The sequence below is a fragment of the Papio anubis genome, chromosome 8 (assembly GCF_008728515.1).
Source record: "Papio anubis isolate 15944 chromosome 8, Panubis1.0, whole genome shotgun sequence".
In the NCBI taxonomy this organism is placed as follows: Eukaryota; Metazoa; Chordata; class Mammalia; order Primates; family Cercopithecidae; genus Papio; species Papio anubis.
Genome location: NC_044983.1, coordinates 128835529 through 128898505, shown reverse-complemented (window position 1 = coordinate 128898505; position 62977 = coordinate 128835529). Strand labels below are relative to the sequence as shown.

The 62977-nt window shown below is 46.6% G+C and overlaps 2 long non-coding RNA genes across 2 annotated transcripts; one reads left to right on the top strand and one right to left on the bottom strand.

Annotated features, from left to right (window-relative positions):
• Positions 1–20808: 20808 nt before the first annotated feature.
• On the bottom strand, positions 20809–24241 carry LOC110744016. Its single transcript, XR_002524027.2, has 2 exons — positions 24129–24241; positions 20809–21291 (listed from the first exon to the last, which is right to left on the bottom strand). It is a non-coding gene; the product is annotated as an uncharacterized LOC110744016 (long non-coding RNA).
• On the top strand, positions 24129–62667 carry LOC116276416. Its single transcript, XR_004185946.1, has 3 exons — positions 24129–24984; positions 49691–49843; positions 62650–62667. It is a non-coding gene; the product is annotated as an uncharacterized LOC116276416 (long non-coding RNA).
• The last annotated feature ends 310 nt before the right edge of the window (positions 62668–62977 follow it).

Genomic DNA, 62977 nt, shown 5'->3' with positions numbered 1-62977 from the left:
CCTCCCGGGTTCAAGCAATTCTCCTGCCTCAGCCTCCCGAGTAGCTGGGATTACAGGCATGCGCCACCATGTCCAGCCAATTTTGTATTTTTAGTAGAGACAGAGTTTCTCCATGTTGGCCATGGCTGGTCTCAAACTCCTGACCTCAGGTAATCTGCCTGCCTCGGCCTCCCAAAGTGTTGGAATTACAGGCGTGAGCCACTGCACCCAGCCCCAAATCCCTTTTATCTTAGAGACTGCCTGGTTGTTTTTTCTGCTGAGCTGTTAGTCTGGTCAAAGGACATGGACAAATGTGTATTCATTTAAAATGCTCCTCAAGTGGCTAATCTGTGCAGGGGTTTGGAAGAATTGGTACAATAAGTGCAGAAATTAGAGCAGGACTGCGTGTCATTCATCAGCCCCTGCCTGTGCCCACTTCAGCCTCATTGTGGTTGGTAATACCATGTTTGTTGAACCGAGCAAGGAAAAGCTAAAAAACAATCCATCTCAACTGTGTTCTCCTAGAGATCAATCCAGGCATGCTCACATCTAATCGAGTCAAATCCCAGCCACCAAGTAATTACTGAGCTGCTATTATGGACTAGAACATATTGTCTTCAGTTGTTTCCTACTTCATTCAACAGGCATTAGCTATTAAGCTCCTGTATCTCTTGGAAACTATGTTGGCTATGGGGCAGTCAGTCACGAAGGGGTAAAACAGGAAGCTTCACCTCAAATAACCCTAGTAAAGGACAGACACACAACCTGATAAATATAAGAGTGTGCTCACTTTCCTGGCATGTGCAAAGTGCAGAGAAGCATTTTGGCTGGGGGCATTTGGAAGGCAGACAGATACGTTACAACAAAGTAATCTCACTGCAAGTTCAGAAGTTCAGGAGAGGAAAGGGAAGAAAACGGGTATTGGCTAAACTCCTCTGTGTTCTTGGAACTGAGTTAGGGGTTATCCACACAATGCCTGTTGCTCTTCGAAAGACCCTTGTAAAGAAAGGGATTTTGCTCCTTCTGCAGATAAGGAGACGGAGGCTCAGATAGGTGAAAATGACTGTTCAGAGTCATAGAATTAGAATGTAGCAGATCCAGGAGTTGGATTACAATTTTTCTGACACAGGCAGAGGGGGCAGAAGGCGGACAGGGGTGGTGGGGCTGGGGAGGCTGGCTGGGTAGTACATTCTACAAAGAGTTTGCACTTTGTCCTTCAGGCAGGATTGCAACTTGACAGCACGGGGGCCAAATTTGGATCCTCATGAGTCTTAAAAAGCAAGGAGGAGAAGTATAGAAGTCAAATTCTAGAGCAAGTGCCTGGTCTGTAACCACAGTTCCACCTCCCACCAGTTGTGTGGTGTGGGGCAAGTTACTGAACTTCTCTGGTCCTCATTTATCTCCTCTGCAAAATGGAGATATTCACGAAAATCCGTCTCCCAGGACTGTCTCGAGGGTTGCATGGGTCACACATGCCGCCCCACATTGAGAAATGCCTGGAATATAGGAAGTGCATAAAAAATTCTAACCATTCTGATACAGCACCTAGCACAGTCTCTGGGAACTAAGAAGTGCTTAATAAATGACCATTATTCTTATAATACATTTTATCAAAACTTACCTAATATCTTGAATAATTAGTTAACCTCTTTCACAATAAGGCAAAGCAGGGTGTATTTATTATCCATTGATCCCATCTTCAAGCAGGGACATTGGGTTATAAACTGAGTACATGGCCAGGTGAGGTGGCTCATGCTTGTGATCCCAGCATTTAGGGAGACCAAGGCAGGAGGATAGCTTGAGACCAGGAGTTTAAGGTCAGCCTGGACAATATAGGGAGACCCCATCTCTATAAAAAAATTAAAAAATAGCAGTGTGGTGGCGCACACCTGTGGTCCCAGTTATTGAGGAAGCTAAAGCAGGAGGATTGTTTCAGGGAGATTGTGTCAATGGATATTGAAGAGGTATGGTGAGTATTACAGGAGAGGAGACCAGTTCAATGCACAGAATTTGGAGACAACTGCCTGGGTGTGTATCCCTCTTAATAATTACAAACCTGTAATTGGGCAAGTTACTTAACATTCAGCTTCCTCATCGACAAAGTGTGAATAATAACCCTAAATGGCATAGGGTTTCTGTGCATTTTAAAAGTGCTAATATTTGTAAAACACCTAGAACACTGTCTGATACATTGTAAGTATTATCTATGTCTTCATTAAATGTACAAATCAACAAATAACTCGCTTGAATTAATAGGCAGTACTCTGAGGAAGTCAGTGAGTTTCTCTGGGCCACAGTTTCTTCAGCAATAAAATGACAGGTCTGAATTAGTAGTGTTCAAGTATCTGTCAGTTCTGACCCTTGATATTCTAAGGATAACCCAGGCACAAACATAAATTCAGCCCCTTTGTGGCACAGGAATAGTCTGAAGAGCTTATATACAAATGGTCTCTAGGTTAGAAATATTATGCTATAATTAATCCTCGCGAGAGCTCTGTGACATTGTGGTGCGTTCTCCTGTAATTTACAGATGAGAAAAAGAAGGATCAGAGAGGTAAAGTGGCTTGTCCATGGTGCAGAGTGAACTGAAGGGTTAGGATATAAACTTGTATCTGGTTGAGTCAAAAGCCCTTTTTGCAGCACAGAGCGCAATGATTAAGTAAGACTGGGGATACCTAAGCTTTGGTGTTGAAGATGTAAATAGCGAGGCTAGTTGCATTCTTGGTAATTTTTAGATCGTGAAAAGGGTACCCTTCTGCATATTTGATAAATCACAATAAAAAGGGTGACCATTACCGAATGGTCTGGGGCAGATGTGTGAAATGAGATGGATTAATATTTGTGCTATGTTGTAAGGGTCTGAATAAAGAATAACACACAGGCTGGGTGCAGTGGCTCATGGCTGTAAGATCAGCACTTTGGGAGGCTGAGACAGGAGGATCCCTTGAGGCCAGAAGTTTGAGACCAGCCAACATGGACAACATAGGGAGACCCCATCTCTGCATCAGATACAAAAATGAGTTTGGCATGGTGGCAATGCCTGTGGTCCCAGCTACTCAGGAGGCCGAGGCAGGAAGATTACCTGAGCCCAGGAGTTGGAGGCTGTAGTCATGACCGAACCACTGCGTATCTTCCCACATGACAGGCAAGACTGTATCAAAACCAAACCAAACAAAACAAAACAAAAAAACCCACAAATGCCAGAGGGAAAATACCATTTGGATTAGAATCCACTTGTTTGTTTCCCTGCCTGCCAGGCTGTGTGTTAAATGTGACACATGGTGGGTACCCAGGCCAGGACTCCATGTGACTGTTGCAGCTTCCCTAATGATTTTGGATACATAAGTGAATTTTTTAATTAGTTTTGTTTTTTGCAAGATGCTGTCTGTTATCATAAAAACTTCATATTTTATTAAAGAAACAATTGCATAAAATAAACAATCTATGGTTGATTTTGTTACCTTCACGGAAGAACTGCCATGGGAGAATTTCAGAGCCTTTGACTTCCTCTGTCGGTTTGGAAGGGGAAGATCCTGAGAGGTCACGGGTGCGGGGACTGAGCAAGAGAGCCGCACACCCATAATGTCATCTCTCTGCCTCGGGCCCCGTTTCTGTGCGCATCCTATCATGTTCCTTCAGTCCAAGCTAATGGCATTTGCTGTGAGTTTGTTTTGACACTGTCACACTGTCCCCAGGGTGGCATTGACAAGCTTTCTTTTCACCTTGGTATCACAGTACCAGATACATTGCTCACGGGTATCAGAATCATTTCACCTTGACACCAAACCCTGGCATCTACAGATTTCAAGTAACAGGCTTCTACTTCCAGGGATAGCTCAGACAGCCCCTCATGCTGGGGTGAGCAGAACATGACAGCCCATCTATTTGGCTGAGATTGCCTTTTTATTGAAGGCCACAGTGGGCCTGCATTTACAGAGATATGCAAACATGTGAGTGGATAAATTTGCTATTCTATTTAAATCAGGTTCATTTGAGCATCTTCTTAAGTCACTCACATTAGGCACTGGGGAACCAGCTACTAAAAAAAAGTAAGACAGTCTGTGTCCTCATGGAGCATCCCTTTAAGAGGAGATGCAGAAATCAAACCAATACTTACACCAACAAGCAAGTCAGCTAGAATAATGCTCTACCACCCAGGCCCAGGAAAGAAAAGCACATCAGAGAGGAACAGTGTGGTCTGGGGAAGATTACATTCAGGAAATATTCAAGACCACTGGGTCTGTGTCAGGGACTAGGTTGGCAGTCTGTTCTCAAGGACGTCACATCTACTGCTTGTAAAAATGGAGTTATGTACCAGGTGCAATGGGCAGTAGAGGAAGCAGTTCAATGGCAGGCCTGGAGAAGTCAGGGATAGTTTCCAGGAAAAATAGCATGGAAGCTGAGGCTTGAGGACAAGTGTGCAATGTCAATTGGCCAAGAGAGCAAGAAGGGAAGGAAATGCATAAGATGTGGAGGCATGAGAGAACATGGAATCGATAGGATGTAGTAGGAGGCTGGTGTTGCTGGAACATGAAATCTGAGGGGAGGAGGAGAGAAGAGGAGCAAGATTTGAGGTGGAGAGGTGGCAAGGGCAGTCCATGGAGGTCTGTGAGCATCCTGCTGAGGAGTTGTCAGCTTCAGTCCACAGACGAGAGGGGTCATACAAGAACATGTTAAACTGCAACACTAGCTGTGGTCCCAGCTATTGGGGAGGCTAAGGTGGGAGGATCGTTTCAGCCTCTAAGGTTGAGGCTGCAATAAGCTGCGATTGCGTCACAGCTCCTAGGTAGTCCGGAGGAGGAGGTGATGGTGCTGGTGCTGTTCTCCTTGTCTCCCCCTTCCTTCTTTTTAAATTGGCCCTTGTTGAATATATTATAAAATTATGAGTTTAGTTCCTTGTTTTAATAAGCAATTCTGGTGAACATCATAGGTCCTCCTTGGCTATTTGTCCAGTGTGTGAAGTCACTCTTCTGCACATGACCCTGTGGCCCAGGCCCACAGAGGTAACTGGAGAAGGAAGTCAGAGCCTGTAAACCAAGAAGGACCTCTTAGCATAATTGAAGCCAGTGGGTCTTGAACTGTGTTAGTTGGTGGCCCCTAATCCGTGATCTCAAACTGCAGCAGGTAAAGGGAGGTCAATGAGGTGAGGCCAGGGCTTTTCCTTCCTGCACCGAGGACACCTTCTTTTATACTAGGCTTGCTACACCCAGAAGACTTTGCTTACAAGGAAAAGAAATCAACCCTAGTTAAAAAAAAAAAAGATGCAAAAAGAATTCAATGGAAAGATGTTGTTTCATTTACAGAATTGAAAGAAAACCTCAGCAACTAGGTCTTAATAATAAAAAAGTAATGATAAATAATAATAACAATAATAATAAGCATATATTGAGCATCTCCTGTGTACCAGTTGTTACTCTAAGAGTTTTACATGTATTAACTTACTCTTACAAAAATACTAGACAGAGGATACTATTATGATCCCGATTTTATAGATGAGAAAACTGAGACTCAGAGAAGTTAAGTAACAAACCCAAGGTCACACAGTGAAGAAGCAGCAGAGCTGTGATTTGAACTCACAAAATCTGGTTTCTGAATCAGTACTTCTTACTACTATGCTAAAAACTGGAATCGAGAAGGTAAAGACTAGTGATCTAGGTAGAAAGAAATAAAGCACAAGCTCTTCAAGAAAGTGGCATGGGGGATGTACCTGGCTGGGGACACCTGCCACCCTGCAACTGAGGAAGGTGAGTCTCTTGCCTGACAAGTTTCCCAAATTTACTTGGAATTGGTGAGGGTCACTTCTCAAAACAAAAGCTAAACACAATATTTCACATTAGATGTACTTTATTTATTTTTGAGATGGAGTCTTGCTCTGTTACCCAGAATGGAGTGCAGTGGTGCAATCTTGGCTCACTGCAACCTCCACCACCTAGGTTAAAGCGATTATCCTGCCTCAGCCTCCCGAGTAGCTGAGACTACAAGCAGTCGCCACTACTCCCTGATAATTTTCGTATTTTCAGTAGAGAGGGGGTTTCACCGTGTTGGCCAGGCTGGTCTCGAACTTCTGACCTCAGATGATCCACCTGCCTCGGCCTCTCAAAGTGCTGGGATTACAGGTGTGAGCTACCATGTCCAGCCTAGATTCATTTTGGAACAACAAACAAATAAACAAGTAAGAGTTCCCCTAATAGAGACTAAAGAAATTATCTCCAGAGCCCTTTTAGTTTGTTTATAAACAAATAAAGATAAAAGTGAAGTTGTCAGTGTGAATTTAAATATATTATTATCTATGAGGGCAGCTTTTACATACAGAAAAAATAGTTAAGGTTGGTTTCTAAAAATGTATTAACATGAAAATAATAAAAAATCCACTTTTCCTCAGGTTTTAACTTCAATTTGCAAATTCATTTAAACATAGACGATGCTTTAACCATTACTTGCAAGAGGTATCTTGGTCAATGTTGAAATAAACTTAGCTAACTTTATGCAATGAGTTCAGGTAACAACTAAATTCATTAAATTGCCCCCAACGTTTAAAATGATATAACAAGCAAAGGTAGTCAAAACATCTGGTTCAACAGATAGGCACAGTGGCTCATGCCTGTAATTCCAACACTTTAGGAGGTCACGATGGGAGAATTGCTTGAGCCCATGAGTTCAAGACCAGTCTGGGCAACATGGTAAGACCCACATCTACAAAAAATTCTACAAAATTAGCCGGGCACGATGGCACTCACCTGTGATCCCAGCTACTCAGGAGGCTGAGATGGGAGGATCACTTGAGCCCAGGAGTTCAAGGCTTCGGCGAGCCTTGTTTGCACCACTGCACTCCAGCCTGGGAGACAGAGTGAGACCCTGTATCTGTTTTTTGTTTTGTTTTTTGGTTTCTTTTGTTTTTGTTTTGTTTTTTTTTTTGAGACAAAGTCTCACTCTCTCACCCAGGCTGGAGTGCAGTGGCACAATCTCAGCTCACTGCAACCTCTGCCTCCCGGGTCCAAGCAATTCTCGTGCCTCAGCCTCCTGAGTAGCTACAGGTGCACGCCACCATGCCTTGCTAATTTTTGTATATTTAGTAGAGACAGGGTTTCACCGTGTTGGCCAGGCTGATCTCGAACTCCTGACCTCAGATGATCCTCCCGCATCAGCCTCCCAAAGTGCTGGGATTACAGGCATGCACTACCACACCCAGCCAAAATCTGGTAAAGTAATAACTAGGCTTACAGGTAGAAAGACTCTTGAGTTCTTTTAAACAATCAAACATAGTAATTTTTCTAATATTTTCCTTAAATTTTTTCAATGAAAAAACATGTCTAAATCAAATTACTACTCAGTTACAAATATGTCAAAAACGTTTCTAAAAAATTACACAGAACTCAAATACCAAACATAAGCTGATTTCCTGTACAGTGTTATTTCTGTGATTTACTTTCTAATCTCTCTATATAATTAATTCTAAACTTTCCCAGCATGAAAAGATAAACAAGTTGTGTTTAACATCACAAGAAAGTTTCATTCTGAACTCATGATCTATCAGGCTGAGATTTTCTGCTAGGACACAAGGTCCAAGGTGTAAGAATAACTTTTTCTTCATCACAGTTGGGCATACTCAGTCTTCTCTCTAGTTACTTCTAGTTACTATGGCAACAAGAAACTCCAAATCCACACATTATAGATGAAACTAGTTTTTGCATCCGTGGCCTGATCTAAGTTTAGTAAGCCAACTACTTTTACCCTGAAGCACAGACTGCTAATTGTCCCCTAAATGCCAGTTCCCCTCGGCACATGTGTTCCCGGGATAAAGGCTAGATGTACCAGCATTGCTTGCAACTAGGCAACTAGAAGAAGACTGAGGGATGAATTGTAAGAAGTAGTGTTGTGAGTAATATGTAAAATTGCCATGAAAGGTAAAGATCATGTTCTTCTCTCTCTTTCTGAATGCCTGGAATAAAGATTTGATTGCTGGAGCTGCAGCAGCCAACTTTGGACTATGAGGTAAACTTGGGGATGAATAGTATTTATTATTTACTATTGCAAAACAACAAGGTGGATGAACCCTAGGTCCCTGGAACTGTAGAATGCCATACCAGCCTTGTCCACGAAGACTTATAAAAGGACTATATTAACTTCTATCTAATTAAGCCACTCTTACTTTGAATTTTCTGCAGCAAAACTTAATCCTAATGACTGCAGACACTAGCACATGATTTGTAGAGATGACATTCTGAGACTTTGCTCCCACTCCCCACAGGATTGTTCACTAGTGAGCTGTTTGGCTGCTTGATACAATTCAGCCTTCTCCCCATGTCTGGCCATAGAACACAGTCCTAAGGCACCTTAATGACTTAAATGGTTTTACCTTATTGATATCCAAAATCAGTGGCAGGATATCACATCTCCTAGAACTGGGGACATAGCTTCCAATGTAACTTCAAGATAGATTTAGTTGCCTCCAGAATCATTAAATGTAGATCATTCAAGGCAAGAAGCTAACATTATTATATATCATATATAGTTTGCAGTTCAAAATTTGTAAGTCAACACCAGAATATTTGGTAAATCATATACTTAAAAATAGCAATAGCTATTTTCAGTAAGTTGACTAACTTACTGAGCACTTACTTTGTCCCTGGCTCATTTAATACATCACCTTATTGAATTTTGCAACAGTCTTAGAAGATTCATTCTAGCATCATCTCCATTTTAAAGACAAGAAAGCTAAGACAGGCCAGGCACAGTGGCTCACACCTGTAATCCCAGCACTTTGGGAGGCTGAAGCGGGCGGATAACCTGAGATCAGGAATTTGAGAACAGCCTGGCCAACATAGTGAAACCCAGTAAAACCCCGTCTCTGCTAAAAATACAAAATTAGCTGGGCGTGGCGGTGGGCACCTGTAATTCCAGCTATTTGGGAGGCTGAGACAGGAGAATCGCTTGAACCTGGGAGGCAGAGGCTGCAGTGAGCCAAGATGGCACCATTGCACTCCAGCCTGGGCAAAAAGAGCAAAACTCCATCTCAAAAAAAAAAAAAGAAAAAAAGAAAGCTAAGGCTAAACATCTTGCCCAAGTTCCTACAGGCAGCTTCATTCCACAAACCACTAAGCGATAGAAGTTCTCCTTGGCTTGGCTTGGCTTGGACTTTCTCTGTATGGTTTTAACTATCAAAAAAAAAAAAAAAAAAAAAAAGGAAAAGGAAAAGATTTGAAGGTTTAGTCTCAAAGAAAGTTAACCTATTAAACTATAAGACTTCCATATAATTCTTTTTCCAGGCTTCTTTTCTATTTCTTTTTTGGAGACAGAGTCTCACTCTGTCACCCAGATTTGAGTGCAGTGGCACGACCTTGGCTCACTGCAACCTCCGCCTCCCGGGTTCAAGCAATTCTACTGCCTCAGCAGCTGAGCCTACAGGCTCGCACCACCACGCCTGGCTCATTTTTATATTTTTAGTAGAGACGGGGTTTTACCATGTTGGCCAGGCTAGTCATAAACTCCTGACCTCGGGTGATCTGCTTGCCTCAGCCTCCCAAAGTGCTGGGATTACAGGTGTGAGTCACCGTGCCCAGCCCTCTTTTATTTTTCAACAACATATGTGAATGTCAACTTCATTCTTTTTGAGCATGGAAATCTTATATCCGAAATTTGGATATTCATGCTTGGTTTCAACTGGGAAAAATAACCTGCTCTCCCTTGCAAAAAATAAAGGGACGGGACAAGCTCAAAATTTTAAGGCTATCACCATGGGCACATATTGTTTTTGTTTTGTTTTTTGTTTTTTTGAGACGGAGTCTTGCTCTGTCACCAGGCTGGAGTACAGTGGCACGATCTCAGATCACTGCAACCTCTGACTCCCAGGTTCAATGATTCTCCTGCCTCAGCCTCCCGAGTAGCTAGGACTACCGGCGTGTGCCACCACGCCCAGGTAATTTTGTACTTTTAGTAGAGACAGGCTTTCACCATGTTAGCCAGGATGGTCTCGATCTTCTGACCTCGTGATCTGCCCACCTTGGCCTCCCAAAGTGCTGGGATTACAGGCGTGGGCCACCACACCCAGCCGGGCACATACGTTAAAAAGAATCACAGGACTTTCTTCCCCAGAGATTTGCAGTTGGCCTGGCAGATTTCTGATACTTGGCAACTCTCAAATGATGTAATTTTCCATTCTCCTTTATAAAACATTTGCAGATATGTTGACAAGCATAATGCATATAAGAAAGATACTAAAATTAGTAATAACCATCCTTTATTGAGCGCTTACTGTCTGGCACTGAGCTAGTAACTTTTTCTATATAATCTTCCTTAAAATGACTGAGGCCGGTACCACGATGCCCATTCTGCAGTTGTAAATCCGAAGACTCAGAAATGTAAATCACCACCAGACGCGGTGACTCACACCTGTAATACCAGCATTTTAGGAGGCTTAGGTGGGTGGATCACTTGAGGTCAGGAGCTCCAGACCAGCCTGGCCAACATGGTGAAACCCATCTCCACTAAAAATACAAAAATTAGCCAGGCGTGGTGGCACATGCCTGTGATCCTAGCTACTCACGAGGCTGGGGCCAGAGAATCAACTGGGCCCAGGAGGCGGAGGTTGCAGTGAGCCAAGATTAGACCACTGCACTCTAGCCTGAGTGACAGAGTGAAACTCCATCTCAAAAAATATATATATATAAATCACTCGGGGGGGGGCATGGTGGTTTATGCCTGTAAAAGCATAAACCACTTTGGGAAACCGAGGCAGATGGATCATTTGTGGTCAGGAATTTGAGACCAGCCTGACCAACATGGTGAAACCCTCTCTCTACTAAAAACACAAAAATTAGCTGGGCATGGTGGTGCATGCCTGTAATTCTAGCTATTCAAGAGGCTGAGGCAGGAGAATTGCTTGAACCTGGGAGGGAGAGGTTTCAGTGAGCTGAGATCGCGCCACTGCCCTCCAGCCTGGGTAACAGAGGGAGACTCCATCTCAAAAAAAAAAAAAAAAAATGTAAATCACTTGACTAGCACATCTGGTGAGCTGCTCAACCACACATGTCTGAGCCCAGAGTCCTCATCCCCATCCTCTGTGCTCTGCAGCTTCCTGCACCAGGCAGGGCTGCATTTCAGTTTTCCTTGTCTGATCTCTCACTCAATCTCCCAGGTTAAAGTGCTAATTTTCAAATGCCATCAAAGTATGATATAGAACATTTTTGATCCCTAAAGAGCCCCATAATTTATTTTCAAGAATGAAAGTGGTAACCTTGGGGTCTTAGACAGATTTAAAATCCAGTAATTACATTCTGACTAAATGACTTTACTTAGAGGTAAAATCATAGAAGGACTATGATGTTGAGTTGCAAGATTTCCAGTTGTAAGAGCCCTTAGAGAGGACCTAAGCCAGTGTTTTCCATCCTGAGAACAGTTTGTCCAAATGGCAACCCAAGCAGAATCACACACACACACCCAGACACACAATTTCAGCTATCTTTATCTGTTACTTTGCTTTGAATGTGTGTGTCTTAGTAAATTTCACACATCGGAACTTGAAACCCAAGGTGATGGTACTATGAGGTGGGGCCTCTGGAACGTGAATAGGCCATAAAGGTGGTGCCTCCTGGATGGGATCAGTGCCCTTACAAAAGGACTTTAGAGAGTGAGTGTGCCCCTATGTCCCTTACACCATATGAGGACCCAGAGTCTGTCTCTTTCATCTCTTCCACTGTGTAAGGACACCTAGATGACACATTCTGTGATCCAGAAAGTAGCCCCTTGCCAGTTTGTCATCACCTGGATCTTGTACTTCGCAGCCTCCAGAACTGTGAAAAATAAACTTACGTTGTTTATAAACGACCCAGTCTAGGATACTTTCATTATAGCAGCAGAAATGAATGAAGACATTCATTGTCTCTCACCTTTCTTACCTTTTCTCATAGCTCCTAGTGCTTCTCCTTTGAAGCATCTTTCATAATGATGATGATGATTATTATTTTGAGACAGAGTCTCATTCTGTCACCCAGGCTGGAGTGCAGTGGCACAATCTTAGCTCACTGCAGCCTCCGCCTCCCAGGTTCAAGTAATTCTCCTGCCACAGTCTCCTGAGTAGCTGGGATTATGATGCCTGCCACTATGCCTGGCTAATATTTGTATTTTGTAATGACGGGGTTTCACCATGTTGGCCAGGCTGGTCTTGAACTCCTGACCTCAGGCGATCCACCAGCCTCAGCCTCCCAAAGTACTAGGATTACAGGCATGTGCCACTGCACCCAGCCCCATAATGATAATTATTCATTGATTTTGTAATTCCTGGACTTCTCTCCTACAATGTCAGCCCTCTGAAGCACACGCAGTGCCCATCTGGTATGCCACTTCATGCCCACCATCTAGTCCAGGGACGGACATCCAGCAAACATTCAGTGAATATGTGCTAAATTGATTGATGCAGATGGGTGTCCAATGTGGAACCCCTCAGGTTCCATAGAGGATAGTTGGAGAATACTGATCTAACTTAACCTTCTCATTGTACTGATGAGAACATTGATGTCAGAGAGGGAAACCGTCAGAATCAGGTGGCTGCAAAGCAGCAGAGAGAGGACTTGAAGCCAGAACATCTTAGCAAAAAGACTGCCTTGTCCCTTTGGGATTTATGCATGGGTGGCTGAGGACTGGATTGTCTGTGAGTGTGGTTGGCCCAGCCTCTACAGTCATGACAGAAGGCACTTGTTTTAAACAGACAGATTCCTGGACTGCACTGCAGGTCTCCTGTTTTAGTCTGTTTGCGCTGCTCTAAAAAAAATACCTTAGACTGGGTAATTTCTAAACAACAGAAATGTTCTGCCATCAGTTCTGGAGGCTGGGAAGTCCAAGGTCAAGATGCCAACTTATTTGGTGTCTGGTGAATACCTGTTCTCTGCTTCATAGATGGCACCTTCCAGCTGTGTCCTCACACTGGGAATGGGTAAAAGAGCTTCCGTGGGCCTCGTGTATGAGGTAATATGAATTAATGAGGTAATATGAAGTAATTCCATTCTGCCCTCACGATTTCCTCAACTCCTAAAAGCTCCACGTTAATATTATTGCACCGGTAATCAGGTGTAAACATATGAATTGCAGTGTGACAAAAACATTCAGATCTCAACATCCACTGAATGAGAATTTCTTGGAAAAGGGGTTCAGGGGTTTATATTTAGAATAAGCCACCTGAAGTGGCTCTGGTGCACGTTAAGGTTTGAGAAGCAGAATTCTAAGGGTTTCCTGTCTGACTCCCAAAGGTAACTAGAGGCTCAGCCAACTGAGATCCTCTTACTTGGGTCTGACTAAAGAATCACTGACCTGGGGAATTCGCTATATAAAGTCATGTTCTTGAATGAATTATTCATTCCATTAGCCTTTCCTGTGAATCACCATGTCGGCAGGGCCCCAGCCTTGGCCCTCTTTTCATTTTCTGCAATATTCCCAGGCAATCTCCTCCACATCTGGCTCCACCTCCGTCTGTTGGCTGTGAATACAGTCTGGCCCCCAACTCCTGAAAATGCAGCTGCCTGTAACTGTATATGACTTTCTAAAACGTGGCCACAGACTCTTGCCATTCTCCCCATCAAAAGGAATACAGTTCAATGAAGTGAAGCTACCTTACTTTTGGAGCTAGGCCACAAGAGGTACGTGGCTTCCCCCTGGTTCCCCAGGGAATCTCACTCTCACAGTCTAGCCCCCTTGCTGCAAAGAGCCCAAGGCATGTGGAGAGGCCACATGGACATGCTCCAGTGGGCAGTCCCTGCTGCGTCCAGCCCTCAAGTCAGCTCATTCCTGATCCTACATACATGAGTGAAGAAGCCTCTAGGTGACTCCTGTGAGTTACCCTCAGCTTCAAGTCTTCCCAGATATGGTGGGGCAGAGACATGTTATCCCTGCTGAATATTATCCAAATTTATGACCTACAGATTCCATGATTATAATGAAATATTAGTTACATGTCTCTGAATTTTGGGATGGTTTGTCAGGCAGGATTAGTATCTAGAACCAGTTGCAACTAAATGGTGCACAGAAAGTACTGTGACAAATAAAAATGATACTGCCTCCTCTCCTCCATCCTGGCAGATGCCCCATTCTGGAGATTGTCACCATCCACTGAGTGTCGGTGAGGGTTGTACTTGGGTTGCAAGTAACAAGAAACTTCCATATGATATCTTGCCGACTGACCAGGCTGCATTGCTGTTTCGGTTTGCTCTTCCTCTTCCTTCCTTCCTTCCTTCCTTCCTTCCTTCCTCCTTCCTTCCTTCCTTCCTTCCTTCCTTCCTCTTCCTTCCTCCTCTCTTCTCTGTCTCCTCTCTCTTTCTTTCTTCTTTTTGTTTTGTCCGCTTCATCACCCGCTGGCGGATCCTCAGCCCACAATCGACCTCCCTGTCTGCTTAATCTCCTGCCCTTGCCTCCCTGCTGTTACAGGCATCCGCCACCATGCCCATTAATTTTATTTTAGATGGTTTCATCATGTTATTAGGCTAGTCTCGAACTCCTGACCTTAAGTGATCCACCCGCGTTCGGCCCCCCAAAGTGCTGGGATTACAGGCATGAGCCACCCAGCCCAGACATTGTTGCATGTTTTCTTTCACAAAACAGAAAAAAGATCACCAGATAGGATACTGCTGGCATCAATTCCAAAGCTCAAGAATGCCTTCAAGGATCAAAGAGCTTTCTATCTTTTAACCCCATATTTCTCATGCTAGTTTTGCCATACTAGATGGATGCTACCTCTCCAGATACCACAAGCATGTTTAAAACAAAACAAAAACAAAACAAAAATAATTCTGTTGCCAGAAAGAAGTAAGAGATGGATGCTAGGGGGCAGTGTAATTAGCAATGGCACTGCTTGCTCTCATGGAAAACAGAAATACAAGCTTTTTCCTTCTCCTCTTGCCCCTGATCGAAATGGTTGTGATCTATCTATTTCACCTTCTTTGAAACTCGTCTACCTCTTTTTAGGCCTCTGCCACGTCCTTAGGTCAGAGCCCTGGCAGCTCTTAGATGATTGAAATTATGGTCTCATTGCTTCTCGTCTGGACATATGGCCACAAGGCTGCCTGAGGTGTCTGCCTAGCATGCAAATCTGCCAACGCTCACCATGTAAAATTCTCTGAGAGCTTCTGACTGCCCTCAAAACAGAGCCAGACTCTGGCTCTCAGGGTTCTGCTGGCTTAGGGAGGCACCACACACACTAGGCTTGCACACTCAGTTCTCAGCGAAAGCCCAGGGAACCTGACCCCAGAGGTCTTACCACACCCACTTGTTACCGTGTCACAGCACTGCCCAAATGTGGAGAACTAACTGGAAGTTTGTCAGTCCCCCATCAAACTGTGGATTCCCTGAAACAAGGAACTATGTCATGTCCATCTGCAGGGCTTCAGCACTTAGCACAGTATGTGGCACAGAGTAGATGCTCAAAAAATTTCTGCTGAATGAATGAATGAAAGAAGGCAGGATTGCACCTCTCCTTCAGGATCTGTCCATCAAACAGGAAACAGAGCCTAATAAGCACGTAACTGCAAAGGTGCAAAGTGGTGACAGATTTTAAGGGAGACCCAGTAGGGATAAGCAGAAGGGATGAGGGCTGCACAGGGCCAATAGCAAAGGCCTCATGTGGGGGCAGCCCTTCCACTACCCACCCTCACTGCCCCCGCTGCCTCAGGAAGAGCTGTGCACATTAGACAGGAGGGGATTCAGGTGGTGGACAGCCTTCCAGGGAACTCGTGGTCCATATGCAAAGCCAGGTGGTGGCTCTTCTAGAAGGAACGATGGGTGTTCCATTAACTGGTATGTGTGGAATGCAGGTGCAATAGGTATGGCAGGACACTTCAAATATTCATTTGTGGTTTTTGTCCACTATAGATTCCCATTTCCCCCATTTCAAGCCTGCAGTCAGGCCCTTAATGTTTCCTTGCCTCAAGGACTGCTACCTTAGGGAAAATTAGAAGTTACTGAAGGTCTAGCTTTTTGGAAATCAAACTTAAATCCATTTACATGAAAAAAGGGGACAGGAGTCTGCTTCTGAGAACACCAGAAAGAAAAGGATGAAAAGGGTTTCCAGGGCTGGCCGTCAGCTGGAGCTACAGAGAATGGAAGCTATCTGCTCCAGAGGTGGGCATGGAGATGTCGGTGTCCCTGGTTTAGTGGGTTGAATAATGTCCCTGAAATATTCATGCTCACCAGGATCTTCAGATTTTGACCTTATTTGGAAATAGGGTCTTTGCAGATGTAATTGGTTAAACAAGTTGAGATGAGGTCATATAGAAAAGCATGGAACAGTTTCTCTCTGAGTCTCCAGTAGGAACCAACTTTTGCAACACCTTCATTGCAGCCTCCTGAACTGTGAGAAAATATATTTCTGCTATTTCTGGCCACACAGTTTGTAGTAGTTGGTTATGGCTATCCTAGGAAATACATATATCTGGGCTAGCTGGACCCTATCATGAGGAAGCTTAGGAACCGTGATTCTTATGGATCTCGCAGCCTAGGACAGTGGGAGGCACTGCAGAAGCAGTGAGGATTGCCAGGAGTCAGAGTTCCCTCACACCAGGCCCTGCATTAGCCCTCTGGACTTCTGTATATCTTGGGGGCTTCACCAGTCCAGCAAGATAGAGATCTATGTTGATTTTAAGAACTTAACATACAAGTTAACCAGAGCTTCTGGGCCGAGTCATGCCTGCTAGTAGAGTGTTTGTAAAGAGGAGTATTGGAAAGAAACAAGTGAGAAACATACATTGGGACCACATCAAGGAGGGTCTCAATTGCTAGACTCAGAAATTCAGACTTACATCCCTAGGCAATGGGAAGTCACAAACGTTTTAAGGGTTTTGAGCTTGGAAATGACTTGAGGGAAGGAGAGGGGCATCAGGAAAATTAATCTGACTGTCGTTATCAAGTGTTTTGTTGCAAGTAACAGAACTATGACTTAAAGTGGAGTAAGAAAATAATTTTATTGACTCATGAAACAGAAACTCCAGAACAGACTTCATGTATTGTGTGATTAGGACTCTGAACCTAATATTTTATTTGGCTTTCTTCATGGGCACAAAGATGCCTCCCAGAGCAACTGTGTTAAAAATGATCTTTTGTCCATGTCCAGTTAGAAATAAGCTATATTCAGGGCTTACTCTTAGAAACTTTTTTCCTAGGAGACTCAATACATTTATCTCTTTATCTTGGTGGTCCAAGTAGGGATTAAAGCTACTCATTCATGAGTTGATTTTTGACAAAGAGATTAGGGTGGGTAGGATGGACTGAAACTAATCAGATGGCTTAGCATAGATTTCCGGTCTAAGACCGTCAGGAGTGGCTTAATGACAGAGATACATTCCAAGAAAAGCGTCATTAGGCAATTTCATGGTTATGCAAACCTCACAGAGTTCACTGTAATACAGCCTCAGGCAGGACCTTCAGGATGTGTTCCAGGGAAAGGCACTGTTACCTTGGGGGATGGCAACTCCATGCATGTTACTGCCCTTAAAGACCTTCCTGTGGTTCAAGATATGCAGTGAAAGAGAGTGATATTGAAGACTGACGCTGTGTGGGCCTAAGCTGAAGTGGGTATTTGTGTCTTAATTTTTAACAAAAAAGTTTAAAACGTAAATAAATAAATAATCTGTAAATAGAAAAAAGCTTGTGAAATAAGGATATAAAGAAAATATTTTTAGGCCGGGTGCAGTGGCTCATGCTTGTAATCCTAGCACTTTGAGAGGCTGAGGCGGGTGGATCACCTGAAATCAGGAGTTCAAGACCAGCCTGGCCAACATGGCAAAACCTTGACTCTACTAAAAATACAAAAATTAGCCAGTTGTGGTGGTGTACACCTATAATCCCAGCTACTTGGGAGGCTGAGGCAGGATAATCACTTGAACCTGGGGGACGGTTCAAGTGATTGAAGATGGCTCATCTTGCAGTGAGCCAAGATGATGCCACTGCACTCCAGCCTGGGCGAAGGAGCGAAACTCCATCACAGAAAAAAAAAAAAGAGAAAGAAAATGAAAATATTTTTAGTGCAGCTGTTCAAAATGTTTTATTTTAAGCTAAGTATTATTATAAAAAAGTCAAAAAAGTTAAAGTGTATACAGTACAAAAAGTAACAATAAGCTACAGTTAATTTACTATTGAAGAAAAACACATTTTTATAAATTCAGTGTAGCCCAAGTGTACAGTGTTCATAAAGTCTACAATAGTATATGGCAATGTCCTAGGCTTTCACATTCACTCACCACTCACTCACTGACTCAACCTAGAACGACTTCCAGTAACACATGCTCCACTTATGGTAAGTGGCCTATACAGGCATACTGGTTTTATCTTTTATGACGTTTTTCTATGGTACCTTTCCTATGTCTAGATACATTTAGATACATACCTACCATGGAGTGACGACTGCCTACAGTATTCAGTACAATAACATGCTGTACAGGTTTGCAGCCTTCGAGGAATGGGCTAAACCATATAGCCCAGGTGTGCAGTAGGTTTTACCATCTAGATTTGTGTAAGTACACTATGACACTGGCACAGGGATGAGGATGAAATTGCCTAACAATGCATTCTTCAGAATGTATCCCCATCACTAATAGACTCACAACTATGTCCATGGTGGTTTGCTTGGTTTGCTTCTTTTTTTTTTTTTTTTTTTTTTGTGCTTTGAAGCTCCACCTCAAAGGGTGTTTTTTGAATCCTGGATTTGCTTGTAGGCAGATAATGCACCATGAACTTTCCTGTCTATTAGTGAAAACCTTTCAGTTTTGGTGCCAATGTTTTCAGACTTCATAAGGAGCTTGTTGGAGTCTGAAAAAACTTCTGCTACACCCTTCGCTGTGAGTGTTCTTGGGAGTTCTTTTTTCCTTTCTCCTGCACTTTCTTTTCCTTTTACCTCTTCTTCAGCTATGCACTCCTATTCCAGTTCCAAAAGCAACCCATTAGTCAATTCCTCAGGAACTCCCTCTACGAATTACTCAATGTCATCCTCATCCATACCCAGGTTAAAGTTGTTGGCCATCTCAACCACAGCCTTCTTGATTTTTGCAACTTCCTCATCCTTGGCAAATCCTTTGAAGTTATTCACAAACCTCTTGCGTGTCATCTTCCAGGTGCCATTCCTACAGTCCTTAGCGACATCCTCCAAGCCTAAACAAGGTTCTTGATGCTGTTCAGAATTTCATCAGTCTTCTCAGTGTCTTCCTCCACTGCAGTATAGCACCAGGCAAAAGTCCTCCCTCCTCAGGTAGTAGAACTTAAAAGCTGCTATAACTCCTTGATCCATTGTGTGGATGAAAGAGGTGGTACCCGGAGGAAGAAATATCACTTTGATATTGGGGTGAAGATCACCAGTAAAAAAGAGGACATGTGGGAGCATTATCAACAATAAGTAAAATCTTGAAAGATGGATCATTCTTCAAACAGTGCTTTTCCTTTCACTGGTACAACAATGCAGGACAGCACCCTGGAAAAGGAGCTGCATCCACTATGACTTCTCACTACTCCTGTAGCCCACGAGCAGTATATGCTTAGTGCTATGCTTGAAGGCCCTGGGGTTCTCACTGGGTCAGATCACAAAGGATTTCAACTAGTAGCCTGTACCATTTCCCCCATGCAAGACTGTTACCCTGTCCATCAAAGCCTTGAAACCTGACATTGACTTGGCTTCCTTATAGATAAAAGTCATTTCAGGCATCCCTTTCCAGAATAAGGAGGTTTCATCCATATTGAAGATTTGCTCTGGCAAGTAAATTTCCTCCAGTCAGCTTATCTGCAGTTTCCAAAAATTCTTCAGCTGCCTTCACATCAGCACTCACAGACTCACCACTCACTTTCATATTATATAATAAAGAATGATTCTTCAGTCGTTTAAACCACCCAAAGCTAGCAGTAAATTCAACATTCTAGTCAAATCCAGCCTTTTCTTTCAACATCACAAACTTTCTGTTTTGGCTGGGATCATCATGGGGCTGGGTGGGATACACTTGTGTGTCAGTCTAGTCTTCAATCTGGGTCATAGGAAATGTCTCTATATCTAGTATAGGCCCTTCTTAAATTGTTGATAGTCCCATTGCCTTCAATGAAGCAGATAGTTTCAACTTTTGTCACTTTGTTCTTTTTCTCCAAGATTGTAGCTACGATGGAATGCGACCTACCTGCCTGGCGAGCAATAACCATCACCAATTTTCCACCTCCGTGGTCTTTAATCACTTTTAATTTCATTTCCAGCTCAATCACTGATATGGTTTGGTTGTGTCCCCACCCAAATCTCATCTTGAATTGCTAGTTCCCATAATCCCCATGTGTCACGGGAAGGACAAGGTGGAGATAATTGAATCATAGGGGCAGTTTCCTCCGTCCTGTTCTCATGATAGTGAGTTCTCATGAGATCTGGTTTTATAAGGGGCTTCTCCCTTCACCGGGCACTCATTCTTTTCTCTCCTGCTGCCTTGTGAAGAAGGATGTGTTTGCTTCCCCATCGGTGGTGATTGTAAGTTTCCTGAGGCCTCCCAAGTCATGCTGAACTCTAAGTCTATTAAACCTCTTTCCTTTGTAAACTACCCAGTGTCAATCATGTCCTTCTTAGCAGTGTGACAATGGACTAATACAATCACTCAATGTGGCTTCTCTTTGGCAACATTAGCTATGGATTCTGTATGCTTAGGGACCATGAGGAACAAAACAGCATGAGATTAAATCAAGCACAAGAGAAAATGATGCAATCAGGAAAAAAATGAGATGAATAAGGCTACTGCCGGTATGACACAGAATACTGTTTTACAGTAAACTCTTGGTTTTTATAAGCAGAAGAAGCACACTCTAAAATGATTGAAAGTATAGTACAGTAAATATATAAGCCTGTAACATAGCTGTTTATTATCATTATCAAGTATTATGTACTGTACATATTGTGCTCGCCACACTGGCGGTGCAGTAAGTTTGTTTATACCACCATCACCACAAACACATGAGTAATGCGATGAGTTGATGTTATGCCAGCTACACCACTAGGTGACAGGAATTTATCGGTGCCATCACAGGGGACCACCGTCATATGCGCATTCCTTTGTTGACCAAAACGTCATTATGCAATGCACAACTGTACATGTGAAAAATGTAGCTGGGTTCCGCCAAATAGTTTTGCTACCTCGAATGTCTGCCAAGATTCTCAGAGTCAGGACCATGTCTCCTACATTCCCTCTAATGCAACATCTCCTGGAGGGCTGTCCTTCTGCATGGTCATTCATGAGGTGGGCTCAGCCCGCCTGCGCAGTCCATTCAGTGTTGGATTGGTGATTCATGACTCTGTCGATGAGGCCTGTCTGTGAGATTCCTCGCCTGGAAAAAATAAAACACCTGGTGGAACCACAGTGGGAAGTGAAGCTGAAAAGATTGTTTCCGCAATTGCCAGGATGCAGAAAGGCTGGGGCCATAAACATGCAGAAAACTCCAGAACAGACCCCAGGATTTAACAGAGAAAGCCTGTGGGCAGAGAGAGAACAGAGCAGAGAGGGGGAGGGCGGGCAGTGGTGGGGCCAGGAGGGAGACAGAGACACAGAGATGGGCTCTCTCTCCTTCCAGCTTGTTTTCAGCTTCAGTCGGCACATCTCTACATTAAAACTCTTTTTTCTAAGGAAACTTGAGTGAGTTCCTCACAGTCCCAAGAGCCCTAAGGAAAACACTGTCTGAAACACAAAACACCATGTGCTGTGCCCAGCACCTCTGAACTCATCTCTCACAAGTGAGGCAGCCCTTTTCTTTTCTGCACAATCACCCGAATGGGATCAGAACCCATGAGGATCTTTCCACTCTGCTGTGCCAAGAAAGGGGGGTAGGGAAAGGATGAAATCAATTTCCTTAACCATCATTACTGAGAGCTTTGCTGGTGCTCCAAAAAGGTAGGAGGTGGCAGCATGCAGTAAATCAATGTCAGGGTTCCCCAGGGACCCGCTGTGCAGACACTCCCAGTAATGACTGTGACTCCTTGTTCTCTGGCAGGATGTGATGGGAGATACACTCAGGGTGACAAAGAGAAATGCATGCACACACTTCTGACATACAACCCCTGGAAGGGGTCTTAAAAGGGGGTGTTAAGAGTGCTACTTGCATGGAATGTCACAACTCAGGAAAAAAAAAGGAGAGGGAGAGGCTGTCCCTGTTACCTGGGAAGAAACATAACAGAAAGAAAGTGGGGCTTTCAGAAAAGGCCTTGCCCAGGTTAACCCTTCAGAGATCGGCTAAAGATGCATCTGATGTACAACCTTTTATTCAAATAAGGTGGTGATTTATGTGTGTTTCACCATAATGTCAATTAATAAGGAATTTCCATCTCACTATAGAGTCATCCAGGAGAACTTCCAAGACATGGTCCTGAAGCCTCCCTCCAACCCTGAGAATGTTGGTGGGCATTTGAGTTAGCAGAACTATTTGGCAGAACCCATACAATCTACACTATTCATATATATAGTCATGCATTGGATGACATTTCGGTCAATGATGGACCACATGCATAAAAGACAGTGGTCTCACAATACACTAATGTAGCTGAAAAACTCCTGTGCCTAGTGACCAGAACATCAGCTCAATGCATTACTCACGTGTTTGTGGTGATGCTGGTATAAACAAAACTACTGCACTGCCAGTATTGCACATATAATACGTACAGTAAGAACTCAGCTAAAACTGAGCTGCTTTTGGTTCTTGGCTGCAAAGTGAAACAGCTGGATGACCTGGGGCTCATTACTTGCCAAATCTGATCCTCTTTCCATAGAATCTACTAGGATATACTAGTGTAGTCTAATATGAGTATAGCATTTTCTATTTTTCAAATATGTTCCCATACATTATTTGATCTATACAATAAACAACACTTTTGTTATTTCATCCAAAAACTCTTTATTGGCCCAGATGATATTTCCAGCCAAAGCTAAAAGTCTGGTGCGTGTTAGAAGCTCTTCCTTGCTGGAAGACGCTGCTGCTGGAGGGGACAGTAGCTGATGCAAGTAGAACTCTCTGCTCTCCTCCTCCCATGCACACAAGCAGTTTGTAGATGCAGGGAACACCTTGACCCGAGTTTCAGAAAGAGAAAAGCCCACAGGATGTGTCCAGGCAGACAAAAGCGCTCACCCCTTCTCTAGAATTCTATCAAAAACCAAGGGCGTCACGCAAGAGGTCTCCGAGCAGGTCCAGAATCTCCTAAAAGGCTATTCATCTTTTCCTTTCCTTTCTAGTAGTTATTTTTCTCATTCTCTCTCCTCCTCCTTTTAAAAGCTGGTTTCTCTTCTACTTTTCTCATCCCTGAATATTTCTCCTTTTCTCTCCCAAGTCCCTGAAGATTTCCCAAACACCCTAGCCCCCATCCTCTAGGGCAGGTCATCTTCCTGCTATGGGCAGGGACCTGGCACTGGAGAAACCCACCATCTACACAGTTGACTTACTACATGTCAAAGACAGTTCCAAAGGTTCTATGTGTACGAATTCACTAACTGATCACAACAGCTTTATCAGACAGACACTTCTTAGGTCGGTTCTCACAGATGAAGACACCGAGGCACAGAGCCACCTAGGCTGGGAGGTTCAGTCACTAGCCCAAGCTCAAACATACGTTGAGTGGCAGTGCAGGATTTGAACCAAGAAGTCTGGCCATGCGGGCCCTGGCCTGAATCCCTGTACTACAGCAGTCCTCTGATGAAACAAAGGCCGAGGGACTCTCCCCTTCCACTGCAAAAGGCTGATCTCTCTCCAGCTGGAGCAAGGGGCGCTGGAAGGATGCAATGACCCTAAAGCCAAACTGTGCCAACTGTGCCTCTTTCCTCTAACATTCCTCCGAAAAGTTGCGAAAGAGGTAGTCTCAGTAAGCGGCTAAGAACCGTAAAACCAGATTTACATGACTTGTGTACAGCATTTAGCATCAAAGCCCTGCACTCTGCCATTCAGTAAAATAAGTCTCCACCGCCCCCGCTTCCCTGTAAAAAAGGGAGGGCTAAATAACTGCAAGCTTAATCCGCAAACCCCAAGCCCCAGCCGCAGCCTCCGCATCTGGAAGGAAAAAGCGGTGGCAGGTCGGGGCCGGGACCAGGGCCGGCCGCAGCGCCCAGCTCTGTGGCTCTGAACGAGGTTCTGGCCGCAAAAGTCCTCCAGCCCACGCTCCTCCCTTCCCCCTCCCTAAATCCCACCTCGAGTCCCGCGCCCTTAGAGGAAATGGGTGGCTCTGCCCGGTCGCCAGCAGGGGATCGGCCCCTTCTCCCCACCGTGCCCCCGACTCGAATTCTTCTGGGCAGTGCCATCCTCTCGGTGCGTGCCTGTCTTCTTCCTGAAACGGACCCCAGTGGCTCCCGGCCCGCCCGGGCGCTCTTCCTTAGCCCCGCCAGCTTGAGGGCGGCGTCGGGGAGCGGGGGGCTCCTCTCGGGGCGCCGATCAGGTCCCCGCGCCGCCGCCGCCTCCTCCGGCGTCTCCCAGGCTCGGCCTCTGCCGAGCCCGCTGCGGTCCACGTGGCTTGGCAGAGCTAAATTCGGCTTGCAGGAAGCCCGGAGCTAAGGGAAAGCCGAGCCGGGAGGGGGGGGGGGGGGCGGGGCCGAACGGAGGCGCCGGGTCGGGAGGGGCGGGCACTGGGCGGAGGAAGGGGAGGGCCGCGCTCAGGGGAGGCGCTGACTGGGCTCTGGAGCGCCCTGGCTCCCGGCCCCGGCCGGCCTGGAGAGGCGGCCGCTCCTTGGTCGCCCCGCCTTTCACTCCCGTTACACCCGGGGGAAGGTGTTCCCGAGCCCTCTCCCACCCTCACCCCGCCTCCTCGCTTCCCCGGCTCCAGCCTCCGCCGGCGGAACCCACTATGCCAGACAGTTTCGACACTTTGCAAAGACAAAGAGCCCTAGACCGGAGGGAGGAGGAGGAGGAGGAAGAAGAGGAGCGGAGAGAGAAGGAAGAGACGATGTGAGCTGGGAAGGGGGCGAGTGTCTGGGACACCCACACCCCTTTATTCTCCTCCGAACCCCCTCATGCCCAAATCCCGGAAACTCCAGCGTGTCTCCAGCCGTGGTGAGTGCGCGCGCGGAGGCGAACCCTGCTCGGGGTGCGCGGGGGCTGCGTCCGCCGGAGTTGGGGCTCGGGCAGTTTCCTGTGGATTCTCGGAGTGGAGGGTTGATTGTCTGGACCCGGGAACTGAAGGGATGGGGAGGGGACTAGGAGGGTGTGACTGCGGAGCTGGGACTGAAGACCCTAGGATTCATAGTGAGACTCCTTCCTTAGCCGCGGCGACCACCCGGGGCTTTGGGAGAGGAAGAAGGTCGGGGTTGAGGTTCGGGCTTAGGGGTCTTTGGCCGACACTGGAGGAGCTGCCTGGAGCTCTGCGGGGAACCTACGCCAAGTCCCGGGCAGCGATTCCCGAAAGCAACCCCAGTGACATTGCACCCGGCACCGGGCTGGAATCTCCCCCGCTGGGGCCGCCCGTGGGAGGAGATCTCGCTGGGTGGCCGGGCTCAGGCGCTCTCGAGCGGATTTGGGGTCACAGGCTGGGACACCGCGGAGGCCGCCAGTGTTCTGGAGGAGCGGCCGTGGGACAGTATCCGGATCGAGTCCCCCAATCCGCTGGGAGCAGGCGAAGACCTGGGAGGTGGGTAGCGCCCCGGGGACGCCTTCAGCGCACACTGCTCCGGATCTGGGGGTGAAGTTGGCACCCGGGACAAGAGAGCTGAACGCGGCGTGGCGGACAGTGGGGGACGCCGGTGGGCCAAGGGGAGCACGGCCCAAGTAGTGTTAGTGGCAAACTCGAAACTCCGAATCCGCCCCAACCCCCTGAGGCGCCGCAGCTCCCGAGAAATAATATGACAAAAGTTAGCAACTTGCCTGTGTCTGTCGTGTATGTGACCTGCGTGGGGGCAGGGCCACCCCTTCTGGGAGCGCGCGGGGACGGACAGCGGTGACACTGGGGCGAGGCGCCCTGGTCAGGGTACAGTTAGTTTGAAATGGGGACGGTGGCGCAACTTTCCGCTCCTCCTTTCTCTGCGCGAGTGTTTAAGCGTGACCTTGCGGGAGGAAGCGCGGCTGAACTTGAGATGGGGGTTGAGCTTGCGCCCCGGCTTAGCACACAGACTCCGGAGCGCGCCTTAGCGTGGCCTTGCAGCCAGGTCTCCCAGGAAGCGTGTGGGTATCGTCTGGCTCTGCTCGTCGCCTGGAGCCCCGACTCGCTCTTCCCTCCTACGCGAGGGTCCTCGCCGGCCGTACCACGAGCGGGGCTCGGTGGTGCGTTCCGCTAGGGGACACGTGCGCGCCCAGAAGCGCGCAAGGGGGTGGGGGTTGGGCAGGTCACTGCGTCCCGTGGGCCGGGCGAGTCCCGCAGAGGGAGACAGCCGTGACCCTGGGGGCAGTGACTGGCTCGCCGCGTCGCTGCATCAGGCATTCGCCCGGCTTTCTCGTGATTGTTTCCGGGCACCCCTGGCCTCTCCCGACTTCTCCCCCTCGCGGGTCCCCAAGCCCCGCAAGTTTGCGACGAGCTGGTTCTCCAGGGAGACAGCGAGCGCCCACCCCCGCTCTGCGGCTGCGTGTGTGTGGTGAGAGGAAGAGATAGGAGGAGGAGGCGAGGCCGACTCGCCAACGAGGAAAACGGGGTGAGAGGGGAGCCGGGTTTTCCAGTAGTAGCCAGGGCGCCTGGCACGTCGTAGGTGCTAACACTGTGTTCACTGACAAGGCCCCAAGGTGGAAGGTGCTGGCAGGAGCCGGGACGCCCCGTTCTTCCCTTCCAGTCTCTAAAATGGAGTTCAAATGTATCTGTCAAGCCCTTTGGGCTTCTAGACGTGCCTGGAGCACCTACTACGTGCGGGGCTCAACTTGCCTGTTCCTAGAAGCTGCGGGCGGAGCCTCCTGGTTTTCTTTCCCGGGCGCTGCCCAAGCGCCCGGAGGCTTCGAAAAGGCAAGGTGCACTGCCCCCTGCCGGCTGCTATGGAAACTGCCGCTTGTCTCTGCGGTGGGGAAGGGGCGCCCAGTGCTGGAGTCCCTCACAGTGCCTTCCCCCACCTCCCCTTCCTGCCCCAAACATTAGGACCCCTGCCGGCTGTTTTCTGAAATCCCATGGTTGGCTGAAATGACTGACAGAGTTTACCACTCCGTGTCCCCCCGCCTCTGCAAATGTCTGGGTACAGCATGCGGTCTCTTCTGGTCTCCAGTCTCTCTTTCTTTGGTCACCAGACTTAACCTCTCGGCGTCTCAGTTTCCATATCTGCAAAATGAGGCCAATAATACATTCTCCAAAATACGTTCTGCAGAATAGACAGCGTGTGGCTATAATACATGTAATTAAGTGAATGTGTGTATATATAGGTAGTTCATACTCTATATGTGTGTATGTGTATACCTTGACTTCAGGTCTAGGGGAAAAAGTTCCATTGTACGCTTTTTGCTAAATAAAGAATGAATAGAGTGCTCCTTCTCCTGCCTTTTCAAAATCCCACAAACCGTGAAATTTGCCTTCCCTGCATTTTTCTGGATCGGCATTTGCTGTTTGGGGTGCGACTGGGCAAGGCCAGGGCCTGGGCTTGAGCAGGGCCTTCGTGGCCTACCTCCCTGGCTGGGAGGCCACAGCACCCCACCCAGGGTGAGAGAGAAAAACAGGAAGTGTTGCTAGAAGTGATGGCAGAGGGTTTCTTAGGGGGTATGGAGTCTGTTCCTCGAAGCTCTGCAGCAGCAGGCGGAAACTGCCTTCTGAGCAGCCTTCCTGATGACTGTGGACAGGGCTGTGCTGCCCCACTTCCCTGGTGGCACTCACAGAATTGGCTGTCACTGATCTGGAAACCTTTCTTATGGGGATGAAGTCGTCTGTGAGCTTGACAGGAAAGAGTCCTTCTAGGTCCTGGGTCTTTGGGGCTGAGGTAGATCTCTGTCTCCCCTCCCCACCAAGCAGCCCCCAAGCCAGGACACCACCCAAAGGCAGGCAGTTGACATTGCCCAAGGAGGAGCCCTCTCCCATGTGTGACTCTGAGCCTTCTGATCAGTTAACCTTGCTTGAGTCAGTTCCTGTGTAGAAGGTTGCTGACTCAAAGGGTTTATATTTGGGTAGAGCTTTGGCCAGGGATCTAAACATTAACCCTCACTTTAGGCCCCTCCTACATCACAAAAAGCAACCAGGAAAGCAAAAAATAAAATCCACCAGTCATCTTGTAAAGCTTTCCAGTGAGTTCTGCATGCCTGTGTGCACACACTCCACAGGCCGATGGAAGAGCTGGCCCGGTCACAAAGAATTCTAGAATAAGACTTACATGCAGCTTCGTTCAGCTGTGTAGCCTGTGTGGAAACTTCAGCATCCCTGCTGGCACACCTGAGGAGCTGAGAGCTCTCTTCTGCTCTAATTTGGTCACAGGAGCCCAGACTGGGGCCCCGTGAGAGCCTGCATTTGAGTTCCAGTGGCAGCGCTGAGTTACTTTGCAACTCGGGTCTGGATCTTAGTTTCACTCTCAAAATGAGAGGCTTGGCTGGGCGCACTGGCTCATGCCTGTAATCCCAGCACTTTGAGAGGCCGAGGTGGATGGATCATTTGAGATCAGAAGTTTGAGACCAGCTGGCCAACATGATGAAACCCTGCCTCTACTAAAAATACAAAAATTAGCCAGGCATAGTGGTGGGTGCCTGTAGTCCCAGCTACTCAGGAGGCTGAGGCAGGAGAATCGTTTGAACCCGGGAGGTGGAGATTGCAGTGAGCCGAGATCGTGCCATGGCACTCCAGCCTGGGCAACAGAGCGAGACTCCGTCTCAAAAAAAAAAAACAAAAAAAAACAAACAAAAAAAACGAAGCTTTAGAGTTCTGCTGCCCGTCACTGTGGGTCCATTAAAAGCTTCTCTTTGTGAAGACAGCCACCACCTCATTTCTGTTTGCTTCAGCCAGCATCACCCTCAAAACCCTCCTGGTATCACAGACAGCCCTGGCTTGGGGCAGCTGGACTGTCTACTACCTCATGCCAAGGGCATCTCCCTTCTCAAAGAATGGCCAGGACCATTCAGAGCCCACACCCCCTTGGCAAAGTAATTTTCTAGCAGTTCTCAACACTAGATTTTTGAAAGGAGTCTCAGAAGTTTCAGACTCTGAGGTCTGAAACCTGACAGAGCCAGGGTGCCATTTGTGGGGGCTCCCAAATTGGTGCATATTGCAGAAAGAACCCCAGTAATCTCACCAGCGCCTGTTTTGCTTCCCATCTACAAGCTGAACATGACCTTAGAAATCGCTTTGGTCAACCCTTTTGCTTTAATGCAAAAATATTGAGGCTCAGAGGGGAAGTCAATGAACTGTAAAATCTGGGGTTTTATTGTTTATTTGGTCTTGTTATTGGTGGTGGTTGGGTTTTGATTTCAGTTGAGCCAACATTTACTGGGAACTTATTACCTTCCAGGAGCACCATGCAAAATGCTGAGATACAGAGAGGAAAGAATACTCGGTCCTTGTTCCTTGCTGTCCCAGAGATCACAGTGCCCTGGGGAGGGGGACAAGGACATACCCAGTCAGGCTGAATGTAGAAATACACAGGTGCTAAGCAAAATGGGAACGGAGAAGGGAAAGGGTCCCTCCACTTTGAGGGACCCACAGAAGGGTGTTCTAGAGATGGATGAGTCAGACTGCAAAAGAGCAAAGGTATCTTCTTGAATACATTCAATATCAAAGCGTCATGTACCCTGTGTGTGCAAAATAATAATAATAATAATAAAGTAAAATAAATAGATTGGCTGTAATCCTGTTCCACATGGTTCTGAAGAGGTAAGGGAATTGGGAATTTTAGAGGTTCAATGCTTTGGCCTCTTTTCCCTCCGTAGGTCTTGATCTCTGGTTTGTTTGTGTGGGAGGAATTGTTGCCTCGCAGCCAGGCTGCAAGTTTCTACACCACGAGAGCCTCCAAGCGTTGGAATGCCCGTGTATAAAACAGAGAGTGGCTGCTTTGCATTAGCCTTAAAAAAAAAAAAAAAAGAACTTAGTGCTTTATGTTTAATGCTCATCCGTGTACTTTATCTCAGATTTTCATAGCTGATTTGGGAGGGTGGGTTTAAATGGCATGGCGGGTGGCAGGTAGGAGAAAGCACCCAGGTTTTCAGGGGGACGCTACTATCCAGGCTGGCTGGGTGAGATGGAGCAAGTCCCTGCATTTCCGTGAGCCAGGTTTGAGATGCATGTGGGTGATCGCCCCCTGCAATGCAGGGGATGCAGGGGACGCCAGGAGGATTAAGGGAGAGGATTCTTGTGGGAGAGTTGTGTGTGCAGGAGTCCCAGAGCCTCCCTGACTCCAGTTGCATTAAGTCTGTGTATAAGAGAAAGTGATCGCTTGGGGCACTCCTCAGGACAGAGCCTGCGGGAAATGGAGGAGTTGACTGAAGGCAGCAAGTTCTGGAAAACGCCTGGAAAAGCACTTTTGAAGTAGGAGGAGGCTGATTTTAAGGTAAGATGGTTTGTGAATGATCCGCCTGGAAGCAGCAAGGCCTAATGACTGTGTTGGGGCAGCATGCTCCTCTCATTCCTATGGGTTATGTCAAACTTCTGGCTTCTTCGTCCCTAGGGCAGGACACAGAATTACTCGTTAGCCAGAGCCCTGGCCTAAGAAGCCACCCAAAGCACTGTTACCAGGAGCAGGGACACACGAGGGAGGTAGGGGGTAGCATAAGGTGGTTGAGGTGCCCAGCATCATGAACCCTGGCCACCTGGCGGGAGCCCTTCCTGTGTGGCCTGGCTGGCCAGCAGGGATGGGACTTGTGTCAAAGTTCAAGGCACCTGCAGTGGACGCTATTGTGGTTCCCACCTGGGACAACTGTTAGAGAGGGCTCTGCAGTTGAGGTGTTTTCTAAAGAGTCAGGGGAATTCCTGCAGGGAAACTGCTGGCCAAGGACACAGAACTCCTGGGCCCTGGCCCTGTCCCATCTGCTCCAGGCTGGGGACCTTGGGCACATTGTTTAACCTCTTTGACCCTCTGTTTCCTCAGCTGGGAGATGGTAGTATAAATTCCCACTCCTTCTATTACAGGAGAGTTAGGAGGACCCCACAAAATGAAGCACAGGAACCTGCCTTGTTGATAAGAATTTTAGCAGCATCTACTTTTTATAGTTTAATGTATACCCAGTAGTGCCAAGTATTTTGAACATCTTATCATTCTGGAGTTCGGCAGGAAGCATTGAATGGAGGGTCTGAATAAAGGTGTGCCTACAGAGATGGTGCCCTGGTTCAGAGAAGTCAGCAAGGGATGCTCTAACACCTGGGCCCAGTTACCACCCCCAGGAGAAGTGGCGCGGCGGGGAATGGGCTAGGGGAACCGGGAGAGCATCGCAGTAGTTGCCAGAAGCCTCTGGAAGAGAGAGACCACAGGCCCCCTCCTCAACTTGGCAGGACAGGAGCCAGGCAGACCAACCCTGCAATCTTGCTCTCCTCTGGCCTGCCCTGTGCAATTCTGTGGCACCAAGATCTGAGCCTACCCAACGGCCAAAGGCAGGGAGCTCCTTGATGGAGCCCCCCAGGTCAGGACAAGGTGGAGGTGGATTAGGAGCAGGCCTGGAGGGCAGATTGAGGAGACACACACACACACACACACACACACACACACACACACACACACAGAGCTGTCATCTCATTTGAATCTGCAACAGCCGGGGGTGGAGAGGGGGTAGTCACAAGATTACCAGTTGGCAGGTAGGATGCCCAGGAACTGGAAGGTAACCCCCTTGCCTAAGGTCACACAGCTGGTGGGAGCCCACATTTTAACCCATTGTATCTTATCAGCCCTAGTAAAGTAAGAACATCCGTTGTAAGACATTGTGAAGACCTTTAAATTGTTATCAGTAGCATCTTAATGAGAAGCAGAATAGTTTAAGTGTTAAGGTTTGCCTGGGTTTCAATCAGAGGTTTATTACTTCATGATCGAATTACTGACCTTTTCTATGTCTCAGCTTCCTCTTCTGTCATGAGGTCACACTTTGTACAGTTGATGTGAAAACTAAACAGGTTTATTCAGTAAAGGTCTCTCAACAAATGTTAGTTTTGATTCCTGAGAAGGTCAAGATTTAGACAGGGTGCTGTGGGGGTGAGTGGTACTCTAACATGGCCTTTTAACCTATTCAGCATTCAAATAATATGATTTGAATATTTGTAGGTTAAAAGTTTCTTTCTTCCAATTATTCTGACGATGTTTGGGTCGTTTCTTCTGACTGTGTGTGAGTGTGTGTGTGTGTGTGTGTGTGTGTATTTTCTCTTTAAAACACATGAAAGTGCCAAAGGACAGAATGACAAGAAATTTAAAGACCTAAATTGGCTTTATTGTGATTCTAGAATTGAGCAACACTTTGTTCCACAAAACAGAATAAGTTTTCCAGTGAGCTGAGCAGAGGAGGTTGGCTTTATAAACAGGACTGAAGAAACCAGAAGCAACAAAGTGTGTATTCATTACATTTAGAGAGAACGCTAGAAAAATAACTGATTAGTTAACATCCGGTTACTTTAGGCTGCAGAAGGATTAGAGCTGAGGGAACTTCATGATCATACCAGTTGACAGTTTAATCCCGCCTATTTGGGAAATTGACTGTCTCCTGATTTCTCAGGAAGTGAGATGACAACTTAGTTTTGTCGATGGCTGTTGTAAAACCTCGGTTCTTGTCTCCTTAGTTTAAAAGAAATTAAACAAGAGACACACGGCAAAGGAGATGCAGCATGGAGCCGTCTATTGCAAAAGAGGCAGGGTATTCTGAAAGTGACATGCAGAACAGACAGTACACTCTGACTGAGGATTCAGGGCGGGCTGTTCGTGAGGACGGGACAGGATTGACTTACTGGGGAGACTCCCTTGATGAGAGCCTTACGCGGTTATTCACAAGGAGGCGGGAAGAGGCGCTACTAGTACGCATGTTCTGGGTGGTCCTTGGGGTGCACGTGTGCGGCAGCCGTACGTGCTTGCTCATATGTCACATGTCTCATTAACATCTGAAATCTCCAACCAGGGGTGTGTTTTTTTGCTATTATAATGAGCAAATATTCAGTCTGAGGACAGGTAAAATCAAAATGTGCATCCTCTTACCGGGGAAATTCCTTACTGGAGCTAACTTGGCTTGAATAAACTGGGCTATAGTGTGAATGCTGTGGCTTCTCATGTTGACCCTGAGGTTGCTGTGCCATGGTTGCCACATCTCGAGGATATGGTTCCGTTTTTGACTACCTATCCCCCCTCAGTTTGGGTTTAGGGACCAGGAACTTTAGCGTGGGTAACTCTATTTTGATTTTCAGTGTGCCCTGTTGGGGCCTAGTGCAGAAACTTAATCCAAAACAATGGCCTTCTATAATTTTTATTAAACAAAGCCTATCTAATCATGTATGATTCTATAGCCCTTAAGGGAGTATAAAATATGACTTAAAAATTACTTGCAATAATTCAGAAAAGCTGAGAAGAAAAGAACATTAGCTCCAAAGTATTTGGCAGAATTAAAAAGAGGGTTACAAATGACTTTTGGAAAGTACACATTAGAGTGTGCAAATAAAGTACTTTCTCTGAATTTCATTAGCTACATTAAAAAAAGAAAAGATCAAACCCAATAGATAGCACTGTAATAGATTTTGCTACATTAAAAAAAAATCCATTTGAATCCACAGTGAACTAAAACACCAGAGTAGCTAAAAAGTCCCTTCATGCATATTTACTTAGCAGAGAGCTCTTGAGAAAAACCCAACCAGTAAACCCCAACCAAAGCAAACCAGCTACTTTCTCTAGCTGAGAGGGTGGAATGACTCCAAAATATTGTTTCAAGCTCAAAAAGCCTAAAACAATTCCACATAAAAAACAAAAATCTATCTAATTGGGCATTTACTTTTTTGGAAATAAAAGGCCCGGTGGGGAAAAAAAAAAAAGAAAAAAACCAACAACAACAAAACCCTTTTGTTAGATCCTTAGAAGACTAGACTGGAGCCCAAAATAAATCCCCTGAATTTGGCCAAGCATTAAACGATTCTATTCTCCTTCCCTGCCTTTAAGGCACTGGAGCCCTAACAAGGGCAAAGAACTCTCAGTGGTCAAGAGCTCAGACACCTGAACCAACCCAGCGACCTTCACAGACACCAGCATCTACAGCCCTGACCCGAGTTGGCCCTCAGTTCAGCTCTTCTGAGGGTCTTCCTGATTTTGTAGATAAAGATGTGGATTCAGGCCAGGCCCGGTAGCTCATGCCTGTAATCCCAGCCCTTCGGGAGGCTGAGGTGGCCAGATCACGAGATCAAGAGATCAAGACCACCCTGGCCAACATGGTGAAACCTCGTCTCTACTAAAAGTACAAAAGTTAGCTGGGCATAGTGGTATGTGCCTGTAGTCCCAGCTACTTGGGAGGCTGAGTTAGGAGAATCACTTGAACCCCAGAGGTGGAGGTTGCAGTGAGCCGAGATCCTGCCACTGCACTCCAACCTGGTGACAGAATGAGACTCTGTCTCAAAAAAAAAAAAGATGTGGATTCAGAGGGGAGAAGTGACTTACTGGCAAATGTCACATGGGGCCCTGCGTGTCTGAAATTATCATTTATACTTGGTGGGTCTTTCTTTTTTTTATTTTTATTTTTGGAGACAGGGTCTCGCTCTGTTGCTCAAGCTGGAGTGCAGTATGTGATCTTGGCTCACTGCAACTTCGGCCTGCTGAGCTCCCACCTCAGCCTCCTGAGTAGCTGGGACTACAGGTATATGCCACTGTGGATCACTCATGGGGAAGGAATAAGCCCAGACCTTCACCAACCATGCAGTTCTATCACACTCGTCCTTAGTTTATGCCTTTAGAGTCTCCATCAATCACCCTTCCCACTCTGAACTGTAGAGGGGTACACAGCGCAGTGAGGTGACTTGATCAACATCTGCTCGAGTGTCTGGGAAATGGCAGATCTAGGCCTCCAGCCCTGGTAGAGCTACCTCGCTTTATTCCCGGCACCCCAGTACCTTACAGCCTCCACCTCACCCCCGTGCTCCCTCCTTGACTGAGCGTGAGAAAAGTGGCAAAAACAACAACATAAATCTAAGTCTCTACATCCTCATTAGATCCTAGAGTCAGCTGATGGAGCCCAAATTATCATCACAACAATCTAACATAACACAACCACTGCAACCACCATTTACAGTTCATGTGAAATAGGAGTGAACCGGCACCAGAAGCTCATTTGGCCAAGAACCAGCTTTAGCATTAGGAAGTCAGAGAGCTCAGTTGCTACCTGTGAGACAGGGAAGGCAGTGGAGGGTTCTGATGGTGAGACCCAGGTACGTGTGTCTCAGTGGAACCTCCACAAAGCTCAAGGAATTCACGGCACTCAGAGACATGTAGTTGGGTGGTTTGCTCATTATTTAGTTATTTTGCACGTAAATCCTGTTCTTGCAGAGGTGGAAATCAGCTTCTAAGGAGTTGGAATCAAAGTCAAGCAACAGAGGCCAGAGGGGAGAAAATCCTGCAGACAGTTTGGTGACAGGGTATCTTGCTTGCATATTTTTTGGGGCAAACTGATTAACTGGCAGCACGCAAAAAGATGGCTCTGGGAAAACCTTGAGTAAGGCTTCACAGAAAATAATTTCAATTGATTGTATTTTCTAGAAAACTTTAAGAGTTTATGCATTCTACGTGACAGGCTGTCTGGGTGCTGTCTGCCCTCCACCTGGGCTGGGCTGGATTGCCTACTTTACTTCATTAGAGTTTCTCACTCGTTTGATATGGGAGCCTAGTCTTTACAGTGACTCTCTGTAAAGTGTATGTTTCCACTTTTCCCTAATCCCAGTTTATAGGTGTGGAAACCAACGTTTAGAGAGGTTAAGTCACTTAACAGAGGTCACTTAGCTAGAAAGTGGCAGAACCAGGATTTATAAGCGCACCATTTCTTTCCGAAGCCTGAGACCTCAGGCCCCATGCAATGTAATTCCCAGGTCATCCTATATCCCTGGCTCAGTGGGGACCCTGGAAGGGAAGGGCAGCTTCTCTAAGGTTCAGATAGGAAACTGGTCACACCAGCTGCCTGGCCCCTAGCCCAGCCCATGAGATGTGCTGTGACCACGTGTGTCCTCTGGTGACCATGAACCTATGCCCTGTAATATCCTTTTGGGCAGGAGTTCCTGACTTTTCTCCACCTAGTGCTTTCCAGGTCTCACACCAGCAGCTTCATTCTCCCAAAGGCTGAGGCTCTGAGTCTTCTCCCCGATTCACCATCACTGGGGTGGGTCTGTGGGTTTATTTAGCCTATTACAGACTGGCTTTTTTTTCCAGTAAGCTGCTAAATTTGTCATAATTTATTACACAGCAATAGATAATACACATGAAATGCAAATATTTTTTCTGTTGTAAGTTGTCATGCTGATGGGAGTGATGGTATTTCAGTGTGTGTGTTTTTTTTAATAAAACTGGCATCTAGTAATTGTACATATTTATGGGGTACATAGTGAGTTTCCATACATGCAATGTAGAGTGATCAAATCAAGGTAATTTGCATATCCATCACCTCACACATTCATCATTTGTGTTGGAAACGTTCAAAATCCTTTCTTCTAGCTATTTGAAAATATACTATAAATTCTTGTTAACTGTAGCCACCCTGCAGTGCCACAGAACACTAGAACCTATTCCTCCTATCTGTACTTTTGTATCCTTTTAACTGCCCCATGTCTGTCCTTGCATGGCTGCTTGCAAGAACTCATCTTTGTGACTTGTTGGTATAGAGTGAATTCCAAGAGCCCCAAGGTGCTTGGGGATTGAGGGAGGCAGTGAGCCACTTTGAGCCTACTGGGGGGTTGGAGAAAGGACTGAGCAGGAAGGCTGAGTGTAAAGTTTGCAATCACTTAGCTAGATGGGAGCCTCTTGGAGGCAGCCTGCTTCACGTAAAAGGAATGGTCAGCGTCGCTGTTGCAACCTTGGAAAATTCCCTTTTAATAACATCTTCACAATGGAGAGAAAGGTTTGTTGTCGTTCTTCTTACTTGAAAACGCCGTTAATCCTACCACCTGGTGGAGAATTTGATGAATAAAGACCGTTGCTCAGGAAACATATTAGCTGCCACGAACAGGAATGTCTTTGTGAGGTGTATTACTGGTTGTTTCTAAAACATAATCTTACGTTTTAAAATTCAGTCTTTTGGCAAAAAAAGAAAATTAAAATGAAAGGGAGAGATTAGGCAGACAGTACCATTGTTCTTTCTTTCACCGCCTGATAGAAGCTTCGAATGGAAAACACACCTTTCAGAATGCGTTGAAGAATTGGTTCCAACCGAAGGCCTGCTGCTATTTTTCTGTTTCTCCCTGTGACCTGGAACAAACTGAGCTCAGCAAACATGATCCTTGGACCACAGTGAGTCTTCACTTAATGACATTGATAGGTCTTTGGAAATCGTGAGTTTAAGGGAAACGACATCTGAAACCTGATTTCACCATAGGGTAATTGATATAAACCAGAGTTCAGTTTGTCTGGTGTATTTCTGTTCATAAAAACATCACCAGACTTCTAAATGAAGGCCCCAAACAGCATCACAGGTGGCCACAGCCTGTCCCAGTGGCTTAGGACATGCGCACACACACACACAAAACCACACTCTCTTGCCCTGGGACCATATAAACACATCAGTTCACCTGACATGCACAGCTTTTTGGGGTGTGGGAAACCGGAGTACCTGGAGAAGACCTACAAGGACATGGGGAAAACTTGCAAACTCCACATACACAGTCGTCCCAGCCAGGAATCCATCTTCTTCTCATCAATGTTATAATGAAATGATGTTGAATGAAATGGCATTATTGGAAGACCTGCGGTATAGGATTTTATGCATTAAACTGATATTTATGCAATGTCAGAAATCCAAATAAGGAGAAAAAAAATATACTGGCTGTGGAGACAGTTTTGAATATCAGAATATTTCTGTATTGTCAGGAACCTGCCCCGGATGGAGTAAAGGAGGTTTTCTCTTTTTCTCTGAGCCATGGTGTCATTAACTTTAGTCACCATTATTTGTGGGAGGGCGGGGGTATGGTATGTTGGTTGAATAATTAGTTACAGAGGTTGCACACTTTAATAGTGTCAAAGAATTATAAAATCTTAGCATTTGCAAAGAGCCTTAGCAGTGACCTTGTTCAACCTTCTTCAATCTACTGAGTCATTCATTGATTCCTTGATTTACTCAATAAATGTATTAGCTCTGCCACTGCCTAAGTGCATGTCCTTCAGCAAGTTGCTGAACCTCCCTGTACTTCCCTTTCCTCATCCATAAAATCTGGATAATAATAGTACCTACCTCCCAGGAGGTAGTAAATAAACATTCAGTGAGTTAACACTTGGACGGTGCTCAGAAGAGTCCTTGTTAAAGATATGTTGTGGGCAACATATCATCATCATCAATTACATTCTTATTCCACCTCCCTCGAGCAGCGGTTTTCCTCACTGAGACTCCACCTGGTGGTTATCCTGTACCTGCTTGATCACTCCCTGTGGTAGGGAGCTCTCTGCCTCACACAGTGTCGTTTGACCTCTGGGCAGCTTTGTGGTTTAGAAGGCTCTTTCTCATTCAAAGCTTCCAACCAAAGAGAGCTTCCTAGAGCAGGTGGCAGAGTGGTGCTCTCAGGAGCTATCTGAATTTAAGGATGGGAAAGTTGGGCTCTGAAGCTAGGGTATCATTGCAGGACATCAGAGGCAGAAGAGACATACCTAAGATTTTAGCCATGAGAGGGACCTCAAGACCCCAGCCTCTTTTTTTTTTTTTTTAAGGCAAAGTCTCACTCTGTTGCCCAGGCTGGAGTGCAGTGGCACAATCTCAGCTCACTGCAACCTCTGCCTCCCGGGTTCAAGTGATTCTCCTGCCTCAGCCTCCTGAGCTCATTACAACCTCCACCTTCTGGGTTCAAGTGATTTTCCTGCCTCAGCCTCCTGAGTAGCTGGGATTACAGGCATGCCCCACCACACCCGGCTAAGTTTTGTATTTTTAGTAGAGACGGAGTTTCACCATGTTGGTCAGGCTGGTCTCAAACTCCTGACCTCGTGATCCACCTGCCTCGGCCTCCCAAAGTGCTGGGATTACAGGTGTGAATCAGACCCTGGCCTCTTTATTTTACAGCTGAGAAGACAGCTCAGATGGGGCCTAGCTGGTGCGATGGCTTAGCCCATCATTAGGCAGAACCTGGATGGGAGGCCAGCCCATGGGGCGATACTGCCAAGGCCTATATTACCTCTCAGTTCTCCTCTCATCTTGGGCTGCTCAGGATGCCCCAGAGAACATGCTTCTGTGCCCTCCTGCACTAGAACAGGCAGGAAGAGCAGCCTGGACCGTGGGTACCAGGTATCCTATGAGGACCCCATTGTGCCAGGCCTTGGTTGGCTAGATGATTTCCACTGTGTTTACACTGCACAGTCTCCTCTCTCCCTTTAGACCTCCCTGTGAGCAAGCTTGTATTGTCTTTTGTGAATTCTGGCATCTGCCTTCCCTCTTTTTCTTCCTGAGGTTCTGCCCAGGAAATACCACATACTGGTCATTCTAGACCCATTTGCTGTCTAATCAGGCTTTGAGCTCACTAGTGCCATCAGTGTTTTACAGCTGAGAAGGCAGGCTTGCTGAAGTTGGCCATTGCCTGAAGGTCCCCCAGGTTAGGAGGGTCAAGTTGGGGGGTTGTCACGTACCCCTTTCCACTATGTCACAATGTTTCCTTCTAACACACGCATGCACATCGTAAAAGGCTCGAGACCCAGTGTATCTGGTCTCCCTGCCTGCATTAATAGCACCGCTGCCAACCTCCCTCCCACTTCCCTCCACTTAGTTTTATCATCTAAGAGGCCAAAAGAACAAAATGTCCCCCCTCCACCACACCATATTTCAAAGGGCTATAAATAGGACAGTTAGTGGTGGCACTCTGGGTCACATTTGCCAGGGACAGACTTTATATGATGTCAGCCATGTCCTTGGGTCCAAGGTTTCCATGGCTAATAGTTTTCATTCTCCCTTCTCTTCCTTCCTGTTTTCGTTCCTTCTTTTTCTCCCTCCCTTCTTTTTTTTCTTCATCCTAAAAATCTTGTTCAAAAGTACATAGCTATGCAGCCTTCATTAGCTGAGGTTGTATAGAAGGCAAACAGGTCCCTGTTTCACAATTCCTCCCAGATCCGAGAAAGGAACGCAACTCTGAGCAGACAGAATAATGCATTCTGGCCTAGAGGACAGCTGTACAGCCTGCCAGCATCTCACTCCTCTGAAAGCAAATTCAGTCCACCCAAGAGCAAGGCCAAGGGGCTGTCTCCTGTCCAGGAGGCCCAGGCCAGGGGGAGAAGACAGGCTCTGGAGTCACCAGGCCCGCTGTTGATCAGTGGTGAGATCTGGGGCAAGTGACTTCCACATCCGAGCTTAGTGTCACCCCTTGTGCTCTGGGGGTGACACCAACTCATCTTCCTGGGTGAGAGTTGAGATTTAAAAAAAAAACAGGCCAGGTGCAGTGGCTCACACCTGTAATCCCAGCACTTTGGGAGGCTGTGACTGGCAGAGCACGAGGTCAGGAGATCGAGACCATCCTGGCCAACATGGTGAAACCCCACCTCTACTAAAAATACAAAAATATGACTGAATATGGTGGTGTGTGCCTGTAATTCCAGGTGCTCAGGTGGCTGAGGCATGAGAATCGCTTGAATCCAGGAGGCGGAGGTTGCAGTGAGCCGAGATCGTGCCACTGCACTCCGCCCTGGCGACAGAGCAAGACTCCAACTCAAAAAAAAAAAAAAAAAAAAAAAAAAAGAAAGAAAAAGAAAAAGAAAAAGAAAAGAAAAGAAAAGAAAAAAAACCCCAAGTAGATGGCTGGACCAGCACTTGGGAGGAAAGTAGGTATTCAGTTAAAGTTTCTCCAGTCTGAATCAGACTGGCGGTAGCAGGTGTGGAGAGGAGGAGGAGGTGGTGGCCCAGGAGAACGCACCCTCGCTCACTCATGCTGACCTGGTCATGGGCAGTCAGTGCGGTCCTAGCCTTCTTGACATCCTCAGCCCCTTTGGAAAGGGGCCATCTCCTTTGATTCATAGTTCTCACTCTCCAGCCTTCAGCCCCTCATCTGCCTGCACCCCTACATCCCACTGTCGAGTGTAGAATTTTAGAACGCCGTTGTCAGAGGGTCACTGGAATGGATCCACCCCCACCGCTGCAGTGTAAACGTGGTTCATTCATGTCATCTGCTGCAAGGGAGCATGGGATTGGGGCAGCCAGAGAGCAGCAGATGGTCATGTGCATTCAGGTGTCTTCCAGAGTAGCCTGGTGACTTAGGGCAGGTGATTGCAGATTCTGGAAAATGGGTCTAGAATTTGACTCATGCTCAGGTTGCAAAACTAAATTTTGGAATAGTGCCTGGCACATAGTAGGAGCTCAACAAGGAGGAGCACTCCTATTCCCTAAAGACAGAAACCCTCCACCTTTGATGAGAATCAGAAGCCGCTGTACAGCCCTGATTGGGTGGATCTTGTTGACGGGCCCCAGTTTCAGAGGCTCAGTGCATGGAGTCTGCAGAAGCAATAAGGCCCCAGATACCTCCCTGTACTCTTCTCCCGTGTGTCCCTTGCTCCTGGCCCCCTTAGCACCCTGCTCACTGGATCCTTCTGGACCCTCACTGTGGGGCCTCTTAGATTTCCCCAACCTATGTTGCAAACTTTGTTCTAGGAACCTGGTGTCCAGGCTGTTGGCCATCTCTAATTTAGTCCTAAGATAGATCCCCGAAGATGGCACAGGTTGCCTGTGGACCTTTTCACTGCATGATCCTAATCACAGCTGATGTTTTCTGAGTGTTCCATGCTTTACTAAGTGCCTCAAATGATGATAACAGAAAGGATACTCGCTACCACTTCTCAACAAGCATACCAGGCACTGTTCTGAGCTCCTGTGTACATTTTCTAATTCATTCTCATAACCTCATAACCCTATGAGGTCAGGGACTTTTATTATCCCCATCACCAAAAGAGTAGACACAGGTACTGAGTGATGAGATAACTTGTCCAAGACCCTGGTCAGTCGATGGCATAGCCATTGGCCAAGTCATTATTGTGTTTGTCACTTATGAACAGCAGGCAAAGTGAACCGCTCTTCCTCATCTGTCTTCTTCATGACCATCATCATCAGCATTTCCACATTACAGATGAGGAAACTGAGGCTTCCAGAGGCACACGGGCAAGGCTGGTGAAACAGGAGCTGGGATCTAGGGGTTTGGATGCTGGGGTACAGGAACTCACCCTGGGGTTGAAGGTGGAGAGAGCCAGAAGTTGGTTGTCTCAGTTCTGCTCACATTCTGGCCCCACTGAGTCTGCTCACAGCCCATGTGGTGCTAAGAGCTGTTAACCACAGAGCAGAGTGGAGCAGGGAGGGCTTTTTATGCAAACAGGGGGGTCAGGAACTGGTGCGCGCAGGGGGTTGGATAGTGTGTGCTTCAAGGTCATGTCAATCCTGGTGCCGTCTCTGCATTTGAACTCAATATCCCTTTGAGCACAAAGGGATATTGTGTTCAAGACAGACCTGGCTTTGAGTCTCATCTCTGCCAATTTCTAGCTGTGTGGCCCTGGGCAAATTATACTCTTTCAGAATCTTAATTTCCACATCTGTGAAATGGGGGTAAAACTACCAGCCCCAGAGGACTGCTGTGAAGCTTGAATGAAATCATGCACATGAGATGCTTTGCATGCTATTGGCCTCATTGTCCGTATTCAACCCATGGTTGCTATTGTTGATGATAATAGCTCTTCCAGCAAAGCAGCCAGACCTCAGTGGTTAGCCTTCAAATTCAGAAAGGCACTTCATTATGAGGGATCCCGTGTGTTCAGCCCCTTTCAGAGAGAGAGGTTAAAAGTGAGAACAGCTTTCCCAGTCTAACAAGTGCATACGCTTCCTGCCCAAACTTCTTCTCATTCTTACTTTCAGATCAGCCGAGTTGGCCTCCGGAGTCCCTGGGTCTCCACAGAGGGAGGTGCCACCGCACCCAAAGGGGACCCACCCTTTGAGCTTCCCTGCTCAGTTTGCTCACACGCTGGCATGAGCCATGTCATTCCTGGTTCACACACCCAGAATTTCTACCTGTAAACCTGGTTATCATTATGCAGCCCAGCCAATAGCTCTGCTGAGGGCCTTCCAGCACTCACACCAGATGTTTCTAGGTCCTCTCACCATTCCTCACTCAGCTTCTGTGTCTGCTCTTGCACTTTCCTACTTCCGGGACAACTGTCCCGTTTGCCAACTAATCTGGCTAAACTGTCTCCGTCTTGATCTCATTTTCCGTCAGTGTCATGTCCTGGATGGGAATCTAGATTAAGAAACCACTTACTTGCACATTCATGAGTCTGCCCAGGAAACAGAGTGGTCCCGAACACAGAGCCTTCCCTGGACACACAGGCTGATGGACCTGTATTCTCTCTCCCCATGCAGTGGGCTTTTCTAGGGCAGAGCCCAAAGTGTACTGTTGTCCCCAGCAGGGCAGAACACAGTGCTTGGCACAGCCCAGGCCAAGGCTCAGTAAATGCTGATGGGAAGTAAACTGTGTTAGTCCCAGACTTTACACTACAGTAGAGTTAGGAATTAGTTAATCATTCAGGCTCCAACCTTTATCAGTCTTATGACCTTCAGCAAGTTACCTAATCTCCTCAAGCCTCCATTTACTCACCTTCAAAATGATGAAAATCATAGTACACACATCCAAGGACCATTGTGAAGATTAACTGAGCTTTTGAGTATAAAGGGCTTAGTTTAGCAAATGCCCATAAGTACTTAAAAAATGTTATCTGTTATGCTAGTTTAAGTGTTATCTGTTATTGCTACTACTAGTATCAAACTGATTTCATGTTGTTTTGTATTCACTTACTTCTTAGCAGAGCCCTGCAAAGTAGTTGAAGCAGAGACAGTTTGGTTTTACCAATGAGTAAAGTAAAACTCAGAGAAAGGCTTTCTTTCTCTTTCTTTCCTTTCCTTCCTCCCTCCCTCCCTCCCTCCCTCCCTCCCTCCCTCCCTCCCTTCCTTCCTTCCTTCCTTCCTTCCTTCCTTCCTTCCTTCCTTCCTTCCTTCTTTCTGTCTGTCTCACTCTGTCGCCAGGCTGGAGTGCAGTGGTGGGATCTCAGCTCACTGCAACCTCCGCCTCCTGGGTTCAAGCGACTCTCCTGCCTCAGCCTCCTGAGTAACTGGGACTACAGGTGCAGGCCATCACACCTAGCTAATTTTTGTATTTTTAGTAGAGAGGGGGTTTCACCACGTTGGCCAGGATGGTCTTGATCTCTTGACCTCGTGATCCACCTGCCTCGGCCTCCCAAAGTGTTCTGATTACAGGCGTTAGTCATCGAAAGGCTGTTTTTCTAAAATTGCACAGCTTGACTTGACCAGTCTCCCCCTGGGGGCACATCTAAAAGCAGGCCACACTGTTTTGCATGGAACATGTCATGCCCACAGGCCTCAGAAAAGATCCCTATAATTTAAAAATGCAGCAATAGTATTCAGCCAGACCCAGTGGTAACAGTTATCCAGATGATTGTTTGCATGGAGAGGAAAAGCTATGATTTATTAAGCAAACTGGGCCTGCTCCTCCAGGAGTGATATCCAGCGTTACTTCTAGTTTGCTGCTCTGCTCCAAGAAGACACAAAATTGGAGAACACACTCTCTTGTGAGAGTTATTGTATTATATTGTAGAGTAGAAAGGAGCCTCCGGTGGCATGAGGGGGCTGTGGATGGTGGAAGTACGAATATGGGCCAAGAAATAATGATTTATGGGTTCAGAACAGGAGGAATGAGAACATAACCATGATTTGTTGGAGTGGAATTTGTCCTAATCTGTGCTGTAGCTGGAGAAGGTAGACATTTTTCTTGCTTCCAGGTCTCTTGGTTTAAGCCCAGCAGTTCCCTGCTTAGCTCCTAGATTGGTGCTAGTGGCTACCAGTTGGATGGATGGAAATGAAAGGGATGAATGGGCTGGAATAGGATGATAGTAGTTTGCCTGGTATCGGGAAGAACACTGAACCCTGGGTCTAAGGCCCTCTGCCCACTGTCCAGCTGCACAGCTCTCAAGCTGTGTCATGGAGGAGCCACTTCTCTGGGCCTTGGTTTCCTCATTTGTGGTCTTGGAGAGTCACATGAGCTTTTCCGAACCTCTCCAAAAATGGGGACACTTTCTGATTTGTCTTTCTTGTATGGCTCGTGTGTATGAACATGCTTCACAGATGTTTCAGCGGTAAGAGTTTAGCTGTTGCTCTTAATTGGAAGCAATCTTGGAAGGGTGGGGAAATAGGGACTCAATATAGAAAGAGGCATGACAGCAGAGCATGAGTGAGAAGAGAACTGGGACATGGCTTTCAGAAAAGATTTCCAAGGCTCCTGTTAAAACCAAAAGGCAAGCAAACTCTGAGGAGCTGTCAGGCTGTTCCTGGGATCTGGGGCAGAAAGACAGTGGAATAATTGCCTTTCCTCTGCATTTAACACCCTAGTCCTATATTAGAGAAGCTGAAAAACTGAGGCTGCGGAAGGTGAGTCCCCCATGGGATGCAGTTCTACTTTGGGTTTGTTTTTTTGTTTTGTTTTTTTTTGAGATGGAGTTTCACTCTTGTTGCCCAGGCTGAAGTGCAGTGGCAGGATCTCGGCTCACCACAACCTCTGCCTCCCGGGTTCAAGTGATTCTCCTGCCTCAGCCTCCTGAGTAGCTGGGATTACAGGCATACACCACCACGCCCAACTAATTTTGTATTTTTAGTAGAGACGGGGTTTCTCCATGTTGGTCAGGTTGGTCTCGAACTCCAGACCTCAGGTGATTTGCCCACCTCAGCCTCCCAAAGTGTTGGGATTACAGGCGTGAGCCACCGTGCCCAGCGAATTCTAGTTTTTAAGATAAGCCTCCAGGTCGCAAACTTGTCCGTTGGAATTTGGAATCCAATGCAATTGCCAACTTATTTTTTTCAAAGCCAACCTAAGACCGATGGAAGATTTGGTTCAGGATGTTATGCATTGCTTCAAGTAGAGTCTTAGGCTTTAATTGAAGATCACAGTTGGCCACAGGTACCAGGCTGTGGAGTCAGAGACTTCATTCAGAGCAGGGCTCCATGTTTAATCTGATTCATGCATTACCCCCTTATATCTTACGGCGTAGAACAGTTACAGTGTATATCCTGACATAGGCATATATACATGCAGATTTTTATATTACAAGGATTCTTGACTATTTAGTAAGATGTAACATACAGAAGGCCCAGACTCAGTAATGAGCTTCTGCGGACTTATAAATCAGCCACACCCTGCTGGATTATCTGAGACTGATCTGCCTGTTCACCCATTTATTCATGGATTCACTGGTCATTATTTAGTGCCTCCTACACCCATAGGATAGCCAGTGGGGGTGAGAGTGGGGAAACCTAGTGTCAAGTAAAATAACAGCTCCCCTTCCCCACCTCTGACGGCTCGGTCTAGTGAGAGCAACCAATGATGGGATTGAGGTGATGCCTGGTGCTTAGTAAATTCTTGCTAAATGGAAGAATGAAGACTGGGCGTGGTGGCTCATGCCTGTAATCCCAGCACTTTGGGAGGCTGAGGCAGGTGGATCATGAGATCCGGAGATCAAGACCACAGTAAAACCCCATCTCTACTAAAAATACAAAAAATTAGCCTGGCGTGGTAGCGGGCGCCTGTAGTCCCAGCTATTTGGGAGGCTGAGGCAGGAGAATGGCATGAACCCAGGAGGCAGAGCTTGCAGTGAGCTGAGATTGCGCCACTGCACTCCAGCCTGGGTGACAGAGTGAGACTGCATCTCAAAAAAAAAAAAAAAGAAATGAATGAAGAAACACAAGAATGAAGCCATGGGTACTGGAAGGGGGTGTGGCCAAGAAAACATCTTAAAAGTGTGATACCTATATTGTTTTGGTCACTCTCTCCTTCAAGAAATAGGAATAGACTTTCTCCCACATGCCAAGTGGTGTGCCGGGTGGCAAGGACACAGTGGTATGTGGGGCAGACATGCCCTTGCCCTTATGGAGTTAACATGTTGGTGATAATGCTTTGTCGCAATGCAAGGAACACTGAAAATATAGAGGGGCTGTGCCCAGCCTCGTCCCCAGAGTCAGCAAAGATGTCTCTGGGAAGTGGTGTTTACACTGAAATCTGAAGGGTGAGTAGAAAGTACAGAGGGAATGGGGAAGGTGTGAGCCAGTGATGCAAGGGAGGGAGGCCTGAGTTACAATTTACAAGGATCCCCCTGGCTGCTGCCAAGAGCGGGAGTTGGCATTAGAGGCGATGGCTATTTTAAGACTGGCTAGGAGGCTGTGGCAGTGATCTTTGTGCCTTAATTCTCATTTCTGAAAAGAAAGAGTTTCGTTCCTGTAGCGTTCCCAGACCCTGACCCCTAACTGTGCTGACTCTGGTCATGTTCATGTATCTTCTATGTAACAACTTGCCCCCATCAGCAGGTGCCAAATAGAATCTGTTTATAGTCAACACCACACATGGTTTCCAGAGCCAGGCAAATGCCTTTAGACAACTCTGGGCTTAGACAGTCACTAAATGCTGTTGTTTCTCCCTCTAAAAGAGCTCTTGAATCTCCCACTTCTCCTTTTGCCCAGGGCCCTGCCTTCTGGCCCTCATTATCTCTTCATAATCACCAACTCGACAGGGACTGAACTTTCTTCCTAACACACATGTTTATCCTCATGTGTCGCCATTGCCAGGGGTGTAAAGATACCTCAGTGGTTGTATCAGTCAGCTTTCTCTGTATAACAAACAGCCCCAAACCCCAGTGCCTAAAAATAGCAGACATTTATGATTTCTGTGGGTTGATGATCTGGTCTGCGCAGTGTGTGTTAGGCTGATTGCCTGTGCTGGCCCATCCACACATCTGGAGGCTGAGCTGGGGTGCCTCAGCCTCTCTCCACACATTGTCTGTTATCCCCCGGGGGCTACCTCAGGCTTGCCAATGTGACAGCAGAATGATTTCCAGCAGCAGCTGGGCATGGCATGACTCATGCCCAGGAACTTGAGACCAACCATGGCAACACAGCAAGACCCTACAAAAAATAAAAATAATTAGCCTGGTGTGGTAGCATGAGACTGTAGTTCCAGCTACTCAGGAGGCTTAGAGGGAGGATCGCTTGAGCCTGGGAGGTCAAGGCTGCAGTGGGTGGTTGTCATGCCACGGCCCCTCCAGCCTGGGCAACTGAGTGAGATCCATCTCCCCCCCTCCCCCCGCAAAAAAAAGAATGATTCCCAGCAGCAAGAGAGAGGAATTTTTAGACATAAGCACTTTTAAAGTCTTTATTTGTGTCACCTTTGCTATTGTGCCATTGGCTAAAGCAAGTCTCGTGGCCAAACTTTGATTCCCCCTCATGCTGGGGGGCGGGGGGGCAAAGCCACACTGCAGAGTGTGCATGCAGGTGGCCTGAACAAATTGGGGCCATTTCTACAGCAATGGTTATAAGGGAGACTTCACAACCAGACTGAATGGGGATGTTTTCTGTGTGGTCTGTTCCCTGCCACGTACTGCTTTTGTCCTACTGAACAGGTTTACTCGTCAGGTCTCAAAGCCTCAGCTGCCCATCCTTAAAATGGGAATCATCCTTGGGACCACCTCAGTGATTTCATGAGAGGACCTAAAGAGAAAACTGAGTGTCTGCACGTCTCTCAGTGCTTGGGGCCCAGTAAGAGTTGAGGGTTTCTGTGCTATTCTTAGTGTCAGATGAAGTCTTCTTTTTCTTTCTTTCTTTTTTTTTTTTTTTGAGACAGAGTTTCGCTGTCACCCAGGCTGGAGTACAGTGGTGTGATCTCAGCTCACTGCCACCTCATCTCTCAGGTTCAAGCAATTCTCCTGCCTAAGACTCCTGAGTCTCTGGGACTATAGGCACGTGCCATGTGCCACCACACCTGGTTAATTTTTGTATTTTTAGTAGAGACGAGGTTTCACCATGTTGGCCAGGCTGGTTTCGAACTCCTGACCTCAAGTGATCCACCCGCCTTGGCCTCCCAAAGTGCTGGGATTACAGGCATGAGCCACCGCGCCCAGCCAGATGAAGTCTTCAGAAGCCCTTTCCTATCTGGCCTCAGGCTGATTTATCCTAACCCCGATGTTACACTTTCACATTCATATCTTACATATTTATTTTTCCTTTCCCCATGTTTTGTGTTTTTACTAAACAGCACCTCACTAGTGCTTCGTTCAAGGAGCAGCTAAAAATATCATCTCCTCTTCAAATTCTTCTTCCAGAGGGAGTTGGTCATTTGTCCTTTTTTTTTTTTTTTTTTTGAAGTCTCTCTCCGTCTCCCTGACTGGAGTGCAGTGGTGCGATCTCAGTTCACTGTAACCTCCACCTCCCAGGTTCAAGCGATTCTCCTGCCTCAGCCTCCCAAGTAGCTGGGACTACAGGCATGCGCCGCCATGCCCAGCTAATTTTTGTATTTTTAGTAGAGATGAGGTTTCACCATGTTGGCCAGGCTGGTCATGAACTCCTGACTTCAAGTGATCTGCCCGCCTTGGTCTCCCAAAGTGCTGAGATTACAGGTGCCCAAGCCCCCTGTATTACATTTTCCTGAGTTGTTTGTGTATTTTTCTGTTTTCTCCCGGTCTGAACTCCCTGAGGAGAGGAGCTGTGAGTTACTCACCTTCCTGTCCTGCTGTGTGGCTCTGTGCCTGGAACAGAATAGGTGTTTGTTTAACAGATAGTGCTATATAAATAATTGGATGAGTGAATGAATTAAGTGGGTGAATATCTTTTCATTATCTTGAGTCATCCTAAAAAGGCAGAGGATGGACTAAGTGCCAAAACTGACCTAAACTTTTCTCCTCTTCCCCTCCAGCCGCTACCATTTTCAGATTTCATCTTCCTGAACTGGAAATGCGAATGAGAGGAAATTAACTTCCCCAAGAGCTGCAGTGAGCAAACGCATTGAGCTTGGGTCAGGACAATTCCATTTGGGGACCAGAGATGGACGGTCACTCAGCCTGTGGAGGTAAGTGACTAATCTGTCCGCAGCACAAGTGAGATGTGCTACCTTTTCTGTTTTGTTTTGTTTTCCATTGATTATGTTACATGGAGGATGTGGAAGATGTTCTCCTATTTCTTGGTGTCTGAAACATGTCCTGCTTGTCTGGAAACGTGCCATTAAGAGGCGTTCCCATGGCAGGGGAATACAGTATCCCTCAGGAGAAAGATGCAGATTGTTAGTATCTAGCAGCCTTTCTTTTTCTTAAAGGGAGAGTTTTCTGAACTCTCATGAACACTGGTAAGTAAAAACCTGAATTCAGATCATCCTTTGATGACAAGTGCCTGTCATCCCGAAGAAGGCCTGGCACGACACTCTGGTGTGTCCTAGAGCAAGTGTCAGCAAACTGTGGCCTACGGGACAAGCCTGGCCCAGCCTGCCTTTGTAAATAAAGCTTCGCTGGTGCCCCGCCACGCTCATTTGTTCAGGTGTCATGTACGGCTGTTTTCACACTGCGGCAGCCTGACTGAGTCATTACCATAGAGATTGTGTGGCTGCAAAGTCTGACGTATTTGTTCCCTGGTCCTTAACAGAAAAGGTGTTGCAACCTCTGTTCTACAGCTGAGCTGTCCACACAGAGCCACTCCATATGGGGATATGGAAATTTTAATTAAAATGAAATAATATGAAGAATTCAGGGCTCAGTCACATCACATTTCATGTGCTTAGTAGCCACATGTTGCTTATGGGTACCCATGGACAGTGCAGATAGAGGACATTTTTATCAGTGCAGAGTTAGCTTGGGAAACATTGAGATCACCCGGGATGTGTCACTTCACTCTTCTGGTCTCTAACCCAGCTTGGGCATAATTGCAATCATTGCAGAAGAAGAAGGAAGGCTGATGTCTGTGAGTGTGTATAGCTGTTTTCTATATGATTACTGGCAAGGGCCTCTCTCTCTCTCGTGTGCACTCTCTCACTCTCTCTCTCGTATAAGAATGGAGTAGCTTTTAACATTTCTTTGGGAGCCATCTTGTGGTGTCTGTTTGTGACTCCATGTAAAACAAATCCACTTGGGCCTTGGGGTTTATTCGTTTTATTTATACAAGTAGATATGGATGTGAGCTTGAGCCCTTCTGGGGTCCCAGGTAGGTCAGGGGCCATGTGGGGCCTCCTCTAAAGGGGAAGAAGCAATGGCTTCCACGTTCCCAAGGGGTAAATATATGGGCAAGAGCGATAAGAAACAAGGAGAGGAAGAAAATGAGCGGAAAATGTGGCATGTGTGAGTCTTAGAAGAATGAGGAAGAATGGAGACAAAAGACAATATGGTTCCCGGATATGGTCATAGGTTTACTTTGAAAGAACATGTTGAACAAAGTAATGATGCTTGGGAATATACCACATCTCAGAATTGTGCTGAACACAGACAGTTCTATACGATAGACAGGTGGGGGAGAGCCTTGGACCTGGAGCTAGCTCACCATCTTAGATGGGACAAGATTGGGGGCATCACAGGAGGTTCTGCTTGGTGCATAAACCAATGCAAGTGGGAATAACAAGTGCTGATCATTGAGATGCACAGTTTGTATGGAAGGGACCCAAGAAAGAAGAGAGAAGAGACTCTAGATGGCCAACAGGTCTGGGCAAAGGCCCTACGTTTGGCATTTAGAAGTTGGGCTTTCTTACCTTTGGGTTACCCAAGCACAAGCAAGAACAAAGCAGAGACTCCATTGATGAGAAAAGATCCAATTGATATGTATTCTGCACATCTAGGTTTGAAAATGGCCCCCTGCCTCTTTCTTTTGGTTGGTCTTCAAGCACCTCACCATTACAGAGGAGTGCTGTATGCGTTTTAAGCAGGCATTTCTATAACAAACCTTCAAACCATGGAGTTTAATGCAGATACGAAGTAATTATAAGTAATACAAATAATAGTATTAATTTTTTAGTTATTTCTTAGAATCAAGCATATCAAGAATGATGATGATGGTGATGATGTTAACAGTGATAATATTTTTTGTCCATTTCCAGCTTATTATGTGCCAGGTGCACTGTTCTACTAATAATTATTATCATTATTACTAATAATAATTATTATAGCTTTAAATTATTGGGCACATACAATGTACTAAGTAATATATTGATTTTTTCTCAATCTCGTGAAACCAGAGCATTCATTTCCATTTGTAATTTTTTTCAATTGTTTTATTTTTATATGATTGCAAATGTATAGAAAAGTTATAAGAACAGCCAACAAATTCCTGGACTCCCTTTGTCCAGGTTTTCAAATGTTCGCATTTTATCATGTTCATTTTTTCTTTTTTCTCTACATTTTTTTCTGAAATCAGAAACTTGTATCTTAGAATACAACTTTCTAAGTCAGAAACTTAACGTTAATTTGACTATTATCTAACTTTCTGATTTCTCATTCAGATTTCACCAGTTGCCCCCGATAAATTCCTTCATGGCAAAAGAAAAGCCCGTTGGCGTGTGTCTTTCTTGGAAAACTTTCTTAATCTCGTATTTCAGCACGTTAGCCTTTTTGACAAGTTCAGGCCAGTTATTTGATAGAATGCGCTCAATTTTGGCTTTTCTGATGTTTCCTTGTGATTAGGTTGGCAGGACTAGCCCAGAGCTGATGTGTCCTTTTCAGTGCATTGTATCAAGAGGCACCAGTGTGGCTGTCTCCCATTACTGGTGATGTTAGCTTGGAGCTCTCAGTTAAGGTGGTGTCTTCCAGGTGTCTCCACTGCAAAGTTACTGTTTCACCTTTGCCATTAATAAGCATCTTATGGCAAGAAGTTCTGAGATTGTGTAGATATCTGATTAGTCCTCAGTCTATCAGTCATTAGTTTTAGCATCTTTTGATGATTCTTGCCTGAATAGATTTATTATTATCATAGTTGCCAAATGGTGATTTTTCTAATTTCACTGTTTCTTTTTCATTTATTAGTTGGTTTCCTACTATAAAGAAGAAATTTTCTTCCTCCGTTCATCATTTATTTGTTTATTTATTTATTTTTTGAGACAGAGGAGTCACTCTCACCCAGGCTGGAGTGCAGTGGTGCAGTCTTGGTCTTTGCCCACTGCAACCTCTACCTCCTAGGTTCAAGCAGTTTTCCTGCGTCTGCCTCCTGAGTATCTGGGATTATGGTCATGCACCACCATGCCCAGCTAATTTTTGTACTTTTGGTAGAGATGGGGTTTCACCATGTTGGCCAGGCTGGTCTCCAGCTCTTGACCTCAAGTGATCTGCCTGCCTTGGCCTCCCAAAGTTCTGGGATTACAGGTGTAAGCCACCATGCCCAGCCCTTCCTTTCTTTATATCAGTGTGGACTCATGGATTTTAATTTTATTCAATAGGTTGCAGTCTTTTGTGATCATCAGTTATTTTGATACTTACATTGCCCCAAATCTGTCCGCTAGGGCCTGGCTCCTGTGTCTCTAACATTTCTCCATCATAATTTGAGCACTTGCTGCCTTGTTGTCACAGCAAGGTATTCTAGCCTCATCTTCTACTCTCCTCACCTCAGTGGTGGAATCAACATGGGAGCCTTGGTTCCTTTTCATGGGAAATGGTGTTTAGAAACCAAGATCTACCACTAGGTGTGCTTATTGTTCCTGGGGTAGCATTGCCCCTAGGCCCTCTGGGCAGACATAAGGGGGGGGGGGGGGGGGCGGGTGTATCACACAGAGAAGTACATTTCTATACATACATATGCACATCCACATGTACATCCACACATCATTCAGATCATTTTCAAATTGACCTATCTATCTATTAAAATCACCAGGAGTTCACACTAATGGTGCTAGGACATTCTGGAAATTCATGTCTATCTGAATGATGCTGAACAGTCATTCTACTTTCACTCTCAACGCTACCACCAGCTACATTTATTAAACCATGTTCAGGCCCAGTTTTAGACCCTTTCCCTCTCTGTTACTTCTGACATCAACTCAGTGACCCAAGTACAGATGAGCAAACCAAGACTCTGAAAAGCTAATTAACTTGTGCAAAGTTATACAGTTGGTAAAGTGGCAAGCTTATAGGGAGCACCTGTTTGTCCCTCAGCTTTTGATCAAAGGGCCTAGGGAGAAACCTCTGTCTCAGGACAAAAACAAGAGCAGAAGACCGGGGTAGCATTTGTCCCTGCTGACAGCATTTGTCACAGTGCAGGCCAGCCAAACATGTGGACCATGTGTATGGTCTGCATCTCTCAGATGGAGTCCTGTTAGGAGGTGTGTGTAGATGCACATGGTGGTGTGTGTTGCATGTGGGAGTGAGAGTTTCTGTGGGGGATGCAGGACTGCTGTCTTGTCCTTGTGAAGACATTGATCAGGTTGAGGATGTGATTACAGAACAGGGCCTCTCTGCAGAGGGAACATTTCTTCTCTTGCAGGGTGGTTTCTTGGGAGAGCTGCTTCAGTGTGGAAGCCTTAACTTAAACACGTTTTTGTCTCTAGCTCCCAGCAAAGATGCAGAATGTGCACCAGATAAATGCTGGTTTCAGGCAGGCATTGACAAACATTTCTGAGCTGCTTCTGTGCCAGGCACTGCTCTAATCAGACAAAGATCCTAGCTAGGGGTGAGAAAGAGGAAGAGATACACAGTAAAAAAAAAAAAAAAAAAATATATATATATATATGGTATGGGCAGGGGCAGGAGGTCCCAGGGCAGGGCACAGCATGGATGTGGTGGTCAAGGAGTGTCTCTTCCAGGAAATGTTTCTAGAACCAAGTCACATGGCAGACAGGAAAGAAAAATAGGGAGGTGAGAAGGAGAACAGGGGCTGTTGATCAAAGGACATGCAGGGACTGATTCAGTTTTCTTCAGGGGACTGTGGCCTCCCCCCAGAGAACCAGGCCTGTTTTCCTTCTGGGCAGTGCCACATGGGGGGACACTCTCCCTGGGAGCTAAAGCATTTCCTCCAACAACAAAAAACGTTATCAGCTGGCCCAGAGACCGACTGCAGGCCAGGGTACTCTGATTAGATAAGAGGACATCCTGTCTGTCATTCAATATTCTGATGGGCAGCAGCAAGGAGCTGTTGGAATTTCCGTTGCTGATAACCTTTAAAAGCAACAGTGGCAGAAATGGGGGTTGTTTGGGGTGGGAGGGGAGAGGAGACTTGGGAGCACTCTGGAGTATCTGAAAGGCTGATGGGGAGAGAAGGATTAGCGGATGAATGTGTAGAGGGTGATTTTGAGGATGGATCCAAGTTGCATGAGTGAAGTGAAGAGGGAGGGAGGTTCTCATTCAGGCTGTTTTTCTTTTTTTCTTACTCATTCATTCATTTAGCAAATACTTACTCAGTGCCTTCCAGCTCACTGGCACTTGACTGAGCACTGGAGGTAAAACAATAAGATGAGAGCTACGTCCTCAAGATGTTAATAACTTATTTATTTCCCTATTTTATTTATGTATTTATTTTGAGATAGAGTCTCACTCTGGCACCCAGGCTGGAGTACAGTTGTGCCATCACGACTCACTGCAGCCTTGACCTTCTAGGATCAAGCAATCCTCCTGCCTCAGCCTCCTGAGTTGCTGGAATAAGAGCGTGCGCCACCACGCCTGGCTAATTTTTTTATTTTTTGTAGAGATGATGTTTTGCTATGCTGCCCAGGCTGGTCTGGAACTACTGGGCTCGAGCAATTCCCCAGCCTCAGCCTCCCAACATGTTGGGATTTCACGTATGAGCCACCGTAACTGCCCGATGATAATAATTTAATGGGAGAAACAGATCAATTAATAAATCAGTGGTATGTTTAGGTGCAGTTCTGGTTCTTTGGTTCCTGAAGCTTATACAATTTGGGAGTTTTCTTTAAGGAAAAATAATACAAAGTTATGACGTTAAAATAAAATGCAAGTCCTAGATAAGTGGGGTGCAGCCCAGGGACTGGCACGTCAGCTTCCTGGACGTGCTCGTGCTCTGGGTCTTTGCCTGGTTTGCAAGCTACAGTGTCAGTGAGTGCCTTCTGTTACCTGCTGCCTGCCGGATGAGCTGACCACAAGGGGAGCTGGTGGTGGGAATCCTGGTGCTCCATGGTACAGTGAACTTACTTGCCTTCTGGATCTTCTGAGTCCTTGTTCTTGGGCTCAGGGAATAGGGCTAAAGAACTTTGTTCTTCTTGTTTCTGCTGGGGTTTTCAAAGGCACTTTCCTTGCAGTTCTGCAGGCTGACCTGTGATCCCACATCAGGGACTGCATTCTTAGGAATCAGCTGAGCTCAGGAGTCCTGGGGCTGGTAGAGTGTTTGTGAGCACTTTCGCAGGGCTGACTGTGGCTCTTATGCCTTTCTAACAACCCCCCACACATAGATTCACCCCACAGCCTCCCTGGCAGCCAACTGCTGTCATTTCTCTTTTTTACTGATGATGAAACCCAGGCACAGACTAGTTAAGTAACTTACAATCACACAGCTAAGTCGGAGGGCTGCGCTTTGAAGGCTTACAGTGTCTCCAGAGCCCAGTCCACTTGCTGCCTCCCCATCATCCTCACTGCCTAATGCTTTTAAGCAATATGCTGGAAATACCTGCAATGTCAAGATTAGGAGATGGGCTAAATCCAGTACAGCCGCAGAATGTAATAATACTCATTTGAGCCACACAACCAGCACGGTGGAATGCTCTGATTTCTGGTGTGAAGGTGGGGTGTCTAATTACATATGCACAGAGAAAGGAATACCAAGTGCTAACAGTGCTTGAATTCCCTCAGCCTTTTGCATCCTCTCCTGGACAGCTATAACAGACTCACTCACTCACGCATGCATTCAATAGGTTTTATTTATTTATTATTTTTGAGATGGAGTCTTGCACTGTCTCCCAGGCTGGAGAGCAATGGTGTGATCTCAGCTCATTGCAACCTCCGCCTTCCAGTTCAAGCGATTCTCCCTGCCTCAGCCTCCCAAGTAATTGGGATTACAGGCTCCCGCCACCACACCTGGCTAATTTTTATATTTGTAGTAGAGATGGGGTTTCACCATGTTGGCCAGGCCAGTCTTGAACTCCTGACCTCAGGATCCCCCCGCCTCGGCCTCCCGAAGTGATGGGATTACAGACATGAGCCAGCATGCCCGGCCATTCAGTAGCTTTGAATTCAATGCCTTTGACATGCTGAGTACTGGGGACACAGCAGCAAAAAACAAAAACATGGTTTCTGCTGTCATGGAACTTAGTCTGGCCTGCTGTTTGCTCTTTCTGCCTATACTTTCTCCCTCCAGCTTTCACTAGAGAGATCTTTCGGAAGCCCTCCATGGTTCCCCCGTGCCCTCAGATGCAGCCCCTCCCTGCCGCTATTGTCTCATGGGTAAAATGGACCAGAAGACGCACAGACCTTCCGGACATCAGAGTGTAGCTCTTCTCAGTTGTTGGCTAGAGGCTTTGCAGTCACAACTCTCATCATTACCATCTTCTAGAAAGGTCAGGCACCGGACAGCTGAAACCATGGCAGCCAGCACCAGGAAGTGCCCTCCCTGGGCGCTCAAAGATCCGAGACAGCCGGGCCCTGTGTTTGTAGGAACAAGATTCCAGATGTCTGTGCTGCTTGCCAGCCTCGTGACCTTCATTCATGCAGGGCCTTGTTTTCTTGATTCAGTGGGGGCCAATCCCGGCCCCCAGGGGAGATGGACGCTGCAGGGATGTGCAAGCTGTAGAGGGTTCCAGAGAATGGGCCTGGCGTTCTGCAAGCGTGGCACCCCTCCCGGTTGCTTTTCTCCAGCCGTTGGAGCTTGGGCGGTGTGGTGTTAGGATGATTATTGGGTTTCCTCCACAGTTCCTGGCTGATTGTTTTATAGCCCTTGTTACAGCCTTTTGTGATAATATTGGGTGTGGCAGGCCTCACGACACAGGATCTCTCCAACGTTCTCCTGCCTTCCTTCCCCTGCCCTAATACAGGACTCTAATCTTTCCCTGCCTTTCTGTGGGTCTTGAGATCCTCCCCAGAGAGGGTCCTGCCCTGTACCCTGGGAGAAGGAATGCTGACATCAGGAAGCTTCCATAAAACCCCAGAAGACTGGGTTGGAAGAGCTTCCAGATAGCTGAGCACTGGAGCTTCCTGGAGAGTAGCACACCCCTTCCCGCATACATCCCCCCACGCATCTCTCTATGTGTATCATTTGCACCAGTAAATATGTTTTCCTGAGTTCCGGGAAATTAATTCCAGCAAATTAATCGAGCCTGGAAAGGGGGTCATAGGAACCCAATTTGAAGCCAGTTGGTCAGAAGTTGCAGAAAACCAGACTTGAGACTTGTGTTTGGGGTAGGAGTTGGGGGGCAGTCTGGGGAACTGATCTCTCAACCTGTGGGATCTGACACTGTCTCCAGGTAGATGGTGTCGGAATTAAATTGGAGGACACCCAGCTGGTGTCCACTGCGTGGTGTGTGGGGAAGAATTCCTACACGTGTGGGCACAGAACGGTTCTGTGTTGACCGTTAGGGTTTGAGAGCAGAGGATAGGCAGGGTTTGAGAGATTTTACAAAACAGGTAGGAATAACACTTTCTGAGACTTGGTTTCCCCATCTGTAAAAAAAAGGAAATACTAACAGTACCCACTTGGGAGAGTTCTGTGAGGACTAAATGACACGAGGACTCAAAAAGCTGGGTACGGTGTCTGGCCCATCATGAAGGCTGAGTAATTGACAGGTGCATTTATCACTATGGTTCCTCGCTGAGCCCGTGGTAAATGAGCCTGTGGCAGGACATGAGTGAGCTGCAAGAACAGGAGCCAGGCCTCCCACCTTGCTGGCTCGGGAGGCTGTCTGGCTACAGCAGAGACACTCTTCCCAGAAAGAAGGGGCTTTCCATGGTGAACCACTGTGGCCAGGCCCAGAGGCCTTTACAATACCAATGTCCCAAGAAGAGAAGGGCCATCAGAAGGATGGAAATTTTCTATGTGCTTCTAGATTGATCCCTTCTCAAAAGACTAATTTTTCTTCTAGTCATGCCCAGCTATAAGCATTTGGGCATTTACAGATAACCTTTGTTCCTGAAGGGCATCTGGGTATGTCCTTCCTCCTTTCAATACCCATGACCCTTACTATCCTGGAACAGAGTCCACATTGCAGGAAGGACAAGGCTCACCATGGTCAGGGCCCCATCAAAATCCCCAGCCTCATCTGTGCTCTCCCTGTCCCACCCCACCTTTTGCTAATCACAGAGTCATCTTCACAGTGTGGACCCTGAATACAGATGACTTGGGTTCTGCTTCTTTTGCAACCCTGGATACAGTATCTTCTCTTGATCTCAGTTTCCTCATCTGCAAAATGGACATAACAGATAACAACAGCACCAACCTCCAGGATTGCATGAGTTAATTCAGGCGTGCCTTGGAGATATTTCAGGCTTGGTTCCAGGCCGCTGGAATAAAGTGAGGATTGTAGTAAAGCAAGTCACACAAATTGTTTTGGATTCCCAGTGCATACAAAAGTTATATTTATACTATACTGTACTGTAGTCTGTGAAGTGTGCAGTAGCATTATGCCTAAAACAACAATGTACATACCTTAATTAAAAAATTCTTTTTTGGCCGGGCATGCTGGCTTACACTCCTAGCACTTTGGGAGGCTGGGGTGGGCAGATCGCTTGAGGCCAGGAGTTCCAAACCAGCTTGGGCAACATAGCGAGATTTGCCCTCTACAAAAAATGTTAAAACATTAGCCAGGAGTGGTGGTGCATGTGCATCTGTAATCCTAGTCACTTGGGAAACTGAGGCCACAAGTTCAAGCCTGCAGGGAGCTATGATCAGAGCTTGACAGAGCGAGATCCTATTTCTAAAAAAACAAAACAAATAAAAAAATACTTTCTTGCTAAAAAATGCTAATGGAATGAGCACGTGCTGTCGGGAAAATGGCACCAGTAGACTTGCTCAAGGGTTAGGGTTAGGGTTAGGGTTAGGGTTAGGGTTAGGGTTAGGGCTGCCACAAACCTCCAGTTAGTAAAGACAACAACAACAAAATAACAATGCAGCATCTGTGAAGCAGGATTAAGTGAAGTATGCCTATGTACGTGAAAGTGCTTAGAACCCTGCTAGACGCAGCAATCTCTAACGGCCAGTATTCTATAGAGAATATGAAGCTAAAGATGTGGCTATGGATATAGATATAGATATAGATATAGATACAGATATAATGTAGCTCTAGTCTGTGATCATCACCCCAAATGAAATACCTGCCATGTCTGCAGGACTTGGTCTGTGAGGTTTGCATGTGCTCTTCTCTACCTGGAATGCCCTTCTCTTGCTTTCCTGGGGAGCCCTCCCTTCTTCACACTCAGCTCTAGAGTTGTCTCTTCTGGAACTCTGCCCCCCTATTTCCACTCCATTCTCAGCTGTAGGGCTTGCCCTTCGGCAGCCCTTAAACCCCCTGCCTGTGTCTGCCTTCCTTTCACTGACCACACTGTCTTGTGAAGAAGGGCCCCTGTACCTGTGCGTTTCCCCTGCTGCACTGGAAGCCCCTTGAGCAGTGGTAGTCTATGCTTCATTCTTCACTGGATTCACAGAGCACCCTCTGGGCCAGGCATGCCTTTCCCTCACCAGCACCGAGACTGGTGCTCTGACGGCTGGTGTAGTGTGTCCATTTGTCTCAGCCACAAAGAGCCAGCCCAGGTGCTGGTTTGATAGATATGATGTCCAGCTAGCTGGCCATGCTACTGGCCTGGACACATGCCTGGGCCCCCGTGGGGATTACTTGTCTCTTCTTCAGCTCCTCCGACTTGCCTCCAGCCTCTGGAGAACTGGAAATGGGCGGACCCCATATCTGTAGGCTCCTGGTCCTTTAACTTTCCGGTCCACGCCTTATCTGCGTTCCATGCAGGCCAGAATACAGAACACCTGCTGTTTGCAGCTCTCTCTGCCTCCAATTAACTTATGCAGACACATCCTGTCAAAATATCCTACACCCTTTCTGATATGGATGGCACGGGGTAGAGGAGGAAGAAGACGCAAGTGAACCCAAAGCCAGCGAGTCTGAAATCCATTTGACAAGCATTTGTGCTATGTCCTATATTCAGTGCCTGTGTGGGGAAGTCAGTTCACCGTTTTGCTCAATGGCAATGAAGAAATGGCATTCATGTAAACACTTTCTCACAGTCTCTAAAAATATCCTTTGTGCTGGAGGATTGGCTGTCAGAAAAAGAGGAAGAAGGGAAGGCCTTTGGGTCTGAGATGATTTGCTTATTCTGTTGGTTGAATAGGGTGGAATTGGCTTTCTGCACTTTGCAACCTCAACAGATGGTCAGTCATCTAACTGGAACCTCCTTGGAGGTGGGGCCTGTGTTTTTCCCCATTGAATCCGCAGTACTTTGGTAAAGGAGAGGTCACTCAGGGAGTGTTCCGGAATTGCCCCCAACAGTTGTGCTATATGGTTGTATTGTGTTAATATTTCATCAAGAGTACTCATCTCTCCCTGTTGCTGCATATTTGCATATTAGTGTATGTCATCATCATCATCACAAACACCACCGTGTCGCCTTTAGCATTTTCTGTCGTTTGAACTATGTCCTTGCAATAAGTTCTCAGGAGAGAGATACTGAAAATGCCTTGAAGGTTCTTGCCACCTATTATTCATTGTGACTTTGCTGTGAAATGAGGAGTGGAAGGGAGATGGGGGGAACAAGAGCTGGAAGGGGATCCCTATTGAGCCTGGGACAGGGACCAGTGCAAAGGCCAGTATACAGCCACGGTGGGATTGTTCGACGGGCATGTGGGTCTGCCTCCAGTGGAGCGCAGAGTGCAGGTCAGGGAGGAATGAGGAGCTGGGAGGGATGGACACAAGGATGAAAAGACAGGAAGTTCAGACAGAGGAACTCGCTCCTGATAGTAGAGAAAGCCCACTCTCATGCCTCTCATTTCTTGGGGGCTAATGTACAGTGAGTCAGTGGGGAGCGGGGTGAGCTCTTAACATCTGTGTGTAGGCTGCTCTAGAGCCCATGCCTGCACTGGAGCCCATGAGTCACCTCAAGTCCCTTTGAAAAATTAGAGTGTTGGTAATTCACAGGGGAAAAATAGCACAGACAAGGATCAAGAGATCCTGGCTGTCTGCAACACCTGCACGTCATTCTCTGTAGTCCCCAGGGTGCCACAGACTTAAGGAATTTTACACAACTCTGAGGTTTGGAATTCTATGGGTCTCCATGGAATTCAGACTGCCATTGGGCTGTGGGGGGTGGCGGGGGGGACTAGAAGACCCACATTCCATGGAAATCCAGGGATTCCCGGAATTCCAGCATCCAGTAGAAATTCAGAGAACCATGGCCCCTGAGTAATTCCTCTGAAGGAAACATAGTCAAGAAAGACAAATTAATTTACAGCTACTCCTTCAGCTCCAGCCCAGCACTTAATTAGTGCCTTAGTGGTTTGAATGAATGACTATGGGAAAGGGTGAGAGAAGGAGTGAAGCAGAAGATCGCCCTCCAAAGCTATGCTTCCCATCCTCAAATGTCACCCCCTCCACACTGGGGAGGGGCATGTGGCTGTCCTGCGGACTCTAAGGATGCTCTAGCTCCTGCACAAGGGCAGGGAGAACAGTTCTGGTAAATTGCTAAACGTGCCCTCCTCAGAACACCACTGGACGTTCAGTACTGAGGAACAGCAGAGCATGGCGTCACACGAGCCGCCCCAAAGTTTTCACTCTGGAGGATGATCCTTCCACGCGATTACTATTGATTGGTCACAAGTAGCTTTTGATGTCATGGCTTTTATCTGTTAATATGTGTCATATTCGATATTAAAATTGAGGAATTATTTAAATATTTATTTAGTACTTCATTGGAAAAATAATAATGAATCTATCTTATGGTAACATAAATGACTTTTTTTTTTTTTTTTTTGAGACAGAGTGTTGCTGTTACCCAGGCTGGAGTGCTGTGGCACAATCTTGGCTCACTGCAACCTCCTCCTCCCAGGTACAAGCGATTCTCCTGCCATAACTGGGATTACAGGTGCCCGCCACCGCACCTGCCTAATTTTTGTATTTTTAGTAGAGATGGGGGTTTCACCATGTTGGCCAGGCTGGTCTCGAACTCCTGACTTCAGGTGATCCACCTGTCTCAGCCTCCCAGAGTTCTGAGATTACAGGTGTGAGCCACTGTGCCCATCCCATAAATGACATTTTCATGAAAAAATAACTACTTACCCAAACAAACAACAACAACAAAAAATAAGA